Genomic DNA, 71,938 nt, shown 5'->3' with positions numbered 1-71,938 from the left:
GAGAGAGAGAGAGAGAGAGAGAGAGAGAGAGAGAGAGAGAGAGAGAGAGAGAGAGAGAGAGAGAGAGAGAGAGAGAGAGAGAGACGTGTGTGCGCGCGCGTATTCTTTTTTTCTTTTCTTTTTTCTTTTTTTCTCAGTTTCACATAAAAAAAGTGTAAGGTTTAGGTTCCAAAAATTACACTTGCCCCTCCAAAATTTTAGTGGACCCAAAACACCCCCCAAAATGGAATAGTTAGGTGGGTCATAACTATGAACATCTTTTGTAAAAATAAAACTCTTGGTCCCTAGAGTTTGCCTATTGTACACTCTCGATCCCTCAAGTTTTAAGTGAGTATTATTACTTCCTGAAATTTAAAAAATGAGTGTTGTTGGCCTCTCTGTTAATTTCTGTTAAATTCTAATTTATGTGTTTAAGGGGACATTGAAATAATACTTAATTTTTCCTTGTGGCAACTTATAGTGTTTAAAAAAAAAATACACTTTCATAAACCCAATCAATTCCGATTTGCATCTTAATAGTGGCTTCTTCACCGATCTCAAGAAGCTTGGCAATGTATTTTGGCGCATCTGTTTTATCTAAATCTCTCTTATGTTCCTCAGAACTTTATCCACATCATCAATTTTATAATGGTTTTACCATTTTGCATCATTTTCAAACCATAAATTATTCAAACAGTTCATAATTCATAATCCCTCAGTTTGATTTGTAGCATACAATGGAAACTCTTAACTCTTAACTTTTAAGTATATTATGATTTAGAGAAATTCTATGTTCACAACATTTTCACAATAAATTTTAAATGACAGATTGTTATTAGTTGTTACAGATGGGTAAAAAGTAATTTAAGTTTTGAATTCAAATTAGAACCAATAACAACTTTCAACGTATGAGTTGTGAAAATGTTATAGACGTAGCACTTCTATATAATTTATGCCTAAGACTTGTAAACGGGAACATAAAAAAGAATAAGTTATGAAATCAATTTGGAAAAGTACCAAGGTCTTCACGGTTTGGGTTTAAATTGGGGAATAGAAACTGTTTGGGTTTTAACTGCATGTGTGATTCTTTGATAATAATAATAAAAAAAATAAAAGAATAAAAGCGCCATGTACTTGTTCCATTAGACAGAAAGTAAGAATTTAACAAAAATAAATTGAGAGGCCAATTACACTCATTTTTAAATTTTAGGGATTAATTGAACTCACTTGAAATTTAAGGGATCAAAAACACACAGTAAGCATACTTCAAGGACGACAGTGAATTTTCGCCAAAAATAAATAAACAAAACCCTTTTAGTTAACAAATCTCGAAGCTCATGTAATGCTATTGCATTGGAGATGTCAACTACCTGCAAAGGTGTTGCTAGTTGATATAACTATGTTTGTTGTTTTTGGAGTTATTTAATATATGACTCTTTGATTTTGTACATTAAATGAACATTTTTGTAAAATTTAATACAAAATTAATTATAGATGATTTTTTTACATTTAAAAGAACATCAAGTTCAATTTTGATTGATGATTAGGATTTAGGGGTGCCCAATGGGTTGGTTCAGATCAAGTTTGTGCTCAACCTGCACCCATCCCTATATAATCTATGGATAGGAACTCAACCCGTCATCGGTGGGAGAGGAGTGGCAGATGAGGTTGATCGAGCCTCTCATAGGTGGCAGGCGGATTGATTGACACAGGAGAGGAGAAAAACAACGAAGATTTGGTGAGATAACAATGAGGAAAGGCAAATAAATGACTAAATTTCAATGAGATAACGGTGGGGAAAGGCGAAAAACAAAGAAGATCCAGTGAGGTTTTGCCAATTCCGATGGAGATCTAATCAAATTTAGTGAGATCTTGCCAAATCAAAGGGGGTTTTGCTAGATCTAGCGGAGATCTAGCCAAATTTTGCTAGTTTCATCGATTGGATCGTGTCAAATTATGTTTTGGAGGAGAAGACCTGCCACTTGATCCAATGTCATCAGTTTTTGGAAGGGCACACATGGCAACAACCAGCTTAAGAGACAAATGGACAAAATTGGCCATTGCCTGTTTCTATCAAACAATCCAGCATTTTGTCCCATTTCCCAAACTAATTAGGGAAATGCCCCTTTTTTTAAACTTGATTTTCTCAAAATCAAGTTAAGCCCTATAGTGGCATTTTAAGGAGCCTAACAAAGAAGATCCAGTGAGGTTTTGCCAATTCCGATGGAGATCTAATCAAATTTAGTGAGATCTTGCCAAATCAAAGGGGGTTTTGCTAGATCTAGCGGAGATCTAGCCAAATTTTGCTAGTTTCATCGATTGGATCGTGTCAAATTATGTTTTGGAGGAGAAGACCTGCCACTTGATCCAATGTCATCAGTTTTTGGAAGGGCACACATGGCAACAACCAGCTTAAGAGACAAATGGACAAAATTGGCCATTGCCTGTTTCTATCAAACAATCCAGCATTTTGTCCCATTTCCCAAACTAATTAGGGAAATGCCCCTTTTTTTAAACTTGATTTTCTCAAAATCAAGTTAAGCCCTATAGTGGCATTTTAAGGAGCCTATAGTGACGTTTTAAGGAGCCTATAGTGGCGTTTTGGAACTCAAGCTCCATGAACTCGAGTTATAGGTAAAAAAAAAAAAAAAAAAAAAAAAAAAAAACCTTGCATTGAACTCAAGTTCGTGGAGCTTGAGTTCCAAAACGCCACTATAGGGCTCCATAATTTTTTTTTTTTTTTTTTCAACTCGATTTTGAGAAAATCGAGTTTCAAAAGAGGGGAATTTCCTTAATTAGTTTGGAAAATTGGGCAAAATGCTGGATTTTTTTAAAAAAATGGCAAAAACCCATTTTCTCCAGAGACATATTGATCGTGGGTGTAGTTCGGTTGGTTGTGGTGGTGGGTAAGGTTAGGCAAGTCCTTAGACAACCCAATTGATGATTTAAGTTGAAATTCGTTATGAAATAATTAATAAATATTAACAATTGTGAACAACAGAATGAAAAGACAATTGAAGAAGCATCTAACAATAAATAGTTAAATACAACAAGTTAAAGAGAATAAATAAATTTGTGTTTTTTTGTGCTTATTGTATGGATGAGTTCCTGTGCTAATTAAAAGATCAATTAAATCAAATAAAATTTGTCTTCTTTATGACAAATATTTTGTAGAAGTTTTAAACATCTAAATGGCAAAGACTATTGGGCAAAATTGGTTGTTTTTCTTTTTTTTTAAACCTAGTGTTTAATTTTACTCCATCGAAACTTGACATAGATATATTCTAACCAGATATCTACTAGGACAAACTTATTGCATCCCAACATTGTCCAAAATTTTGGGAAAGAAAGCGAGCACAACCAAAAGAAATATTTCTAATGAAGTTTTTTTTTTTTTTTTTTGAGAGAGAAAATTTCTAATGAAATGTTATTATGAAGATTGTTATTAAAAATAGTGCAAATTTTACTATAAACTTACAAACTAATGTGTACCAATTACCAAAAAACAATTGAAGCATTCATTTATTAGGTAGTTAGTTAATATCTTTAAATATTTTTTAAGTTAGTCAATTATATGAAATAGTATGATACATGTAGGGGTAAAATTCCCAAGTCAACAATGGGCCTTGGGTCCCGCACGAAGTCCAGCCATGACTAAAAGGGAAAAAGGGGACCAAAAGACTTCCAGCCCAACCCTGTTCAGCCCAACTTATTTAAAAAGACGTCCGAGGAGGAATGTCTCCTCGGACACACCAAATGCGGGCCCAATGTGCGCCCCATCCACAGTGAAGAATCATCCCAAACAAATGTGGATAGTAGGATGAGCCTCACAAAGTAGGAAGAAGGAAGAAAATGTAAGACGTCCAGGGGGAAACCACAACTACCGCATTAAATGCAAGGAAGCTACTTTTCCAGCCGCATTAATGTGGAAAAGACAGGCGAACAGTGTTACATTGGCCAATGCAACTCACAGAAAGATAAGGTGGATGTCCGATGGGACAGGCACTCAAGTGAAGGTCCAAATGGTTAACAAGTGTAAGGTTCTTATCAATTTAAGGAGGCTATATAAGAGAAGGAAGCCCCCATGAAGAGGGGATCGAAAATTTTGAAAACAAAAAGGATATAGAAAGAGAGAGGAAGGCAATAGTCTTTGATCAGAACAAGAGGTGCACCCATACGTCTCCTCGGACTGAGTATCCTGTGGACATTAAGGAGATATTCTTACGTTCAAACTGCTGCATGGCATACAATTAACTAACATTCACTTCGTCCAGCCCTAGTTCTGTAACCCGCTCTCCACAAATTCATTGTCTAGGATTCTTTGGGCCAGAATCACTTACTTGTTAGGCCTGGGCCCTAAAGACCGACCCTACAATTGGCGCCGTCTGTGGGGAGAACTTGTGTCTCGATAAGTGAAACTGTAAGAAATGGAAGGATCAGGTCCGCGCCAAACCGGACGTGCAGATTCCCAACGGCAAGACAATTTTTTGAATCTCGAACGGGAGAAAGACCAAGATAAGCAACAAGAGGGCAGTGTGAACACCTCTCACACGAGCAGGAGCCACTCGAAAGGGAAAGGTCATGCATCCCATAAGCAAAACAATCGAAAGGCTTTACAACAAGAAATTGATGATTTGAAGAAGAAGCTGCGCTGAGCGCAGCGAAAACATCCTTCATCCGGCTCGGACACTAGCAGTGATGAGGATAATGAATACAGGCGGAGATTAAGAACCCCCCTAAGCGAGACTTTTTCCTACGAGGAAGAGCGACCTCGCAAACGCGGCCACAAAAGCCTATCTTACCAAGGCCTAGCCAACGATGCCATGAGCAAGGCCCTGGATTGCATCTCCCAGTCGCCTTTCACGTGTAGAATAGAGGGGGTAAAGCTTCCTCGGCGGTTCCATCAACCAACATTTGCCATATACAATGGTCGGACTGACCCAGTAGAGCATGTAAGCCAATTTAACCAGAGGATGGCTGTCCATTCCAGAGATGAGGCGTTAATGTGTAAGGTGTTTCCGTCTAGCCTGGGACCTATGGCGATGAGATGGTTTGATGGCCTTAAGCCAAATTCCATAAATTCCTTTAAGCAGCTGACACAGGCTTTTGGTTTCCGCTTCATCACCAGCAGCAGAGTCCCTCGGCCCCTAGATTCCCTCCTATCCTTGTCCATGCGAGAAGGAGAAACACTGAAGGCCTACTCAGACAGGTACTAGGAAATGTATAATGAGATAAAAGGAAATTACGATGACGTCGCCATTAGTACATTCAAGAGGGGCCTGCCGATAGAGCACGGCTTAAGAAAGTCCCTCACTGGGAAGCTAGTCACTAGCGTGCGCCAACTCATGGACAGAATTGACAAGTACAAAAGGGTTGAGGAAGACCAGCAGACGGGGAAGGGCAAAGCTAAGGTTGTCCCTCAGGAGAGGAGAGACTTCAAGTCGGACCACATTATCAACAGTAATAGGCCAAGGAGGGATTACTTGGAATAGTCTGGTTCCACTGGGGCACCAGCGGTCCATGCTGTGTTCCGAGAACCACTACACAAGATCCTAGAGAAGGTAAAGGGCGAACCGTTCTTTCAATGGCCGAACAGGATGGCAGGTGACCCCTCGAAACGTAATCAGAATCTATATTGCGCGTACCACCAAGAGTCAGGTCACACCACCAATGATTGCAGGAATCTGAAAAACCATTTAGACTGGCTTGTCCGAGAAGGGAAGTTGAGGCATCTGTTACATCGCCTTGAAGGATGGCAAGAACAGTCAAATATCGAAACTAGACAAAGTACATTGAGGTCATCCATTGGCACAATAAATGTCATTCTTGCCGCACTTGGAAGGACCGGTTCCAGCCCTTTCAGAGTAATGTCTGTGGGCAGGTTCCCGACTGAGCCGAACGACAGGGAATCCAAGAGAGCCAGAGTAATTGCCACGCCCTTAATCGGGTTCTCGAATGAGGACAAACAAGGAACCCTTCAACCCCACGATGATGCCCTAGTCGTCACGCTGAGAATTGGAGGTTATGACGTGAAAAGAGTGCTGGTTAATCAAGGCAGCGCCGTGGAAGTAATGTATCCTGACTTGTATAAAGGATTGAACTTGAAACCAGAGGACCTGTCGCCATACGACTCCCCTTTGGTCAATTTTGAAGGAAAAACCGTCACCCCGAAAGGCATGATTAGGCTGCCCGTACAAACAGACTCAGACGTGGTAGAGGTGAAATTCATTGTGGTAGATGCGTACTCCTCCTACACAACTATCGTGGCCCAACCATGGCTTCATGCACTAGGGGTTGTGCCATCAACCTTGCACCAAAAAGTGAAATATTCGTCAGAAGGTCAAGTCAAAGAAATAATAGGGAACCAAACCATGGCTAGGCAATGCATGGTGTCAGCAATCTCACGACAACCAAATAGTGAACCTTCCACCTCAGCCGAGAACCGCTTATAACAATTAATGACCCCGGTCCCAGCTTCGGGTGGTGGAGGACTAGCCATGGAGGTGAGCTGTGAGGATCTGGAGAAAGTACTCGTCGGATCAGACCCAAAGAGGTTTTTTCAGCTCGGTTCAGAGTTACCACCCCAAGAGAAGTCAGCGCTAGTTGATTTTCTCAGACAAAACGTGGACGTATTTGCTTGGGACGCCTGAGGCCCCTGGGGTCGACCCAGATTTCATCTGCCATCATCTTAATGTTAACCCGGCTATAACGCCTAAGAAGTAGCCTCCTCGGCGACCGTTGAAAGAACACACAAACGCAATGAGAGAGGAGGTCATAAAATTGAAGAAAGCAGGGGCTATCAAGGAGGTTTTCTACCCCGAATGGTTAGCCAACACAGTCGTGGTAAAAAAGAAGAATGGAAAATGGCGGGTCTGTGTAGATTTCACAGACCTAAACAAGGCCTGCCCAAAGGATCCCTTCCCCATGCCGCGGATAGATCGATTGGTGGATTCGACCTTCGGACACCCCCGAATGAGTTTTTTGGACGCCTTCCAAGGCTATCATCAAATACCCCTGGTTGCTGAGGACCAAGAGAAAACTGCTTTTGTCACCCCAGTCGGAAACTATCATTATAAGGTGATGCCCTTTGGCTTAAAGAATGCCGGGTCGACCTATCAAAGGATGATGACCAGGATGTTTGAACAGCAGATGGGTAAGAGCGTCGAAGTGTATATAGATGACATGGTGGTGAAGAGCAAATTAGTGGCCGACCACGTTAGAGATCTCGGGGACATCTTTCGAATTCTGAGAAAGTACAAGCTGCGACTAAACACGTCCAAATGTTCATTTGGGGTTGGATCAGGGAAATTCTTAGGTTACATGGTGACCCACAGAGGTATAGAAGTTAACCCTGACCAAATAAGAGCTATTCATAGCCTGCAGCCTCCTCGGAATCCCAAAGAGGTCCAGAAGCTCACCGGCATGATAGCTGCTTTAAACCGTTTCATCTCCCGCTCAACGGACAGATGTAGGCCTTTCTTCCTCCTATTGCACAAGTGGAAGGGCTTCGAGTGGACTAAGGAGTGTGCTTTAGCTTTCCAACAGCTCAAGGAATACCTCGCCCGACCACCAATTATGTCCAGTCCTGATGCCGACAAGGTGTTGTTCGCCTACATTGCAGTAGCCTCTCATGCAATGAGCTTAGTACTAATCCAAGAAGACAATGGCACGCAACGGCCCGTCTACTACGTAAGCAAATCGCTGCACGAAGCAGAAACACGTTACCTACCTCTCGAAAAGGCCGTCTTGGCAATCGTACAAACCACGCGAAAGCTCCCCCACTATTTCCAAGCACACACTATGGTTGTGCTAACTCAACTTCCGTTGAGATCCATTCTCCACTGCGCCGACTACACAGGCAGAATTGCAAAATGGGGAACGATTCTGGGCGCCTTCGACATTAGGTACATGCCTCGCACCGCTGTGAAATGTCAGGTCCTCGCCGATCTAGTAGCCGAATTCGCGGAGCCCACACTAGAAGGAAAGGAAAGGTCAGGATCACTAAGTCCTGATAGGAAACTGATCAGCACAATTTCTCAGCAGGAACACAATTGGTGGAAAGCACACATCGACGATGCAGCCAATCAAAGGGGCTTAGGAGTGGGGCTCGTTTTGGTCTCCCCCGAGGGGATAACCATCGAAAAATCGCTGAGGCTTGGATTCTCCGCCACGAATAACGAAGCCGAGTATAAGGCACTATTGGAAGGAATGTCAATGATCCGGAAACTGGGTGGAAAATTCATGAACATGTTCTCGGATTCGAGACTCATCGTGGGACAAGTAAACGGGGAGCTGGAGGTGAAGGATGAAAGAATGCAAGAGTACTTAGCCCAAGTTAAACGCCTGCAGACCCATTTTTGTCAATTCAATCCGTCGCATGTGTCGAGAAGCGGGAACACCCATGCTGATTCTCTTGCAACGCTAGCCACCTCCTCAGCTCAGCCACTTCCCCGGGTTATTCTTGTAGAAGATCTCTACCGCCCAACGACGACGAGGGCCAACGAAATACGGGTCCACAACGTCAAGACTGGGCCTAGTTAGATGGACCCTCTAGTGCTGTTCTTAAAGCACGATACTTTACCGGACGATAAGAACGAGGCCGACAAGATTAGAAGGAAAGCCTCTCGATTCTGGTTGTCCGAGGACTCCAAACTGTACAAGCGCTCATTCTCAGGGCCATACTTGCTGTGTGTGCACCCAGAGGCCACTGAACTCATCCTGGAGGAATTACATGAAGAAATTTGTAGAAGTCATACGGGGGGTAGGTCCCTATCCCATAGGGCCATAACGCAGGGTTACTAGTGGCCGAGCATGCAGAAAGAGGCGCAGGAATATGTGAAGAAGTGCGACCAGTGTCAAAGGTTCGCTCCGAATATACACCAGCCTGGTGGAAACCTTAACCCGCCGTCCAGCCCTTGGCCATTCGCACAGTGGGGCCTAGACATCCTGGGACCATTTCCCAAAGCGGCAGGGAACAAGAGATTTATTCTCATCGGCAAAGATTATTTCACGAAATGGGTTGAAGCCGAGGCGCTGGCGAATATTAGGGACATTGATGCCAAGAAATTTATTTGGAAAAATATCGTCACTAGATTCGGGATACCTCACACACTAATCTCGGACAACGGCCTCCAATTTGATAGTAAAGCTTTCAGAAGGTACTGTAGTGAGCTGGAAATTACCAACAGATACTCCACACCAGCTTACCTGCAGGGTAATGGGCAGGCGGAGGCCGTCAACAAAACTATAGTGAATGGGCTAAAAAAGAGGTTAGACGACGCGAAAGGGAGGTGGGTCGAAGAGTTGGCCCATGTCTTGTGGACATACCGCACCACGCCTCGCAGGTCCACAGGAGAAACCCCCTTTTCAATGACTTATGGGTCCGAGGCTGTCATTCCACTGGAGGTAAACTTCCCAACACAAAGGACCACTGCATTCTGCCCCGGTGCCAACAACGGACTTCTGGAAAAAAGCTTAGACCTCATCGAGGAAAGAAGGGAAAGCGCAATGGTCCAGCTTGCCCACTATCAGCAAAAGCTCAAGTAAAGTTACGATGCCAAGGTGAAGCTGAGGCCCTTAGTGCTTGGGGATCTGGTATTGAGGAAGGTCCTTGGCAATGCGAGAAACCCTGCGTGGGGGAAACTCGGACCAAATTGGGAAGGCCCATATCGTATCACCTCCATAGCCGGCATAGAAGCCTACTTTTTAGAAGATTTGGATGAACATGTAGTGCCACGCCCTTGGAATGTAAATAACCTGAAAATGTACTGTTATTAATGAAAGATATAATTCTTGGCGCTACATTACTGTACAGCTACTTGGACTAAGTTAAACAGAACCCAAGTACTGCCTGGCTCCTCGGACCACAGGCTTGGGGGAAATTAACCTTGAAGCCATTTTCGCTAAATGTTAAACAGAACCCAAGTACTGCCTGGCTCCTCGGACCACAGGCTTGGGAGAAATTAACAGTTCTATCGGTTTCGCCAAGTGTTAAACAGAACCCAAGTACTGCCTGGCTCCTCGGACCACAGGCTTGGGGGAAATTAACCTTGAAGCCATTTTCGCTAAGTGTTAAACAGAACCCAAGTACTGCCTGGCTCCTCGAACCACAGGTTTGGGGGAAATTAACAGTTCTATCAGTTTCGCCAAGTGTTAAACAGAACCCAAGTACTGCCTGGCTCCTCGGACCACAGGCTTGGGGGAAATTAACCTTGAAGCCATTTTCGCTAAGTGTTAAATAGAACCCAAGTACTGCCTGGCTCCTCGGATCACAGGCTTGGGGGAAATTAACCTTGAAGCCATTTTTGCTAAGTGTTAAACAGAACCCAAGTACTGCCTGGCTCCTCGGACCACAGGCTTGGGGGAAATTAACCTTGAAGCCATTTTCGCTAAGTGTTAAACAGAACCCAAGTACTGCCTGGCTCCTCGAACCACAGGTTTGGGGGAAATTAACAGTTCTATCAGTTTCGCCAAGTGTTAAACAGAACCCAAGTACTGCCTGGCTCCTCGGACCACAGGCTTGGGGGAAATTAACCTTGAAGCCATTTTCGCTAAGTGTTAAATAGAACCCAAGTACTGCCTGGCTCCTCGGATCACAGGCTTGGGGGAAATTAACCTTGAAGCCATTTTCGCTAAGTGTTAAACAGAACTCAAGTACTGCCTAGCTCCTCGGACCACAGGCTTGGGGGAAATTAACAACTCTATCATTTCTCGCTAAGTATTAGATAGAATCCAAGTCCTGCCTGGTCCCTCAGATCACAGGCTTTGAGGAAGTTAACCTGGGAGCAGTTTTACTTAGTCATTGACTATCATTTTTTACTCATTGATTATCATTTTTTACACATTCACTCCTTCATGCTTGGTTCTCAACAGTTAGTGGCAGAGTAGATATTCATTTATAATGAAAGCAGAAAGATATCAGTGCAACAAAATCTAAAGGAAAATGACATCATTCATTGAAATCCAAAAGTGTTCTTCCACGTACATTAACAGTACAAAATGTAAGGATTAAAGAAAACAGCTACAGATAAAGTCCTACACTACATTCCTAAATCCTAACCCTGAGCAGGCTCAGGTTGAACATCTCCTGCCTGAGGTCCCAGAACAGCCCCCTTGGCTTGCGCGACAACATCCCTAATTGAGAGACTGTCCTCAGGTGATTTATCCTTCGCGGCCGGCTGTGTCCCCTCAGCCTCGAGCACATGGGAGTCCGAAGTTAGTTCCTTCGAAGGAAGAGGTTCCTCAAGAGCAGGCAAATCTGGAATCTCTCGAATACCTTCCGGGAAAAGGATATTCTCAGCTTTCCGGAGATCGGAGTCCGCTGGAACTGCCTCCCGATCCAAGGCTACACCCTAAGATATAGTGATGTAATCCCTGCATATGGCGGCCACCTCTTCAGTTAGCCTAATCTCGATGTCCCTAACACCACGATCATATGAGGCCGACACCGCTTTCTCAGCTGCCTCCCTGGCCATGCGAGCCGCCTCCTGGACCTTTGCAAGCTCGACCCTGAGATCTGAGACCGCCTGCTTCTCTGTCGCGAGGTTTGCCTCGGACTGTTGGAGTTGTTGGCGCAGATCCTCAGCCTGCTTGGTGACGTTCTTATGTCCGGCCTCGGCGCTCACGCGAACCCTCTGCGCCTCCTTCACCTCGCTGCTCAGGCAATCCTTTTCTTGCCTAAGGTCGCCAGCAGCCGTCTCAGCAGCTTGGCAGGACTTAGCCTCATTGTGCAGGTCCTCGCGAGCCTTCTTGGCCCACTCCTCGGCAACGAAAATTTGTTGAGTGACCTACACAAAAAATAGAGACCAAATTAAAAGAGAATGACGAACAAACAGATACGGAATAAGAAAGTTAGATAAGAGAAGTTTTACTTACCATAGCCATGTCCCTCTTCAGCGACATAAAAAGGTCTGGTTGTCGAGTAGCCCGAAGACCCTCCATATCTCGAGGCAAAAGGAGGGGTTGTTGCAGAGCCTCGGCCAGGAATGACACCTGTCCTCGTTGGGCTTCCCAGAGAGTTGCATCCCAAGAGATCGGAGCGCCATCCAACTCCAGCCGTGGCGACCAGGTCCGCTGTTCCCTTCGAATAGCAGCCTCGTCTCGGTTGTCAACGGACCTGGTCCTCTTCTCCTTAGGCTCTTTAGTCTCTTTGCCCTTCTTCTGGTGCTTGGCCTTTTCACGGCCAACCTCGCCCTCCTCCAACTCTTCCACAGGCCTTTTTTGCCTCAAATTGGGCATGGGCTGTAGTGCTGCATCCGAGGTGGGGGGAAGAGGAAGAGGAGCCTTGGAAGTAGGCTGATCCTTTGGGGCATCCTTGGAAGATTGCCCTTTATTCCTGTTGGAAAGGAGGCCCCTGAGACCAGACCTGGGTTTCAGATTCATGCCTTCTTCCTCGATATCCTAGCTGGTATCGACTTGTGCAATTACTAAACCAAGATTGGGAGCTGCCGAGGCTCAATCTAGTTCTGAATCGGAGTCTAAAAGCTCTACTGGCCTGGTCGATACCTCTCCCTCCTCAGCGAAGTGGAACTGGTCTATATGATCCTCCAACGACGATTGCGAGGAACCAGCTTTTTCCACGGGGACAACTGCTGCGGGAAGAACGCGCCGAGCAGGTAGCTAGACGGGAGGTAAGTCTCTCGAAGCGAAAAATCCCGGTATGGAGACGTCAATGCGTGCTAATCTTGGACTACCGGCCCTGATGGCTTGACCAACGTCCACTAAAGATAGCGAGAGGGGCACATAGTCCAAAATCAGAGGAGCGGCCCGCAGTTGACCGTCCGCGCTCACGTAAATCTGGAACCTTAGAAGAAAATTGAGTGCCGGGACGTTAACCAAGCTTAGCCGAGGAGACGTTCGCTCCTTGTCTGCAAAGCCCAAAGAAAAGGGGTACGTTAGTCCGAGGAGGCAAATAAACAGAACCAGAACTGAAAAAGGAAAAGAAAGCTCAAAACTAAGGTCCCCTCTAGGGGATCTAATTCTACGATGCCCCACCTGGTTTTCCTGCCCTGACCGGACAGTGAATACCGTCGTGCCATGGTCCGGAGGCGATCAAAAGGTCGTCCTTCAAGCCTTTGTTGGACTTGGAAAGGCAAGATATCAACCTCACCTCGTCGGACCTGGACTTTAGGTAATATGAGTCGCCGAGGCTATGGCATTCATATAGATGAACCACGTCGTGCCACGAAAGGCCGAGGTTCATCTGATCGTTCAAGACATCTATGCACCCCAGGATGCAGAACATGTTCGCGGCGCACTGGTGGGGGGCCAACCTATGACCACGCAAATAGTCCCTAGTTATCCTCCCCATTGGGATCATCATTCCTCCTTCCACGAAGGCTATCATTGGAATGGCGACCTGCCCCGTCTTTCTCTTGATCAAAATTTCCTCCAAATGGCAATACTCTAGACCTATTTCCGGCAGAATACGGTACTTCGCCCTGAAGCCTTCCATACCGGCCGGAGAGTCTACCATTCTCTTAAGCTTACCCATCCCCCTAATCCTAGGCAACGCGAAGATGATTTACTTAAGGAAGAACGCCAGGAAAGGCAACGGAAAAGAAATGTGCACTTACGGGTGAGGAACTTGCCGGAAATCTTCAAAGGGATGACTGCGAAGGCTTGAACACTTTGAAAGGGAAGGTACTGGAGTGCTCTGAGTGCTTGAGTGCTTGTCCAAAAAAATGGGGAGGAAATGCCTTTGAAAATCTTATATATCTAGGAGAAGCTAGACAGACATACTCCCGCCTAGAGAAATGGAAATGATATCAACCGTTGATCTGGCACCCAACCGTCGGATTGAAAAGATATAAAACGCTAAAAGCAATAATTAGCACCTCATGGGTCATTAAACGCCTTCATTAATGAGGCACGTGGGAAGCATATCTCCGCGCAGGTGAAGCAGGAATCCACAATAAATGATCCTACGAATATCAAAATCCCGCCTTTCCTCCTCGAACGAGAGAGAAAGAGCCGGAATTTTAAGGGGCTATTGTAGGGGTAAAATTCCCAAGTCAACAATGGGCCTTGGGCCCCGCACGGAGTCCAGCCACGACCAAAAGGGAAAAGGGGGACCAAAAGACTTCCAGCCCAACCCTGTTTAGCCTAACTTATTTAAAAAGACGTCTGAGGAGGAATGTCTCCTCGGACACACCAAATGCGGGCCCAATGTGCGCCCCACCCACAGTAAAGAATCATCCCAAACAAATGTGGATAGTAGGATGAGCCTCACAAAGCAGGAAGAAGGAAGAAAATGTAAGACGTCCAGGGGGAAACCACAACTGCCGCATTAAATGCAAGGAAGCTACTTTTCCAACCGCATTAATGTGGAGAAGACAGGCGAACAGTGTTACATTGGCCAATGCAACTCACAGAAAAATAAGGTGGATGTCCGATGGGACAGGCACTCAAGTGAAGGTCCAGATGGTTAACAAGTATAAGGTTCTTATCAATTTAAGGAGGTTATATAAGAGAAGGAAGTCCCCATGAAGAGGGGATCGGAAATTTGAAAACAAAAAGGATATAGAAAGAGAGAGGAAGGCAATAGTCTTTGATCAGAACAAGAGGTGCACCCATACGTCTCCTCGGACTGAATATCCTATGGACATTAAGGAGATATTCTTACGTTCAAACTGCTGCATGGCATACAATTAACTAACGTTCACTTCGTCCAGCCCTAGTTCTGTAACCCGCTCTCCACAAATTCATTGTCTAGGGTTCTTTGGGCCAGAATCACTTACTTGTTGGGCCTGGGCCCCAAAGACCGACCCTACAATACAAATGCCATATTTTTATAGGATCGACTGGGGTATGTGGTAGTCTTTTGTGTCACTTAATAAATACATAAGAATTTTTTTAATGAAGGGGTGTTGATGAAAATGGTATATGACTTCAATGTACAAAATTTAAGACCCCAAAACTTCCAGGGTGTGAATCACGCTAGTTTCAAATTACACCATACCTTAACTTTGATTAATGTTACTACTCTTGATTACTTTTTATTAGATATCATACTTTAACAAATCCATTGTGCGTTGCGTTCTGTTGGGATATTTAAATAAATAAATAAATGATATTTACAATTTATTTCTCATTAATTGTAAAGTTAAAATTTAAAGTTTTACTCATAAATGGAGTTTTATTTGAGAATTATAACCCTGTTAAACTCACATTTTTATACCTATTATCTCATATTCATTTGACTTCTTTTTTCTTTTTTCTTTTTTTTACCTCAGTGATTTGCTAGGCCTATAAATAGATCTTCCGCCTGCACCTATTACATAGAGACCCATAATTAGTCTAATGTCTAATAATTATAAAGTTTATCCTTATTCTTTATATCCTATTATCCTTCACTCCCGTTTTTAACGTAAGTATGGTAGTCTCTTTATAACTATGTTATATGGATATGTACTTCCTCAAAAAAAAATGTTATATAGATATGTTGAAAAATACTATTATAAAACTTCTTATCCTTGCTGGGGTAGCAAAGCCGACTGAATGCTAGAGCAAGAAATGCGGTCGCCTAAAGCCTCAAGTATAAAAAAGACCCCCAAATTTTAATCAATAGGGTTATTTATAATCAATAAATAAAACAATATTTTTTATCAGATGAAAAACAAATAAAAAAGAGAGAAAAATGCAACGTTCACAATATTTTTCACAACACTTTTGCAACTAATATTAAGTAGTAGGTTGTTATTGATGACAAAAAAATAAGTATAGTGATATTTTCAAATAGAAAACAACAAACAACTTAAAACCTAGGATTTGTTGTAAAAAATAATATGAATGTTGCACTTCTAAAAAATAATAATAACAATAAAAGTTGAGTTAGCAAACTTTTACTAGTTCTCATCTAAGTCTACCACTAACACCGTTTTTTTACTTACCACTATCAATCTGCCACATCAACAAATATGAAAAATTTTGTTAAACTTTTTCTATCTATAAATTTTCTAAAAAAATAAAAAAAATTTACGTAGTTCATATTAATTAGTAGTAATTTTGCATCTAATATAAGATAATCAATTTTTGCCTTAGGTCCCCAAATGTATTAAGTCGCCCCTGTGGAGTAGATTAGTAAGATAACGACTAGAGTAGCCAAGTTGTTGAATGATTGTCTCCCAAAATCAGCACACCTAAAAATGTTTGTTATGTTGGTTGGTAAATATCTCCGCATATATCATGTCAAGAGAACGTCATAGTTTGCGTCTCTAGACTCTCTACTTGGCCACCCATAAATTTATGGAATTAAATGTAAAAACTAGTTTATCAAATTACCTATTATCTCTTTTTTTTTCCCATCTTAAGGTGGTATATAATTTTTTTTGAAATATTATTATTTAAAATGATTGAGTAAATTATAAAATTAATTTTATTTATTAATTTATATTCGTGTGAACAACACCTCCTAATAACAACCTTAGTTGCAAAATATCAAATTAGTCATAATTTAATAACTATCTTATTTATAAAATGTTTAAATTTCATATTTTTATATTTAAAAATTATACACCAATTTACGAGTTTATAAATTGGAATTGCAAACAGGTTTTGATTAATAGATGGTATGTCATTTTTAAAAGCGCCGGTGTAGGTTAGTCAGACCAATTGTCACACTCGTTGCGTAGCGCTACAAAGTGTCGGGATAAGGCATTTTAGAATATACTAGCGCTTTTTAGGGTTATCCCGGCAATTTAAAAACGTCGGGATAGCCCCAGTTCTTTGTAGTGTACTTTTTATTATTATTATTATTATTCATAAACTTATTAGTGGGTTTTGAAGCTAGGCTGTTATATCAGCTGGTGCTCTAGATCATTATGCAATGCATGATTCTTGACACCCTTTGCAAATTGTTTTATATATAACTATATAAGTATATACATGAATATGTTGTAATAATGACATTGTTTGGAGAGTATTGATTTTTAAAGATGATAAAATGAAAATTCAAGTTCTGAAATTTTCTCTGTGAAAATTCAAGTCTAGGAAATTCGATTGATCGAGATTTTGCTCAATCGATCGAAGTGATCAAGAAATTTGATCTAGAGCTTCTGCCTCTCTCGATTGATGTTTGATTCCTATTCGATCATTTGAGAAGAACCTTCGATTGATGCTCAATTTCTCTTGATCGATCAATGCTCATTAAAAATTGAATTTCTGCAAAAAAATTTGGTAACTGTTCTGAACGTTTGAAAATGTGTTAAGCATTGTGGACGGTTTTATGAAACATTTTAACTCTCCATTTGTGCCTTTTGAAGGACTATAACCTTATGCATATAAATAGTGGTTCGTGTTCACTTGATAACCAATTCTTTTCTCTCCCAAAATTAGTTTCTAAAAAACACAAGAAATCTTATAAGTATTCTCCAAAATTACTATTTGTAGAGCCTAACAAACTTGGTTGTATCTTGAGGACAAATTTGTGATAATCATTTAGCAACAATAGCATGGGGGCAAATATTGTCTAAGCATAACAATTTTGTGCCTCTAAATTATTTAATTTTCTATTTGCCTTTTATGCTCACTTAGTTCTTTGTTGATTACTTTATGTATTATCCCAAATATCTTTGTCAATACAAACTTTGTAAATTGCAACTTGTTCACTCATAAATAAAAATGAATGTTTTATATATAAAAATAAATTTAACAAAAAGGTTTAAAGATATATAGTAATTTTTTTTTAATAATTCAGTAATTGAATATTATTAATTGAAAATATCATAAAATATCAATCAATTGAGTTACAAAACTTTTGACTTATTTTTTAATAAATAAAAAATATAATATTTATAAAGAGTTCAATCAAATATATCTTAATCTTTAAGTCATAAAATACACTCCTTTCCTTTATTAAGATGTTGGGAAATTTTAATATTATATCCTTCTTAATTGTATCCTCCGCAGGACTTTGGTCTAAATGCTATGTACCACCAAATCATTGAAGTTAGATCTGTGCTTGTATAGTGGGAGAAATTTTGAAACTTGGCCGACACCCAATCTTGTCCATTTGTGAAAAGGGACTAACCAAGTCAAGAAGGATATACCATCCCGATTCCATAGGATCGGTCGCCCTAAAACATTATTTCAGCCCAACAAAAAAAACTAAGAAAAATATTAAGAGTATATAACAGTTAGGAAATGTGTGCTTTTTTATAATCTTCAATCTTGTAAAATGTTTTGCTTTTTTTTTTAAAAGAATAAAATTAATTTAATTTTATATATATATATATATATATATAAATATATATATATATATTTTTTTTTTTTTCTTTTCTTAATTTCGGGGGCTAGAAAGTGGGAAATAAGAAGAGCGTAGAATGTAAGAGACAATGTGCAATGAATCAAGGGAGGACCGGACCGGAGGAATCATATTTTTTTTGTTAGAGGGGGAGGAATAATTATACAATACTTCTTGATTATAATGTTGTACTCCTTTTTTCACATAATAGTGGATCATGTTATTTAAAGTTGTAATGGACTAATTACTCATGTTATAATAGGTAGGAAGTACATCATTATTTTGCGGAGAAAATGGGCAAATGTCCCTTTCAAAAAAAAAAAATCTAGAATTTTGCCCCATTTCCAAAACTAATTAAGGAAACGCACCTGTTATAACTCGATTGTCCAAAAATCGAGTTTCAAAACGCCACTATAGGGTCCTTAAAATGTTACTATAGGTATGGGGTGATTAAACTTAAAAAATAAAAAATAAAAATTTGCATGGAACTCGAGTTCCAAAACGCCGCTATAGGGTCTTAAAACGCCACTATAGGGCTCCAAATTTTTTTTTTTTTTTTTTAATTTTCATTTTTTAGAACTCGATTGTCCAAAAATTGAGTTTTAAACTGAAACTCGATTTTTAGAAAGTTGAGTTTCAAAAGAGAGGCATTTCCTTAATTAGTTTGGGAAATGGGTCAAAACGCTAGATTGTTTTTTAAAAAGGGTAGAGGCCAATTTTTTCCTTATTTTACTGATATCCTTTAGAATATAAGATCTTTCAATATATGTAAAGGCACAATAAGTTTTTTTTTTTTTTTTTATATGAATTGTTGAGATAATAGGTTGTGATTTGTAGACAATTAAAATGATGTTAGTAGTGATAGTGAAAGTGATGTTACTCTTATTACAATCTATCATCTAAAAATAAATAAATAAATTGTGAAATTTATTGTATTTGTAGATTGTAGTATTCTTGGAGATGTTTTTCCGCTTAAAGTTTGTTTGAAACCAACTTTAGCTTTTAGCTTTTATTTTTATATATAACTTTTTAAAATTTTATTTTTTTCTTATTTTTTCTCACCTTTTCTCACTTTTTTAAAAAAATTTTATAAGATATAATTATATTTTAACACACTTTTAGCAAAAAAAAACTATATAAACTGTTTTCAAACAAATAATTAGCCAGTTTCCAAAAAAAAAAAACAAACAAACACTTAACCAAGTGTTAAGAATTTTATAACTTAACTGCCATTTCTTAATTTAACTTACATTTTTTTTTTTTTTTTAATGAACAATTTAACGTGCGCATATAGGATACAATAACTCATGCCCAACCCAAAAAAAAAAAAAAATGTCTTAGGTTCAGTGCACCTGTCCACGTCTCAGTGGGTAACCCTTGCCCAAAGAAAAAAAAAGCAGAATTAATGATGGCAACGACTGACTAGATGGCCGCAGATACTTGGCACATGTGCTCCACATGTCAAGTGTAAGTCGCAACTCGGAATAGATATTTATTTGTTTTTTTTCCTAATTTTTTTATAATGAAAATAATTATTTTTCTTTATTTTATATATATATATATATATGTGTCAGCCTCATCTTTTTTTTTTTTGAAACCATGTCAGCCTCATCTTATGTGCACAGTAACCATGCATTTATTCGGTTATCTCCCTCCATGAAAAGAAACTCATCAGTCATCAGTGTAATACTCGTTTTATACAAAATAAATAAATGCTTGAATGTAAAAGTGTAATTTTGATAGTTAATATTAAAAATTTATAAAATATAAGTTATATATATTTTTATTAGATTTTTAAGTTTGACTATTTTAGTTCTTACATTTTTGTTAAAATTATAACCTTATGAATTAATAAAGTGCAATATAAAAAATTATGATTTTTTTTTTGAAAAGGAAACTTTCATTTAATTATAATAATGAAACATCATGAAACAAAGCTGCCAAAGCGGGTGGAGGAGAATCCTCAATCCAAACTAAATCCTCATCTAAATTTCTAGCAAATTGGGCAAGAACATGTGCCACTGTATTCCCTCCCCTCCTAATCAGATTAGTCCTAGCCCAATATAACCCATGTATCAAATGGCAAATATCATCCACCACGCAGCCAAGATAAGAATTGTTAGGGAGAGATAAAGAAATGGCTTGAATGACATTAGCATTATCACCCTCAATTATCAAACTTGAAATCCTAGCATCAATGGCAAACTCCAATGATCTTCTACAAGCCATCAACTCAGCTTCTTCATTGTTTTCTGCACTTGGTCCGATAGCAGACATTGCAGCCATAACCTCCCCCTTGTCATTTCGAATAATAGTTCCTATACCTGTTCTGTTCAGCCCCGAAAACACAGCAGCATCAAAGTTTAGCTTGTAGACATCCAGCGGTGGAGGTTGCCACTAATCAGAAATATTTTGCTTAATCCGAGCCACTGTCAACTGCACCTGGGCTTGCTGAAATTCCAGAACATAGTCCTCTGCTCACTTGTTAAGGCATTTAGGATCCTTTAATTTACTTCCATGCACAACATAGTTTCGCTGGTTCCAAATAAGCCACGCCTGCACCCAGAACAACTCCAGCTCTTCAACCGTTAACCTGTCCACTAGAAACTCCATAAGTTGAAGTGTGTCACGAAAAACAAAGGGACCTTTCAGCAATTTCGAAATGCTACCAGCCCATACGTCTTGCACCGCAGCACATTCCCACAAAGCATGAGTTGTTGTCTCCACCTCTCCAGTACACAGTTGACAATTATCTTCATTTATGATTCTCCGACGTGACAGATTGTAGGATGTTGGTAAAATATCATGACAAGCTCTCCATCCAAATATTTTGACTTTATTTGGAATTTTAAGCTTCCACAATACCGGCCAAATTATTCTCCCAACACAGCCACTTGAAGTCTCGGCCCTGTCTCTATGAAGTTGAAGCTGTCTAGCAAGCCTATATGCAGACTTAACAGAAAAATTACCACTCCTGTTATGCAGCCAAAAAATTGAGTCCGGAACAGTTTTTTGACTGAGGGGGATTCTACAAATAGCTTTAGCATCTTCTCTATGAAACATTCCCATAATCATGTCTCTTCTCCATATATGTAACTCCGGATCAATCAAATCCAATACTGCTAAATCTCCAACCAGCTCATGTCTTGGGTACAGAATTTTATTAGTGGGATGGTTAGGAAGCCACCTATCCCCTACCACACTTATGGAAGACCCATTACCAACTCTCCAACAAGAACCCAATCTAAGAATAGGCAAGGCAGCCAATATACTTCTCCACACATAGGAACACCCAGGCGATTCTTTGGCCTCTAGAAACGAAGTCTGAGGGAAATATCTTGCTTTGAAACACCTGTATAGCAAAGAGTCATTCCCTTGGATCAATCGCCAACCTTGTTTAGCCAACATGGCTAGATTAAAATCTCTCAAGTCCCAAAAACCCATACCACCCTCCTTCTTTTGGAATTGATAGCTTATCCCACCTCTTCCAGTGGATTTTTCTTTCATCACCTACTTGACCCCACCAAAATCTGGCACACATGCTATTCAGTTCATCACAAGTTTCATAGGAAGCTGGAACACACTCATTGTGTAAGTGGGGATAGATTGGGCCACTGCCTTTATCAAAATTTCCTTACCAACTCTTGATAACACCAAACCTTTCCAACCTTGCAGCTTTTTCCAGATTTGATCTTTTAAATAAGAAAAAGTATGATACTTAGCTCTTCCAATCAATGTTGGCAGCCCTAGATAAGATTCAAATCTCTCCACCTCCTTCACCCCCAGAATCTGGATCATCTGTTGCCTTTGACTTCCTGTGGTATTACTGCTGAAATAAATTGAAGATTTCTCCAAATTCACACATTGCCCTGAAGCCTGTGCATATGTTTGAAGAATTTCCATTACAGCTTGCCCTTCATTCTGTGTAGCTTGACAAAACAACAGAGAATCATCAGCAAATAGTAAGTTAGTAATTTTAGGTGCCCCTCTACATATGGAAACCCCTTTAATCCTCCTTTCAATTTCTGCTTTTGCCAACAGAGCCGTAAAGCCTTCTGCACATTAGAGAAACAAATATGGTGATAATGGATCACCCTGTCGTATTCCTCTTGATGGATGTATCATACCATAGGGTTTACCATTCACCAGAATAGAGAAAGTTGGAGTAGTGACACAACTTATCACCCTCTCTATCCATAATGCTGGGAAACCCATCTTTTCCATAATCCCTTTAAGAAACTGCCACTCCACACGATCATAGGCTTTGCTAACATCCAATTTCAATGCCAAAGACCCTTTCTTCCCCTTCTTCCTAGCATGCATTGTATGTAGTGTTTCATACGCCACAAAGACATTATCTGTAATCAATCTCCCCGGTACAAAGGCACTCTGGGTGGGCGAGACTATAAATGGAAGCACCTGTTTCAATTTGTTTGCCAAAACTTTTGACATAATCTTATAAATCACATTACATAAACTTATAGGTCTAAAATCAGACATTTTTTCAGGATTTTTACTTTCGAAATAAGAACTATGTTTGTGTGATTTATCTCAGGTAACATGTGACCATTATTTAAAAAATCCAAAACAGCCATAACAACATCATCACCTACTATGTGCCAAAATTTTTGAAAGAAAAGGGCATTCATACCATCAGGTCCAAGAGCTTTTGTAGGTCCCATTTGAAATAAGGCCGCCCTCACTTCTTCTGCAGTAAACTCCCCAGACAAAGTTTCCTGTATGTCTTCAGTCACCATCTGTGGAACAGCATCCAGGCACTCCTCCAACCGGTCACTTACTCCTGCTTGAAATAGGTTATCAAAATAATCAAAGGCTACTGCCACCACCTCCTCTAATTCTTCTACCCATTGCCCTTGGCTATTTTTGATACCCCGGATATGATTCTTTCTCCTCCTTTGTGAAGCCTTGGAGTGAAAGAACTTAGTATTTTTATCACCATGCCATAACCATGAAATTCTAGACCTTTGGGCCCAATAAATTTCCTGTTTTTGGAGAAGCTTATCCATCTTTTTGTTCAACTCTAGATATTCGACCTTGCTATCAAAGGTCATCTCCTCTTCATTTAACCTGTCCAGCCTCTTCTGAATCTGTTTGATTGCCTCTTCATCCAGAGTTGTTCTAACCGAGCCCCACTTCATTAATTCTGAACCACAAAATTGTATCTTCTTCAAAGTTGAAGCCAATCCCTGCTCAACAACCAACTCACTATCCCAAGCCTCCTTTACCGTAGCCTCACAGTCCTCCATGAGTAGCCAAGACTCCTCAAATTTAAATCCTCTCTCCCTTCTTTGTGGGACAAAAGATTAAACCTGCAAAAGAATTGGTAAATGATTCGGGGCATGAGTTGAAAGGTGCAGTACTTTGCTCATTTGAAATTTCCCAATCTAGTCTTTATTGGCCACAGCTCTATCCAATCTGATTTTAGTATTTGCCTCACCCGATCTCCTATTATTCCATGTAAAAGGATATCCTTTATAGCCCAAATCCTGAAGCTGACAAGACTCCAAAGCAACCCTAAATGCATCAACTTGTGAATATTGCGGTGGTCTTTTACTTTTCTTCTCAGAGGCATGTAAAAAAGCGTTAAAATCCCTTACAACCAGCCAAGGTCCTTCCACAAATGTCTTCAAATATTCCAACAATCTCCAAGATTTTTCCTTTTGTTGAGCCTCCGGCCATCCATAGAAGCAAGTCAAAAACCATCTAAAGCCATCTTCCTCTGTAACTACAGCCAAAACATGGTTCACAGTGTAGTTAATGACCTCTAACGTGATAGAATTTTTCCACAAAAATGCCAATCCTCCGCCCGAATCAGGATGCTTGACAATAACTTTATTCTGATACGGCAAATTACCATATAAACTTTCAAAACCATCTCTATCCATTCTAGTTTCCATCAGAAAACAGACTGTGGGAGCTTGTTCCCTCACAATCTTACGAAGGCTACGACCTGTCCAAGGGTTCCCAAGCCCTTGGCAGTTCCACCTTAACAGCCTCATTGCTTCTGGCAAGGGTGACTGTCCACCCCCGTCGATAAATCTTCTGAAACTCCACCCTCATTGACTACCTTCCCTCTCTTGTGTTCATTCTCATCAACCTGCTCACCCACATCATCTCTCATGTCTCTCTTCCCAAGTGATGGGAATGTGATTGCATGGGCTAAACCACCAAGCCCAAACTCCATTCTATTAAACTGAGTCCATGTAGATTTGGGCTTGAAATTAGATAGCCCAGCTCCATCCATAGATAGCTGATTGGTGTGTGGCACGTGCTCAAAAAACTCCTCTGACTTGGACACTTCTTGCACCTCATTCATAGTAGCACTTTCAACATCCTTCTCAGTCCACGTATTCAAATTTGGCATGCTATTGTATATTAGCTGAATATTCGAGTTTGGAATTACTACCCCAGAATTATGCTCCTCCACGTCAGCTCAGTTTGCATCCAATACGGTATCAGCTCGCATGAAATCCGTAACTGGTCCTGAATTCTCGGCATCCACTTCATCAACTACCCTAGGGTTTTCAGCCACCGTCTGCATGGAAGTAGCCACCGAAATTTGTACTTGACAATGGACTGGCTCTTCGCCGTCTCCAGTGCCTACATCCGGACTGACATGCCCAGACTTTTCCTTTCGCCGTTCCACCTCCACTCTAACTTCTTCCCTGTCATTTATCCTACGAGAAGGTGAAATAGTCCGACTTCCCATGGCTTTAAGCCAGTCCCCATATTGACAAATAACCTCCCCATCATTCTTGGTTGTTGCGAAATAGAGAGCACAATGCCTTAAGTCATGGCCAAGTAAACCACAAAAATGACAAAACAAAGGGAGGCGCTCATATTTGAACGTGACCCAGTGACTCTTGCCATCAGAACCAGCCCAGAAAGCCCCTCGCCGGATCGGCTTTGCTATTGGAATAGCAACCTTGACTCTCATAAAGTAACTCTGTTCCTCTACCTTTTGTTTTTTCTCAACCTCAACCACTGAACCTAATCTACTTCCCACTGTTTCTACAATTTTAAGTGATACCAAATCAAACGGGCTGCCCCAGATTTGCACCCAAAGAGCAACCGAATCAAACCTAACATTATCTGTCGTCATCCCCGCTTTCCAACGAGTCAACAACAAAACCTGATTATCAAAGGACCACGGCCCTCCCTTAAACACCCGATCCATCTCAAACTCAATTTGAAACTTGAGTTGAAAAAGATTTGTTCCCACTTCTATCATCTGGAAACCTTCCTCCAAACCCCATGCTCTTTTCAGCGTAGTTATGGCTACCTTCCTATTGAACGGCCGACAAGTAAGAAACTTCCCAATCAGACTAAGTGCACAGCTCTCCATCCCTTCTTTGCGCCCTTCCTCTGGAATCTCGATGACCTCTTCTTCCTCCGAAGTCAACTTCATCTTCTCCAAAATACTCGTAACATCGTCTACCATGGTAGCCAGATTAAGAAAAGAAAAAGCAAACCCTTAAGAAACCCTAAGGGAGGAATATCTCATAGTAACGAGAGAGAGAGAGCTCCTACAAATGAGGAGAGAAAAAATAAAAATCCTGATTTTTTTTTTTTAAGTTGTCAATTTGAGTAAAAAATCATGATTCATAATCTTTTAAGTGAAACTTTCCACTGTGCCCGTTTGGATTCGAATTATAGTTGCGTCTGCGTTTTTTGATTTTTTTTTTTTTTCCAGCTACACTATTTGACCAAGTCAACAGTAAACAATACATCCGTGCACTGTTCACGGACCCACAAATTCCACTTTTCAGCAACTTTTTCATTAAAAATGGGTCCCACGACACTATTCACACATTTAAAAATTATTTTGCTACAGTGTTTTCAGTTTCAGCAAAAATAGGCTCAATCCAAACGGACCCACTGTATCTAAATTGAGGGCTTGAAAAAAAAAATACAATAAATGACTCTCTCTCTATATAGACTTCTAGTCAAAATACATAATTTTGTAAGAAAAATCTAAATGAGAAAATTCAAAATTCAAAATTATAGTTTGCAATTTTTTTTTTTTTTTTACTTTTATATCCGAGAGGTGAATTGTTAGTAATCTAGCAGCAAACTTTTTTGAGTGGGAGCAATTATCACTTTAAAGATAGAATTTTAAACATACCTCAAAGTTGCATTAATTTTTTTTGTTACTAATTCCTGCACACACATAGTGTGATTTTTTTTTTTTTTTTTTTACATAATAGTTTAAATCAACTTGAACTCACTCTTTTATTAGAATAAAGCAACCTAATACAAAGAAAAATATGATTAAATTATGTTTGATTTTTAAAAAAATATAATTTAATCAAGTTGCAAAAATTTTCTACAAATTCTCTAACTTAACTTTTTATTCGCACACATATTTTTCAATAAACTTTCTCTTAGTGACAGTAACACCTAATGGCCATATGGCATAATGTCATTTTGCCCCTTTCTATTGGGTTAAGATGAGAGGGTCAAATCCATTCATTTACTTACTCTAAGATAATATGGCAAAAGCAATAATATTAATATATATAATAATATTAACCCAAAATGCAACCAAAAAAAAAAAAAAAACCCTCTATATCAAAGCTCTCAAATGAAAAAAAAAACAAAAAACAAAAAACAAAAAAATAAAAAAAAAAAAACAAAACTACAATGAATTGCTAGAGATAGTAACTCAATGTAGCTGAATGTTATAAGAAAATTATTATTTTTTTAATCCCTCTCGCGTGCTTTCCTCTTATTTTTCTCTGTTTCTCTCTTCTGTTTCTTCTCCCCTGCTATCACCCACGCCGCTAGCCCTCTCGCCCCAGCCGTCTTGCCCCTACCTTGAACCACCGAACCAAGTCTCCGTGAAGCACCTAATCCATCTCTCACTCTCAAATTTTCAGATTTTCTCTCTTCTCTCACTCTTATATTTTCTCTATTCTCTCACTCTTCTTTCATTCTCTCGGTTGTGCTGTGGGTTATGGTGGTTCCGGTTTGTGGGTCTTGGTGGTTTTGGCCATGGGTCTCGGTGATTTTGGTTTGTGGGTTTTGTTTTTTCGGTGTAGGTTTGTTGCGTTTGTGGATTTTTTTTCAATGTGGGTTTGTTGCGTTTGAGGGATTTTATTTTTCAGTGTGGGTTTGTTGCGTTTGTGGGATTATTTTTTTTCGGTGTGGGTTTGCTTGGTTGGATGATCGGTGTGGGTTTACTTGATCGGTGTAGGTTTGTTTCGCTCTGGTGGCTGTTATTATTATTATTATTATTATTATTATTATTATTTATAAAGGTGGTGGTGGCTCGGTGGCTAGTGGTGGGTGTGGTCGTGGGTTTGCTTGGTTGAGGGTTGAGAAGAATGTGAAATGTTTGGACTGCTTCAGAGGAGAGAGACACAAATAGGAGGAGAGAGAAAAAATAATAATAGAGAATAAAAAATAATATTTAAATGAAGTGTAATGTTGGATAAATTGTGAAGTATTGAGTTGTTAAAATAAATAAAATAGTGTTTTAAATTGTTAAATACTAAAAATTTTAAGATGTTTGACGTGAATGCTTTTACAGGCCTTACTTCAAATTGGGTTCTTGGTAAATGAGAAGTAAGAAACTCTACCCAAACTTCAAATATTTTGTTAAAAGTTATTAATGATGTTAGAAGACAATGACTTCACTATTACCTTTACCACAAACCTAAAGGGGAGGGTGTCATTTTTGTAGAAGTTTGGGGGTGAATGTCAAGTTTTGATACCTCAAAAATGGCCCGTTCAAATTCAATTGCAAGGACCTTTCTATCTGCTTTCCAATCAAAGTGGAGGATATCTTGTTTTTGAATCAAGATTACATTGGTATAATTCTTGAACAAAAGAAAATTTCAAGGAAATTTAATTAAAGGACTATTCTCTTGTAATTGAATATAAATTTGGATAATTATACCCACTCATTAATTAATATATATATATATATATATATATATATATATATATATTTGTGAAACAATCTTAATTGTATGATTTTCAAATTTGAAATTTTGTGTTGGCATAGTTGTGCAAAAGTATGGTTAAGAAGCATCGGTGACGAAGAAGAAGAGAAAGAAACTAAGAAAGAGGGAGTATCTAGTTATATGAATGGTATGGTTACTTGATTGTTTCCTTTGATATTTATTGGAAATATTATTTTAAAAATGAATATTTTGAATCCAATGATAATTTTGTTAGATTAGGGAGGATAGTGTCAGTTCTTCATACTTGGATATGGTGATTGCAATCATTTGTTGGTTGAAGGAGTTAGTGTAATTTACGCTCCGTTTGTTTCGAAGTAAAATATTTTCAAACGTAAAACATTTTACATGTAATATATTTTACTGAAAACATTTTCATTTTACAGTGTTTGGTTGTCTACATGAAATGGCAAGAAATGTAAAATGAAAAAAATTTCCTAATATCACAACCCTTTAAATCCAAGCAACCACCACTAAATTAGTAAAAAACAACACACTGACCACCCAAACCACCACTGTAGTGGCTTAAACCCAACACACTAACCACTTAAATCCACCTATTGGAGAGGAAAAAGATGGCCAACCACCCACTACAACCCACAAAAAAGTCACCACCACAAACCATTTCAGCTACCCATTAAAACCCACAACCTAACCACCAACAAGACCCACAAACCATCCCAACCATCCACAAAAACCCACAAACCCAGCCACCCATGACCCATAAACCATCCAAAAACCCAAATCGATAAAGCCACACGGCAATAAAGGAAAAAAAAAAAAAAAAACTGAGATTAAAATATTGAACTGACGATGGTGGAGGTGGCCAAGAAACAGTGGGGCTAACGACGATGAAAAAAAAAAAAAAAAAACTCATGGAGGTGAATTGGTCGGTGGTGCTGACGGCGGTGGAGATGTAGTCGGTGATGAGTGGCGCTGATGAGTGGATCGGTGGCCGGTGATGAGTGGCATCTGGGAGTGGATGGGTGGCTGGTGGTTTGGTTTGTGGAAGGAAAACTTTGATATTAAGAAAACATAGTGTCAAGAGAGTAGGGAGAGATGAGTGAGTAAAATATTTTACACTTGTTTTAAGTGTAAAATATTTTATAGTTGGCTGGCCTGATTTTCCACATTGACTGGAAAATATTTTACAGCTGACTGTATTTTACATCAAAACAAACATGGTAAAATGTGTAAAATATTTTCCTGAAAATATTTTACTTTAAAACAAATGAAGCGTTTTATTATATTATTAGGCTAAAAGCCCAAATTCTTTTGCGGCATTGAGTGGAAGATAATCTATATATATATATATATATATATATATATAAATTGATGGCCAAAACTCAAAGAAAATCCAATTAGATTTTAATTGGATTCTCAATTTTATAATAATAATAATAATAGGTGAAGCTGAGAGAAACTCAAATTACAATTCCAAATTAGAGTTCCAATTTTGCGCCATGTGTCCTAAATTATTTATTCTTAAAGAGTTTTATTTCTTAATTTTAGAATCAAATGTAGGACCACATCATAAATATTCATCCAAGTAAGTTATTAAGTATAAAAACCAAAGAGTTTAGAATAAATGAATCGAAAAAAAAAAAATTTGTTTCACAATAAATTTTTTTTTTTTTTAAATGGACAATTTACATTTTACACCTAATAATATCCTTACAAATTCTTTTAAAGAGTTAACAAAATATAAAAATGGCTATCAATAGTATTTAAATTATCTATACAGGAATTATATTATGCATCTTATTGTATATCTTTAAGTGTATCTATGCATATGCATGGAGTTACAAACTAGTATGTATTAATAAGTAAAGCTCAGAGAAAGTTTAATTAGAATTTGAAATTAAAATCCAATTTTGCGCCATGTGTCTAAATTTATGTGGGGATCACACCTTAATTATCCACTTAACTTTGTGCCAAGTGAGTTAATGGGTGCAAAATACTAAGAATCTAGTATTAATGAACTATAAAATAAAATAAAAAACCAATCACATATACTCAATAAAAATCACCACACAATAAAAATCACCACACGTTCTATCTTATTAAAAAAAAAATTTAAAAATGATCATAAGTAGTATTAAATTTAGGTAAGAATTTTAATAAGTGACCTATTACGTTTACTTTAAAAAAAATAATTTGACTAATTATTTATATTTTTATAATAAAATTGTAATTAATTTAAAATGTATCTGTAGGGTCACGATTTGGGGCCCAAGCCCAAGAGGTATGGGGCTTGATCCAACGAACCCAGAAACAATGAATTTGTAGAGAATAGGTCGTAGAACTAGGTCGTAGAACTAGGTCCTAGCGAATTGGACAACGGTCAGTATTGGGTTATACCACGATTAACACAAATGAGACACATTGATATCCTTAGATCTTAAGTCCAAGGAGGCTAAATGAAAATACATTGATCACCGTTAAATATTATGACGGTTTAGATTGCTACAGTATTCTCTCTCTCTCATTTTCCTTTTTTCTTTCTCATGGAGACTCCCCATATTATATAGCTTTCTTGGAACCATCTTGGTCCTACACTTATTGATTATCTAAATCCCTACTTGAGTGCTTGTCCCATCAGACACTCCTCTTCAGCCTTCTGTGAGTTGTGGTGGCCAAGACAACACTGTTCACAGGTCCTCTCCATATAAATGCGGCCACAAAAATAGTTGCAATGCATTTAATGTTGTAGCAGCAACCTTTCCTTGGATATTTTGCATTTCCTTCTTCCCTGCGGGTTTATAAGGCACGTTCCTATTGCTAGTGCCTATTGGAGGGTCTTTCTAATTGCTAGAGTGCACATTTGAGCTACATTCATCACGTCCGAGGAGGCATTCCTCCTTGGATTGTCCTCCAAATATTCCTTGCCTGTGAGAGCTAAATTGGAAATCCCTTTAGTAACCATTTCCTCTCCTCAGACTTGTCAATTGTCCCGGGTGAGGCACAAAACCCGTTACATGATTTGAAGTCTTTGCCCCTACAGTATCTATACATATACATGTGTTACATGCTTTTTTTTTTAAAATAATTTGACTAATTATTTATATTTTTATAATAAAAATTGTGTTTAATTCTAAATGCATCCATGTGTTTGCATAAGTTACATGCTAGTATATATATATATATATATATATAATATGTAAAGTTGAGAGAAACTCAAATTAAAATTCCAAATTAGAGTTCAAATTTTGTGTCATGTGTCCTAAATTATTTATTCTTAAAGAGTTTTATTTTTTAATTTTAGAATTAAATGCGGAACCACATCATAAATATTCATCCAAAAGAGTTATTAAGTACAAAAACCAAAGAGTCTAGAATAAATGAATTGTAAAAAAAAAAAAAGTGCTTCATAATAAATTTTTTTTTTTTTAAATGGACAGTTTACATTTTATACATAATAATATCCTTACAAAAAATTTTAAAGAGTTAACAAAATATAAAAATGACTATCAATAGTATTTCAATTATATATATATATATATAGGAATTATATTATGCATCTTATTATATATCTTTAAGTGTATCCATGCATATGCATGGGGTTACAAGTTAGTATATATTAATAGACAAAACTCAAAGAAAATCCAATTAGATTTTTCAATTGGAATCCAATTTTTCATCACGTGTCCATTTAAGTTTCTAATTTTTGTGGCAAATGAATTATTGGATGTAAAAACCGAAGAGTCTAAAACCAATTAAATTCTAAATCAAATGAGAAAACATTACATCATTTAGAAATGCATAGTTTTAAAAAAGTGTAAGCTAATACCATTTGTAATTTGAACTTCTTTTTTTTAAAAAAAGGTGTCATTTAAATAGTATAATTGTGATTATTTTTAATTATACCCGTGCATATGCACGGGCTACACACTAGTGAGTATAAATATCGAATAGTTCAAATCTAATTAGATTCTAACTTGGATTTTAATTGGAGTACAATTTTCTACCACGTGTCTATCTAAGTTTTTAATTTTGTGGCAAGTAATATATATATATATATATATATATATAGAAATCATTACATATTTTAGAAATATATTATTTTTAAAAAAAAAGTGTAAGTTTATATCATGTATAATTTGAACCTTGATCTTCTTCAAAAAAATGTATAATTTTGAACCTTATAATTGTGATTGTTTTTAATTGTACTTGTGCATATACACAGACTACACACTAGTAATATACTAATTGTATCTCCCCTTCTCTCATGACTCAATGGTAAGGATTGGTGATTTTTGTTAAGGGAAATAGGCTTGGAAGCGGGTTTGTTTGATATTGTTTCTATAAAATTGTTTTATATATATAAAAAAAAAAAAATTAATCTACTAGTTCTTGAAAATTTGATGGTGAGACATTGCCATTTTGTTGTGTATTCTTGTTGGAATTTGGGGTATTGTATGATTGATCATGTTGTAATGTTGGTTTTGGAGCATTTTTGAAGTGTTTATTTTTTATCATAGTGTAACTTGGACAATGTTGGTGGCTTATGGAATTTTGACAATGTTGGTAGTTTGTGATGTTGTTGGATGAATTTTGGCTTGGATTTTGGGAGCATTGGCATTGTGAAAAATTTGTGTTGTGAGCTTGTATGAATATGTTCATGATGTATGTGGAAAAGTTTGTTGGCATGCGTAGACTTTGTTTTATGAACATAGCAAAATTTTGTGGGTATATGCATGGATAAATTTGTGGGTGTGGACAAATTTTGTGAGCATGAAACTTTGACTTATGGAAAAATTTTGTTGGATATGCAATGTTGGTTCATGGAAATTTTTTGTGGTTATGATTTTGGCTATGTGAGAATTTACTTGTTGTGCATAGACATGTAGGAAATTATTTGTTGGCTATCTTAGTCATGTAGAAATTTTTGTGCATGATTATGAAAAAAAAGATTTGGTAGTTGTGTATGGATATGTGAAACATTTTGATTGTGGTGAAATTTTTGGTGGGGAATTGTTTTTTTTTTTTTTTTTTTTTTTTTTTTTTTGTGTGGTGGGGCATTGACCTTTTTGGGTGCATGATTTTTGGTTGGTAACAATTTTCTGTCATGTGGGTTTTGGTTGTGGGAATTTTTTTTTTTTTTTTTTTTTTTTTACATGGGTTTTTTTTGTCCTGATATGGAATTTTTGGACACGTGGGTTGCATCTTGAGAATTTTTCTTTAACATGTGAGTTTATTTATTTTATTTTTTTTGTGCATGTGATTTGTCATGGAATGATGAGCTAAAATTTTGTGTTGTAGAGCCTCAAGAGTCGAGGTAGTCTCCAAGTGTTGAAGAACACATGGGAATCATTATCTCCTAACATTAAAAACATCATCAATGAAGCGGCTTTGGTACTTTCTTTAAAACTTTGTCAAATCAAGAGACACATGAATACAAGGATCTTCAGTTACTCCTTGCCTTAGCAAAGCTCTTTTGGGACACTACATGTACCTTCCATTTTCCAGGCATTGGTGAGGTAATGTTGACACCTTACGAATTTTCTGTTATCACTGGTCTAAGGTTGGGTGGTGAGAGAATCCGTGTCAATGACTCCCTTACTTCAACAGAAATCAAGAAACTTCTAGGTGTAGTGCCTTCCAAAATGAAGAGTAAAAAAATTCCTTTGTCTTGGCTATGTGAGAATATTCCCCAATGTAATACTGTGGCAAAGGGTGCTCACATGTTCATGCTTCTTTTTATTGGGACTTTCTTGTGTCTAGATTTAGGCAGTATAGTGAATCTACGTTACTCGTGGAGTTTGAGAAAAATTGAGCGAATCCGGAATTATGACTGGGGTGGTATGGCTTATGCTACTCCGTTGCATTTCAGGACTCAACTTTCTAGGTAGAGCCTTTCAATCTTGGTTGGGGCTCCATTTGTATGGCAAGTGAGGTTTGGAATTTTTGGCTATGTGTAGGTTTTGGAAAAAAATTTGGCTAGATTGTAATGGAAGGTTATCTTGGCTATGTGTGGTAATGGTGTCGTAAATTTTTCAAGTTTGGATATATGAATACTTTGGAGTTGGTCCTGAAATCCAGGAGGAGGTTCCTGGCATTTTTCCTAGATTTCTTCATTGGTTGCCCAAACAACATTTGTCGATGCCCTCCAGGCGTTCTTTGGAAATTTGGCGCTTGGTGATTAATAATTTGACTACTGATGATGTGAGTCCTTTCCCCTCCCACCCCCCCCCTTTTTTTTTTGAATCTTGGTACTTGGTCGTTTCTCATTATGGGTTCCTTTGTGATTTTTCAGATGTCTTTAAATCCTTGGGCTGGATATGAGGGGTATGTAGACTGTAGCGGGCTTTGGAGCTGAATGGCCGTCAGGTATTGTTTGAATGTGGGCATGGAAGGTATTGGTATCTTGGTGATCGAATGTTGCCCCAAGTTCAACATGAGTATCCTCCTACAATAATTCCAATTCCTCCTTGTCCCTCCATCCGATTGGCTGACTTTCTAACTGATAAAGAGATTGCTCAGGCCCGTGATGGCTATATCGTTGTAGGAGTAGAAGGGGATTATTCTGAATTCATTCGAGTTCATCTGCAAGGTTGCTTGGCTGGCATAACGGTACTCCTCTTCCCTTCTGAAGTCAAATTTTCATCTCGCAAATTCTTTTTCCATATTTCTACTCAGCAACAAAATTTGCATGTTGGATTTTCAACCTCCATCTTTTAAAGGAAAGGAAGGGGGAGAGGAAGAGGAAGAGATTCCCTCTCCTCACCATGCTGGTAGCTCTTCTAGTTCCCTCATGGAGACTTATCCCCATTTTCCGGCATGGCAATATGATGTGATGAATCCTGATGGAACGTATAGTTCCATGCCTTTGAATAGGCTAGAACACACACCAAACATTCCTTGGCCCGATCTGGTATGTTCTTGCATTTTTATTTCTTTGTCTTATTCCTTCTTGGCTTATTGAATGGCTCATAATCTGGTAGATTTGTGCTTCAAGTTGATGTGGATCTTGTGGAGGAAAGCATGCAGATGATTGGAGGCTTGCAATCATTGGCTCATACTCAGTCCTCCCAATATGTGCTCAATGAGGCGAGCTGGGTATGCAATGATGCTTTCTAAGTGTCTTTGGCTTGGACTTTTCTTGATGATGGAATTAACACTTGATTTTGCTGACTTTTCAGGCACATTGAATGGAAGCTACTGATTCCACCAAAAGGACTTTGGAGGAGAGGATCAAGAGCCTCGAACTTGAAAATCGTCAGTATGATCCTTGATTTTTCACAAGTCAAGAAGAAAATACTGAAGGCGGCTCCTCTAGAGGTGGGTCAAGGAGATCGTCACACAAGCAGACCCGGAGTCCCAATGATGTTTGACTTGTATTTTTAATTTTTTCTACAAAACAAAAGGAAGTGTTCCTTAGAAAATCTTGTACTACATTCCATGTTTAGCTCTTTGTCCTTGGAATCGCCTTGGATCATGTAGAAACTTTAACTGAGACAAGTTTAGAATTCACCTGATGAGGTTTTGTAGTATCAATTCAAACTTATCCTGGTTGGCTCTGTTGGAATCTGCACTTACTTGAATGAGGCGGAGCCGAATGCTGCTAGTTTAAAATGAATGCATGATTTTTTGGAAATCTTGATGATGATTTTTTTTTTTTTAAATGATGACGGTGGTCTCTCTTTTTTTTTTGAAAGTTAATGAGCGATGGGCAAATGCCCCTAGTTTGGAGTATGAATTCATGAGTCTTGGAAAAAACCTTGATTTGATCAATTTTTGAAAACAATGATGGAAGCGATGATTTTTGAAAATTAGTGAGTTAGGCACGACGAAATGCCCCAGTTTGACCAAAGACATCTTTTGAGTGTTAAATGATCCTAAAAAATAAATGTCCGAGAACGCAAAAATTGCATGGATGTACGATGGAAGGGCTGTGTGCCACTTGGCACATGAGTACCATTCGGCACTTTTAGAGAGCCGAATGGCACTTGGTCACACTAGGACGCTTACGTCGTGGTGGGCCAACTCCTCACACTCTCCCGATGTGTGTTTTGCGTTTTCGTGTTTTTTGAAAAATATTCTCTTCATTTGTGATCATGAAACACTCTCATACTTAGCTACAAACTCTCTAAAACCTATTTCAAACTTGATTAAGAACTGATGTAGCTCATATAAATGATTTCTCTTGTGACAAATCTCCCGCCTGAAGCCAATCTTGCCACCTAAGCTGTGGGTTTGTTTGGTTTGGGATGGGTTTTGAGATTTGTGAATGTGGTGGGTTATGGGTTAGTTGTGGCAGTGGTACTGTGGTTATGGCAGCAATTTGGTGGTTGTGGTGGTGATTATTGGGTTGTTGTGGTGGTTATTTTTTGGGTTGTTGTGGATTTTTTTTTCTTTTTTTCTAGTTGTGTGTGTGTGTATGTGCTTTTTTTTTTTTTTTTTTTTTTTTAAGGTGCCATTGGTGGATGTGGGTTTGTGCCGATGATGGCTGTCGGTGTTGTTGCGGTAGTGGTGGAGGAGTTGTTGTTGTTGTTGGAGGAGAAGTTTAATATATTATTTTAATGTGGTGTAAATATTATTTTAATGTATAGAAGGGAAGAATAAAACATCTGATAAATGAGATATTGTAAAATGATGTGTTAAAATGATAAAGTAGATTTTTGGTGTGTCAAAGGCTTTGTTTGGTTCATGTAAAATATTTTCCGGAAAATAAATGCTATTTTCAGGAAAGGAAAATGTATTCAGGTTGTTTGGCTGCCTCGGAATTCGTTTTACGGAAAATCAATTCCAGTGTTTGGTTTGTTCAAACATTTTACGGAAAATGCTTTCCGTTTTACGGAAAATCAAGCTTTGCAACCAAAATAGAAAAAACAAGAGAAGAGAAAATTTGATTAACCATTCCACTGCATCAAATGGGAAAGTAAGAGTAATCCAATTTAACCCAATTCCACACTCACATTTTCCCACCAACCAAACAGACCCACAAAAGAAACAAAACCCAGGAAAAAAAATTCATCAAATTCGGTCAAATTAAGAGAAGAAGGAAGAGAGAGAGGCGACTGGGTTCGATCTAGAGGCGAGATCGCGCGGCGGAGGCGAAATCGAGCGGCGTTGGAGTCGATCTTTGCTTGATCGGCGCAGTACTGTGATCGACAAGACCGGTGCGATCTGGTGCGATCGGTGCGGTACTACGATCGATGAGACCAGTGGAGTGTGGGTTGTCGGATTGGAGCTCGGTCTGAGGAGTGCGTTGCTGTGAGAGAGCTCAGACTATGTTGTGTGAGGAGTGGAAATGGTTCGTGGTGTGATCTGGGCTCTGGGTTCGCTGGCGAAGTCGAAGGCGTGATCTGGGCTCTCTCTCTCTCTCTCTCTCTCTCTTTGTGCATGAGTCTGGAAATGGTTTGAAGTAAAAATTTTGACTGAAACCAATTTCCGGGTCAAAGCCATTAAAACACATGGTCAACTGAAAATATTTTCTGGAAAATTTATTTTCCATGCGCAACTAAACACCCGCATTTACGGAAAAGCATTTCTAGAAGTGATTTGAAGCCAAAACAAACACAGCCAAAATGACATTTTTTATGAGAGAGCTGAAAAAATGCTCTTAGGAAGCTAGACTAAGGTGGACACTCAACCTCTAAATCTCAATAATGTAGAGATTATATTTATTCACCTTAATGTCCGAGGAATAACAACTTCTAATTTTTTTTTTTTTAAAGATACAATATAATTCAACCTATGACCTTAGCATTTGTTTTATGATAATTTTTCTTTATCACCAGACCAATAAATCATTTAGTTTCATTATTTTGTGTTCCATGTTGTATGCAACATCCTATCACATGGGAGTTAGACTCACCCCATGTGAGAGAGATGTTACATACAATTGAAAGCTCAGATTTGTGCTAAAAACACAAGAGTTTGTTCAAACTCCCATTTAAAAATTACGGTTAGATAGCTTTTACTCTAACTTATACTAAATGCAGAACAAGAGTAAATAAGTGCAAAGAACCGTTAACACTACCCTAAGCCATATTCATCAATTATTAACAATAAAATGAAAGCTTAAAGAGTAAGGAAGAGAGAGATGCAAACACAAGATAACACCGAGACGAGTTATCGAAGAGGAAATCAAAGAACTCGGTAAAAAACCTCTCTGCAACCCTCCAAGTCGAAATCGATCCACTAGAGAATAAAGTTGGAGTACATGAATAACAAAAGACCCTCTAAGCCTAGTCTACCCTATGTACTTGAGCCCTCCAAGCTCCTGCTACCAACGGACTTCACAAAGTCATGTCTTCTTTAGCTTTCTGGATCCTGCAATATGCCTGATTGCATTCGCCAAGCCTCACCGGCTTCTTTTGGCAAATCCCCAAAACTTCCCAAGTTCCAAAACACTCTTTACACTCTGAAAAAGTGTGGGTTGTGTTTGGGTACAAATCTCCTCTCAAAATATGACAATGGGAGAAGGAAGAAGAAGAGGCTACAATGATTTCTCTCTAAGGATGAGTAGCTCTCTCTCTAAAAGATGGGTGTGTTGTGTTTGTAGAAAACTTATCTAGGGTTTTTCTCTCTGAATAGCCTCACTTAGTTTTGTGGGTAATGAGAGTATATATAGTATAGGTGAAGGGTAAGGAAGTCACACTTAAAATCCTCCAAGTAGAGAGTTTCGCGAGTACTTCGCAAGTTGGCCCTTCTCACAAGACAGTCGCGAAATTAACAGTCTGGCACAACTCTTCAGCTTCAAGCATGTGCTTCTCACGTACCTTTTTCATGGGTTACTCTTCTCGCAAGCTAGTCATGAAACTGTACCGATTCTTCATTTCATGCTCGATTCTTCACCAACTTAATACTAAACCCAATATAATAAAATCCCACAAAATACAATGAACAAAAATAAAGCAAATACAACACTTTTTGTCATGAAATAAAGCCAACATAAAACATAGTTGTAAATCACAACTTTACAACAATAATTAGTTATTACACCTATTTTGGGCAGTTCCTCTTGTTCTCCTAAAATCTTCGGATTTGATTCGCCATTAATGTGAGTCAATTCTTTACCATAGCAGGGGGGAAAAGATTATTTACAAGTTGTAATGTTCACTTTTACATCCAAATTAGTATCCAAATTAATATATATATATGTTACCAGTCAACCATATATTAAATCATGGATGCATTTGCAATTAGCGTCTTAATTTTTTTTAAGTTCAGATTCTTAAAAAAAAACAATAATAAAATTAAAAAAAAGTTAGTAATTAGTACTCTAAGAGCATCAGCACTGGACAATGCTAAACCCAAATGTAAGGAAAATTTGGCATTTCAAGCCTTAAAATCCTCTCCATCAGAAAATGCTACTGCCAACTATTGCAAATTTTTTTACAATAGTGCTACAATGCAATTCTAAAGATAGAATTGCATTGTAGCACAATTCTAAAACAGAATAATATTTTTTTATTCATCTATCTGACTCTCTTTCTCTCTCGTCTCTTCTCTGTTTCTCATCTCCATTCTCTCTCCACAACGGCCTCTCTCTCTCATCACATCTCTCTCTCACGGTGGGCTATTCTAGCATGGATCGTGGGTCCGGCGTGGAGGTGAGACTGGGGAAGTCGAGATCTGCATGGTATGGTGGCGATTTCTAGGTTTTTTGGGTCCAAATCAGCGTGGTATGATCAGCGGCGTGTTTAAGCTTTTTCCAGCGTGGTTTGCGATCTCAACAAATGCAGGCAAGCCGAGTTGTACCTCCCATGGAAGTGCGAGACTGAGCACAGGAAATGAACCCCACCGGGAAATGCGAGACTGGGCTATTCAATGGTCTTTTTCTTGAACCTCGCCAGAAATGAAGGCTCCGGTGGAAGTTCCAGATAGAAATTTAGGATTTTTTTGTTTGTGGGTTTTTTTGATTGATGCTTTTTTGGTTGATCTATGAAGTTTTGGGTGTTTGAGTTGGTGGGTTATTGCTGGAATTTGTTTGAATGATTTTTGGGTTTCTTGAAAATATTCAATGGTCTTTTTCTTGAACCTCGCCGGAAATGAAGGCTCCGGCGGAAGTTGCAGATAGAAATTTAGGATTTTTTGTTTGTGGGTTTTGTTGATTGATGCGTTTTTAGTTGATCTATGAAGTTTTGGGTGTTTGAGTTGATGGGTTATTGTTGGATTTTTTTTTAATGATTTCTGGGTTTCTTGAACCTATTCAATGGTCTTTTTCTTGAACCTCGCCGAAAATGAAGGCTACGGCGGAAGTTGCAGATAGAAGAGAGCCAAAAATTAGAGAGAGAGAGAGGAGAGAGATGGGAGAGAAAATATATAATTTTGGGATATATTATTTTATTATGTAGATCTATTATTTTAATGAGTAGAATAGGAAAATAAAAGTTTGGGATGCTAGAGGTATTGTAAAATAGTATGGTATAATGATAAAGTGGCTTTTTGGAATGGTAAAATAGAATAGAATTAGAATTGTGGGATGCTGATGATATAAGAGCATTCACATTAAAGCTTTCAAAAGCTAAAAATACTATTTTTTAGCATCTCATTCCAAAAAAGCACACTACAACAAAGGTGTTAGAGCATTCCCATTGGGACTGCCAAATGGGATACGTAGGGATGATTTAGCATTAAAACCTAAAAACCACCCAACATTCAGACTTGTAAACCCAAAAAAATTTACAATTGTGCTACAATACCATCACAAATTTGTGATGGTACTGTAGCACAATTGTAAAAGTAAATAATACTTTTTTATTCCTCATCTTCCCTTGCTCTCTCTCTTCTAATAGATCAGTCCTCAGAGTTTCCCCACTCTCTCACATCTCTCTCTCTTGTGTTCAAAGCTTAACACCAGATTATCAAAAAAATAAAAGAGCTTGACACCAGAGCTGGGTTGGGTCGTGGCGTGGATCGAGTGGGTTGAGATCGGCATGGGTGTTGATCGATGGGTCGAGATTGGCATGGGTTTTGACAAGTGGGTCGTGCAATGGTGGAGATCAGCGTAGAGGAGATCAACGGGTCAAGATCGACGTGGGTTTTGACGAGTGAGTTGTACAATGGTGGAGATCGGCGTGGTGGAGATCGGTGGATCGGGTTTTGATTTTGCTATGAATTTTGGCTGGATGGCGAGACTAGGCTTTGATTTTTCTCGAAGAGAGTGACACTGGGTTTTGTTTAGTTATTTTTTAATGGGTTTGTGGGTTGGTATTTGCTTGGATTGTCTTGGGTTTGGGGTCACGGTGGTCGAGGTTTGGAGGTGGTGTGGTTGAGAGGATGGCTGCTATGTGGTGCTATGGTTGAGAGAGTGACAGAGAGATAGAAATTAGAAAGGAGAGAGATATAATTTGTTTGTTATTTTATTGTATAATTTATATTATTTTAATGTGTGGTATTGTAAAATAAAAGTTGGGATATTGGGAGTATTGTAAAATAGTATGGTATAATTGATAAAGTAGTTTCTTGAGATGGTAAAATAGGATAGGATACAATTTTCGAATGGGATTGCTCTTAGTGTTAAAAATTTTAGCATTTGAGCTACAGTGAACTGCTATGTATGACAGTCCACTGTAGCTCAAATCTTATAAATATAATAGTATTTTAATACTACTTTAATTAAAATATTTTTTCTCTCTCTCACTATTCCTCTTTTCTTCTCACCAAACTCTCTCTCACTATCTTTTCTTCTCTCTCACTATCTTTAATTAATGAAGTGGTAAAAAATATAAAACATTTGATGTTGAATGTATTGTAAAGTGAGTTATTAAAATAAAATAAAATAAAATAAAACAGGTTTTTAAGATGTTAAATACTAAATTTTTTGAGATCCTTGATGAGAATGCTCTAATTGAAGTTTAATATGGTTCTTAATTTGTTGATTTGTCAATTTATGCATCAATTTCACACTGTGATGAACACTGTAAATTAATTTTGAACTAAGATTTTTTTGATAAAAAATATCTTTTAATGGGATTAAACTAAGATGTTAATATCAAACCTTATAAACACCCCAATAGCTCATTTTGATGGGGGTAGCTTAGCTTGCCAAAAGAGCATCCAAAAAAGTCAAGATCAACCGGCCTATATAACTTGTGCGTGCCTAGCAAAACGGCGTTTTTAGAGATCCAATAGCAATTTAGAAGAGCAAACCAGTAGTGCATATGTATATTTTATTATAGAAAGAAAAGTAACCGATAAATGATACGAAAATGAAGCAAAAGACAGTACAAGTGGGTTTTGGCACTGTCACTGATTGGATTCGAGCTGGTCATGGATTCCCATACTCATTTTTCTAACCCCTCCACCACGTGCACACTTCATCACCTCCTTAACTCACCAATCACTTCTTTCAAGTCCCCAACTATCCTTAAATAAATATATATAAACAAAGATTTTGGATCCAATCCCACGCACACATACATACATAAATATATATGGATATGTACGCGGAGGGTCACACACACAACTGTTAAAAGTTTCAGATTTTTTCATGCCTAGTTGCCTATATTATATTTATCTGTGCATGCAAGAGCTAGTGTGAAAGGGCATGCATTTATAATATAATAGTACTGAAAGCATCACTGAGGAGATCATATATTTGATATATACTTCTTCTTGTTGAAGCAAAAACACAGAAAGAAGTTTCAAGTTTCTACCGGGTGAAGAAGATGGACAAGTACGAGGTAGTGAAGGATTTGGGAGTTGGGAATTTTGGCGTGGCAAGACTCTTGAGGCACAAGGAGACCAAGGAGCTTGTTGCCATGAAATACATCGAACGTGGCCTCAAGGTTTGTTTGTTACTGAGAAAATGAGTTTTTTTTTTTAGTTAATATTGCAATTGATTTAAAGTTAATTAAAAAGGGTGTGTGAGACTGAGTTGAATTGAGAATTATGTTTTGAGAAATCCCAAACATGGGAAAGAAATTTTTGTTAGGCTCTGTTTGTTTCCCGGGAAAAACAATGTAGGAAAGGAAAAGAAAGTTTCAGTCTTGGAATCTTACATTTTTTTCATGTTTTAGATGACCCCAGAAATAGATTTTCAAGTAAATGAGTCCAATTGTGATATTTGGTACTTGAATTTGAGTTATACTCGTTTTATTAATATCACTGGGTTCTAAATAATTTCACATATATTGCAGATTGATGAGAATGTGGCTAGAGAGATTATCAACCACAGATCACTTCGGCACCCCAACATAATCCGATTCAAGGAGGCTAGTTTTTATGTTTTCAAGAATTTGGCTAAAAGGGGTTTTGAATTTTCAAGTGAAGTTTTTTTTTTAATTTTGTTGTTTGTTTGTTACAATTTGCAGGTGGTTTTGACCCCCACACATTTGGCTATTGTGATGGAATATGCAGCCGGCGGAGAGCTTTTTGAACGAATCTGCAATGCCGGTAGATTCAGTGAAGATGAGGTAATTAGTATTACTCTCTCTCTTTTCACCTTTACTATAATAAGCTCTCTCTTTCACTCACTTTCTCTTGTTTAATTTTAATTGCAGTCATTTTCGTAGTTAATAATATGTGTTAATTTTTCTTTGATTGCTCAGGCTAGATACTTTTTTCAGCAGCTGATCTCTGGTGTCAATTATTGTCATTCCATGGTAACATTAAACTAACACTTTCGTTGATATTAATTGTAGTAAATACAATTATTTATCTTTTATTCTTATTTTACAGCAAATATGCCATAGAGATTTGAAGCTGGAAAACACACTTTTGGATGGAAGCCCTGCACCACGCTTGAAGATTTGTGATTTTGGTTATTCTAAGGTGTGTAAATTGGTTTCATATATTTACTTGTTCTTAGATTTTATTTTTTATAAATATATTCTTAACGTGGTTTTTTTTTTTTTTTTTTTTTTTCATGGTATAGTCATCTCTGCTTCATTCAAGACCCAAATCTACAGTTGGAACTCCGGCATATATTGCACCGGAGGTGCTTTCACGGCGAGAATATGACGGCAAGGTAAATCTCTTTGGAAAATTTTAATATTTTCCCCAGCATATTATTGGTCCTGGATGGCCTTTTTGTGTGTCTAGTGCTCCACATTTGGGTTTAATCATTGTCGTCTAACGTGCACATAAACTAGGATAAGTGTGCGAATAGTTTAAAAAATAAAAAAGCCTGATAATATTCATTTTGGAAAAGTAACCGTCCTATTATATGGATTACTCTTTATGCCTTGTTTGTACTGTGAAAGGGTTGGCTTCAATGTAAATTGCAAATCAAAATGGTGCATTTTAGCATTTCCTGCTGTTACATCAATAAGGTTGCCTTTATTTAATGTGCACTTAACATAGACCGTGACTTTTATAGACACTCCATGTGGCCTTCCGGTTTGAAACTTCAGTTTTGGCCGAATTTGAAGGCATGCTTGGTCTTTGCGCTGTATAAATTAATAACAACAATGGAGCACTTGTTGACTCCACTGGCTTATGATTGGTTCTTGAATGGTGGAGGTTTATCCCTTCAGCTTCCACCAACAACCATGTGAAAACTTAGTTTTGTCTTTACAAGTGTCACTTTTTTATTTTCTTAGTGGAAGAAGAGTCTTTGTTTTCTAGAACTATGCCATGCCATGGATGAGGTTAATAACATTTATAAAAAATAAATAAATAAATAAAAATTAGCCAAAGTGCAAAATACACTCCTAAAGTTTGAGGATCTTTCTGATTTTACCTCCTAAAGTTTCAAAATTTTGATCCGCTCTCTTACTTTAAGGGGTCGTTTTGATTGACAGCTCCTCCATTTACTTTTTGCTAATGTGTCTGTTAAGTATCACATATGACCCTTAAATGGGTCATCTCTTTATGCATATTATGTCTTCGATTAGTCATCATATATGGCCATACAAGTTTTCATGTTTGGCTCATAAAATCGTTTGATATCTTGGGAGTGTTAGTATACTAAAATTGGCCATACATGTTTATGTCACTAGCAACCACCCTAGATGCTGCATATGGTTACTAAATGTAGATAACGAGTGCAAGTTTGAGAGGGATTTAAAAATTTCCCCTTTCTGCGTAATTTTTATCTTAATTCATTTCTCTTATGTTTCTGGTCATGCTATCCAATAATAAGCAGCTTTCAAGTTTTTGTAAATCGTTTTTTAATGAAACACAACAAGATAAGGTTAACAGACCTGTTACATGGTATTCTCATTCACATTACAACTTTTAAGTAGCTTTAAACACAGCACTAACTTTAATTAGTTCATTGTAGAAACAATTATATCTTTCTTGCTTTCATTTAGATGGCAGATGTATGGTCATGTGGAGTGACTCTATATGTTATGCTGGTGGGAGCATATCCTTTCGAAGACCAAGATGATCCCAGGAATTTTAGGAAAACAATTCAGGTAAAAATATCATCTCCAAAGTTTAATAAATATGAGTGTTTGTTATTTTAGTGTTGACATTTTCTTCCTTTTTCGTCATTCTTTGGCAGAAAATAATGGCTGTTCAGTACAAAATCCCTGACTATGTTCACATATCTCAAGATTGCAAGCACCTGCTCTCTCGCTTATTTGTTGCAACTCCATCCAGGGTATGTATCATGCTACTGTTACTAAATTTGGTTCTGATCACTGAAATTTGGGTGAGCTACAATGTATTGCAGCTATCATGTCTGATTAGCTTGTCAATATCATATAAGTATTCTAGAAGACACCTTCTTAAACCTTTTGTTCTCATTGGAAATTACTTTTTAATGAACCCTACAAATTTTATCTTTCCCTATTTCTGGGAAATTTCCTTGGAGCATTAACATTATGTAGAGTAATAATGTGTTTGCTTACCATTTACTTTGTTATTGAAAAGCCATTTAGCATTGATGGCAAGATTGATTGGTATGGGTGCTCTATGGGGGCCCGTATAGGGCATGGATGAAGGAATTTTTTTCCTGATTGACATTGCAACCCCTCCATATACATGATGCCATTTATTGCTCATTCCACTTTTCTATGAAATGCTTAAGGGTTAGATAACTTTAGATTCATATTTTGAAAGTCATGCATTGTTTCATTTTCTGGGAAGGTGCTTATTTCTTACTCATAGTTAAGCTGTATCTTGCCCCTTTTTTTTGTGTGCAGTGTTCTTATTCTCTACATGGTTTCTGTGTAAAAATAGTATGTCACTGTCCATAACAAGGTGGCAATAGATCTAGCGAATTTATCCCAGTTACTCATTTCAAGTTTATATTGTTTTAGTTGGCATATCAGTATGACCTCTTCTATTAGGTTCACCTCAAAATTACCATCCCCCTTTTTTCCTTTTTTTCTTTTTTCTTTTTACATTTTTTAAATTGGAGCTCCTGGCAGGACTAAATCCACTCAGAAGGCCACTGTTTGTCACAATCTACTGCAAAGGCAGAATGCTCAGCATTACTTATCAAACCATATAACCTGAATTCCTAATATCCTATTGACTGTCTCAGAATTTAATGACTTTTTAGAGCAATTTATAGACTTGAAACCACACACTGCTTCTGAGGGTTTATATATTGGCTTAGTTGTAATTTGGTTTTCTTTGCTTAGAATGTGTCCCAAAGATTTGATTCATTTGAAGTGCAAATCATAAGCACTATGGGAGCACTCAGTGTCATTTCAGCTTGGCTGGATTCTAATAGAATTTAAGAAGGGGACAATCGGTGTGACTTATGCTTGTGCATTGATTCATTTGATTTAATCCCCAAAACAACTAGGGATCAGTAACACAGTATTTGTTCCTTTTAGTGGCTGGTGTGCTTAATTGACAGGTATGTGTCCTAGCCACTGCTTGAGTTATGTGTTTGTGACATGTACCTGTCATAATAAAAACACCTTTATTTAATGTTGAGTACTTGGATTGAGCTACTATTTTCTTATGGAACTAACAGCCATTGTTGGTCTTGCAGAGAATTACACTTAAAGACATCAAGAACCACCCTTGGTTTTTAAAGAACTTGCCAAGAGAACTAACAGAGTCTAATCAAGCTATCTATTACCAGAGAGACAACCCAAGCTTCTCTCTTCAAAGCGTGGATGAGATCATGAAAATTGTGGGGGAGGCAAGAAACCCACCTCCATCATCTAGGCCTGTCAGGGGCTTTGGCTGGGGAGCTGAAGAAAATGAGGAAGGTGGCGAAGACATAGATGCAGAGGTGGAGGAAGAAGATGATGAAGAAGATGAGTATGATAAGAGGGTCAAAGAGGTTCACGCAAGTGGAGAATTTCATATCAGTTAAGAAAATCATCTCTCTCTAAGCACTAGATAATTAAAGTGTCTAATTTTGTGACATTAATATTTACCAAATTTGTGTGTATAATAGTTAATAACTAATGCTACAAACTCAAACAATTGTCAATTCTGAGGGCTATATTTTCTTGCAGTGTAACTTGTAATGTTTGGCCTGTGCATCTAATCTAATATTTGTGTCACTATGGACTCCAAATCTATGAGAAAAGATGGTTGTTGGTTGTCATAAACTATAGTTGTATCATTTTGTCCTCGTCTCCTACTAATCATGCTTCAGGAGGTGCTTGCTCATCTTTAGTGGCCTGACCCAGGCATGGTATGCTATGAGGCTCTTCTGCTAATATTATCATCCTAGGCATAAAAATCGACTTGAAACAGTCATTATATACTTAAATAAACATGATTTATGTTGTTAATGATAAATCTCACTTGATAAAGTTCAAGATAAACTATCTTAGTAACCCATAAAACAATCTGATAGCCCCACATTTACTTCTTTAATAAAATAAAAGAATGTCAATAATCCACTAGTCAGAACTCAAAATCTTATTTGGAAAATTCTCCAAAACCTTATCAATTTATCAGAAATTCCCTTGACATGGGTTCAATTGAATGGCAACTCCAATCAATTCCAACCCATTCATCCGCAGTTATTGATCTTGAATTTGGGTGTTTAACCTTCTAAGCCAAATAGAGTGAACACTCATGTGGAAAACATCAAATCTCTTAGGAGGTCCATTCACAACAAAATGTCTTTGAACTTGTTTTACTCTCTTGTACATTCTCAAGTACTGCCTTTGAGATATGCCCATCAATATCTTTTTGATATTTGGTATGTCCTTCACTTCCACTTGTACAGAAAATGACTTCCAATTTAGAACATCACTGAAAGGTGGTACATAACTATCAGAAATCAACACTGGCACACACTCAGCATAGATTGCCTCCACAACTCTTGGACTTGCTACTTCATATCCACTTGGGCATAAGCAAAACCTACTCTTCTTCAACATTGAGTTATAAGATACTTTATCAGGAAGTTGGTCATAGACTTGCACATCTTGGTCTTTGTTTTTCCATTGCTCTAGTAGTAGGTACCTAATGTGGCCATGTAAACGACCTGCAAAGAAAGCAAGAATTGATCGGCGAGATGGGGCGAGGCCACCTATAAGCCCTGTGATTTCCCCTGTCTTAAGATGGATTTCTGGGAATGATGCATCCTTTGAAGGATTGAATCCTTCAGAAGTATTAGCATTGCACAGAACTCTAATAGACCTGTGAAACAAATGTGGAACAAAGGAAGATGCTTTTGGCCCCTGTAAATATTTCAAAAGATGGGACATCAATCCATAAAGAGCTTTGGTAATTCCAATAGAGCAAGTCATTCCAAAAGATAGGATTGCAATTAAAAAAGAGCTTTAGTAATTCTAATATAACAAGATATTCCAAATGATGGATAGGAAACAACTCAAAAGTAATTTAGGTGATACTACATAAATTTTAATACCAGGCCTATAAGCTTGGTTCAACCCAAGACAGCCCTGAAGCTAAAATAGGATTTGGAAGATTCAAATGTAGAACTCTGAATAGGCAATTAGATCTAAATGTAGAGGTCAGAATTATAGTTTCTTTTTAATTAGCAAAAACCCACTTGTGTCAACAATATTAAGAAGTCATAATCAGACCTTTAGCTCTCCACTCGAAAATTTAGCCAAACTATTTCACCAAGGCAGATCAAATTTTCAAAGTGGGTAAACCTAGAACTATTGTGAGATTTATTACTGTTTTATTAGAAATTAATGTTACTGTATGTATGTGCTGAATGCTGATACCAAGTATAATGTGTTACTGCTTACCTTTATCTCAAAAAAGGAAAAGAAAAAAAAGCATATGGTACGCGTTACTTATCAACAGTGCGCATTAAAATACTTCAATTTCTAACCAATTTAGTTAACTAGAGTTGGTTCAAAGGACAAGGTTACTCTTTTTATTAAAAAAATTCAACCACTTAGTTCAACAATTAATACTATGAAACACTTAATTTCTCAACTTATTGAAATGGTTTATTATTATTTGTGGGGTTAAAAAAAAGTAGTGAGTCTATATAAAAATTTGTGGGTAAAAGTGTCCATCACTCACAATCGACCACTTCAGCATGTTATGAAATTGGATATATCCTAATAATTATTACTTATAAATTTAAATTAAATTTGTAGCTAAAATTCTAAATTAGCAATAAAAAAAAAAGGGTAAAAAGTTTACCCAATCATGGCAAGACAGCATGAAATGATCAGCCCCAAGGCTTCGATTCCAAAAGGGATGTCTATTGGCAATGATGTGTATGTAGTCAACCACAGCACGTTCAATACCATCAATGTCCTTTGAATTGGGCTCGTATAGATACTGAACCATCATGACCACACTAAATGGAAGGAAGTACACTAGGGCCTCATCTGGGTCTCTTGTACGATAAAGTTGTCCCATCTCCATTTCATGGATGAACCTTCCCTCTGTGGAGTATATACTCCTACATGGACCATTATGAAACATTGGAAGCTCTCCTTCTTCGTATACATAGATCTTGAACACCTTCTCCATCTCTAGGTAACTCCTACAAAATTTAGAAAAAAAGAAAAATCAAAAACCAAAGAGAATTTAACTCTGATTAATATATAGTTGGGTCCAAGCATTGTGATTCATGTTTTTTTTTTTTTTTGGTAAACCTTGTGATTCATGTTGGTCCAATCTAAACAATTCCATTTGCTTTAATTGTAACCATTTTTGCTTATTATTTCCAATGACACAAACGAAATTACTTAATAGTGTACAGAGTTTGTGTCATGTTTCAGATTAGATTCCAATTTTCAATTTTGTCAATTAAAGCTATATGTGAAACTGTTTCAATTGGAAGCCAGTATTCATTTCTGTATTCTAGACAGTAGTGAAGCAAAGAAAAAGCAAGAAACCGTCATAAAACTTTGCAACTTACTCAAGCAACCAACTTCAATTTTATTGCATAGAAGATTCATTCACTTTTTTCACTTTAACGGAAACTTTCTTTCTCTACACATAACTTTCTCTATCTACTCCCTATGTTCAGTGGTAGTCAAATTGACTTATGAACAAGTTATTGGTGAAACATAATATTTTATCAACAGTTTCACGGTTTTTTTGCGCCATTACTATATATCCAAAATAATGAAGCTTCAAATTGAGGTTTGGAACTTTGAATTTACTAAAGTAAAACTTGGACCTAATGCAAAAAATGTTATAATTTTTTAGCATTTTTATGTAATTTCTCTAAATTAATAACAAAATCCATAAATGCATTAAAATTAAAAATGAAACAAGCGTAAGTACAATGTTGCACCTTCAATTATATGTCGAAGTTTAATTTTTTTTTTTTTTTTTTTTTTGAGAAATACATAAACATTTCATTCATCTGGAAAAGAGATACAACAGAGGGAGTAGACAACAACTATGAGAAAAACAACAAACAACTACACACCCCTAGGGCTGTCCACGGGTCGGTCCGGGTCGGGTTTGTGCCCAACCCGGAACCGACCCGACCAGATCGGGTGGGCAAACTTTCAACCCGCCGCCGACCGTCGGAGAAGTCGGTTCGGACGGGTTGGAACATCAACGAGCGGCGGTCGGGTTCGGTCGGAGTCGAGATCTGGAAAATAAAGAAAATCCGGCTAGAAAATGATGAAAATCGGCCAAATCCTTTGAGTTTTCGCTGAAAATAGCCAAGATCTCGACTAGATCCGGCGAAATCTCGCCGGATCTAGCCAAGAACTCAACTAGATCTAGCGAAATCTCGCCGGATCTAGTCAAGATCTAGCCAAAATACATCTCAAAACTCGCCGGAATTATCAAATAACGCCGGAATCTGGGTTTTGCTCGCGCGGAATCTGGGTTTTGCTCGCCGGAATCTGGGTTTCTCACCGGATTATGGGTTTTCGCCGGTCGGTTCGGGTTTTTCGGATTTTGGGGGGGAAAACCCGCCAACCGACCCGCCGGTTACGGGTTCTGGAGGCGGAGACCCGCCGCCGACCGTCACCATCGTCGGGTCGGCCGGTTTTCGGGTCGGATCGGACGGTTTTTTCGGGTGGGTCGGGTACCGGTTTTCTGTGGACAGCCCTACACACCCCTCTCCTCAACGAACCCGAAAGCCCAGCAATTAACTTGTGTTTGCATATTAAAATTTTGGGGTTTCTTTTTTTGGGATGTAGCAACCCCACTTAAATGCCCACTCTTTGGGCATAAAGGGGTATTGATGGGCTCATTAAAAGGAGAGGGAATACTTGTGGGTTCCGAGCTGGGTGATATTTGGGCCTCAGAGAAAGACATTGGAAAGCCCAAATCTAAGGCTTTGTCAACCACTTCCTTACCCTGCAATGAGGACCATTGGGAAACACGTGATAGCACAACAAAAGAGGGCGTTGGGCTTAAGGGGCATACCAGAGCATCATTGCTCTGGCTCTCTGACAGCACAACATTGGAGCTAGTATGATTTAACAACACCATAGAGTGCCTCGCTTGCTTCATACCCAGCCACGCTTGACTAGCAGCCACCGGAGTGTGCTGAACACCTGTGATCTCCGCCATTCTTTCCTCCTCCGACCCTCCTCTGCTAGCAGCACAATGTTTCTCAAAGACCCCCTTAAATCCATTGCTTTTTCTGGTCCAACCCCCAAAATGCCAAAGACATTCGACCTCACCAAGACCCAAAACACCACAAATAAAGCAAAAGAAAGGAAGACACTCCATATGAAACCAAGAACTAAACATTAACTGGAAGACCTTTATTTCCATATCTACAAACCTTAGATCCGAACCCACCTTCTAGGCAGTACTTTGAGTGGACTTGAAGGCTCACGCGCACACCTCTAAGAGATCCGATCTCGTGGTTGAGATGGAGATTTCATTTTCCTCTTCTGTAGTGAGTTGAAAATGCTAAAATCCCCCAGTGATTATTAGATCCATGTTGCTGAGTGGGTTTTCTCAAACCTTGTAGGCGACTAAACTTAGAGAAGCCCATATAGGAAGAGGGAGGGAGGGCTTGTACTAAGGCAAGAGAAGACAAAAACTCCTACTGGGGGAGAGAGAAAGTACTTCTTTCGAAGTTTAATTTTATCAGTAAACTATCAGTGGGTTAATTTAGTACCTAAAATTTTGAAAATAATTCAAGTTTAATATGTATTTAATCGGTGAATTTAACTTGACTCGCTAATATTTCAAGTTTCGGCAAATAAACCGGTGTGATTCACTATTCACTAACCACAAACACCTAAAATCTATAATTGACACGGTTGACATAAATTGTTGTTGGAGACAATCTGCTATAGTGAGTCAGTCTACTCAGACTGAGTTTTGAGCTAAGTAAGTTTCAAAACGTTGCTACTGTTACATTAGAAGTATAAGGAATAAACATTAACATATACTGTATGATATAAGATACCTATGAAAGGCATTTGCATTCCTATATATTGGGCCCCAAGGAACGTAGTCTGGGTCTTGATGAGTTGATGTCAAATTCCTGACCAGAGCAGCTTCTCTTATAGCAGACCTGGCTTTACTCAAACTTGCTTCAATTTTCTGCAACTTTCTGTGTCTTTTAGAAGTCACAAAACCTTCATTAAACCCCTTTTGCTTCAATGTTGTCTCTTTCTTTTGTCCCTATATACCCAACAACATAAAAAATGCAAGAGTAATATTAGTAACAAAGTTAGTGAATTAAGAAAATTTAAATGTTGAATGAAAAATTGAGAGTAATTATTAATTCTTACGAGAGTGGGAGGTGATGTTTCTCTAGAATTTGTAGAGCTAAATGGAGTTGGAGCTTCTGATGTTTCTTTTGAATTAGATGGAGTTGGTGCTTCTGATGCTTCATTGTGTTGTGAAGAACTATTAATAAATTGAGTTGGAGTGGGAGCTTCTGCTTCTGCTACATCAACCAATTCAGAGGTTTTCTCTATGGAGAAAGTTGTAGAATTGAAACTCAAGAAACAGATTATAACAATTAGAGGTATAATTATGAGTAAGAGAACCAAAAAAGAAGCAAAAGAAGAGCGAGTGACAAATGAAGAGAACAATGGCTTGTCCATCTATGATTCCACAAGCTTCTATAGTTCTAGCATAACCACGCTATCCAGAATCTAGTTCAATTACAGAGAGAGTAAATAATATATTATGGTGTGGGATTCGTTACTTAATTTGTACTTATTCTTTGCTTGTTGCGCATGTTTAATATGCTTGTTGTCTTGATAGAAACGTTCAGTATATGGCCAAATTAAAAGGGTGGGTCTTGTGTGGCAAAGCAAGTTTTTTTTTTGTGTGGCAAAGCAAGTTGATGTGTTTGCCATGCACTTACTTCAAATTTGGTCTTGTTTGTCACAATTGGATCCGACGATTTATTTTCAATTTTGATTCTTTTCTGTCATAAAATCTTGTATAGAGTCCTGGTGATTTTAAAATTATCCTTCTGAAAAAAAAAACAAAAAATTCGAAATAGAGGAAATAAAAATTTAGAGTAGTTAACAAATTTGTCGGTGTACCACTACAAGAGAGGCATAGTGGATATATATGTGTGTGTGTGTGTGTGTGTGTGTGTGTGTGTGTGTGAGAGAGAGAGAGAGAGAGAGAGAGAGGAATAGTGGATTGTACATGACATATTTATTGTAATTTATACTTAATAATACTAAATACACTTCCAAAAATAACCTCTGTATAAATTAAGGAGTATTAAAAAAAAAGTTTAAGTTAAGGGTATAAGGGTAAATTACTTCAAAATTAACATTCAAATTTCCTAAAATTAGGACACACATTTTATACTTTCCCTCACACTCCCAAAAGTTACTATAACTTTTGAATGGAGTTTGTAATGTACATTTGTATTAGAACCTTTTTACCCCTCACTTGTGTGTACGTTTGTTTCTAAAAAAAAATGATACACATTTTAGACATTAACTGCAACTAATTGCGGCTACAATTTAAAATTTTCATCTTTTTTTTTTTTTTTTTTTTAAGCCTCTTAACACAGGCATGCTAAAATTTCTTGTATGTTCTTAATTTTTATAGTCACTATCAACATTAGAATCACTTATGTGCAAATAATGATCATGTTTTATATTTTATGTAAATTATAATTATTTTCACACTATTTGAGAGTAGTTTAATTAGGGGTGGCAATTCATGTTCGCGTGTCGAGTTTGTGTCGTGTCAACTCATGAGTATTTGACTATATAAATCAACACTAACCCAACATATTTATTAAACAGGCTAAAATTCCTCAATCCTAGCACGACCCATTTATTAAATAAGTCAGTCGTATCGACCTGTTTATTAGATTTTATCAAAATGAAAAAAAAAATTATAACAAACAAATAAATATTTTTAATATAAAATTCAAAATTAATGAGTAACTGCATCATAAATAATCATTCAAAACTAAAGTATATCTCAATATCACAAATAATTAATCACAGCCAAAGAAATAAACCACAACAACTAATAAGTTTATATACTTAGGGTTTGAAAAGTATATTGGTAAAATGTCATTTGATTAAACGGGTCAGACAGGTCAAACGGGTTCCATATGTTGAACACTAACTCAACCTATTTATTAAACGGGTCAGTCGTATCAATCCGAATATGACACAAACTCATTAAGCCTTAACCCATAACCTGCTAATTTCGTGTCATGTCATGTCATGTCGTGTCGTGTCGGGTTCACGAGTCGTGTCCAATTTTATCACTCCTAAGTTTAATAACCTATTTAAATGTACTTCAATAACCAGCCCACTATGTGATGTTAAACTTCTTTTTTTTTTTTTTAGTTTTGGACACAACTTGTGTCAAGTGCATTAGTGCACTAGACATGTTAGGATATAGGCACCTATCCAAAATTGGACATATATTTGCATACTAACATGTCTAGTGCAACTTATGCATGGGATACAATCCCAGTCCTTTAGTTTTTACAATGTAGGTGATATTTTATCATAACTCTCTTGTATTAGGACAAGAGACTCTGTCATTTTTTTAAGTGAGTGTGTTGGGCAGGGGAAAGGGGGTGGTGTCAAATTCAAACCTAAATTAAATTTTCTCACCATAGAAGTAACACCAAACAATGTAACAAAGCCGCAAGGGAACATCATTTGATACATTTTCTTTAAAACATAAATATGTACATGTTTTCAAAACTACCATTATTAATTTAAATTTTAATGAAATAGAGGTATTGACTTTTTTTTTTTTTTTTTAAAAAAGAAATGACATATTTGAAAATTTATTTAGTAGCCTTTTAAAAAATAATACTACATTTTGAGACATCCTAGGATAGAATATAGAACTAAAAATTCGAGAATCATGGAATCTTATCATTCCTATTTGTATGCCACAAGGCCCTAGACAACTTTACACCACACATCGTCACTAAGGAAAACACTAAAAGTATTACAAATGTTATTATATAATGCTTACAAACTAATGTGACAATAAATGTTATTACTGGGCTTCAAATATATAATAAGTGAATATTTGAATTGTTTTTTTGTTATTTGATGACAGTAACACATCATGTTGTAAGCTCTTTGTAATAGTATTCCTGGCATCACTTCTTTACTAAAGTTTAAAAGGGAAAATAAAATTCTAAAATCACATGAGATTGACCTCCAAATTATTTTCGTACACATGTAAAGTTTTGGCACCTTAACGCACGTACCTGTTAGCCTAGAGTGATAATGGGTTGGGTTTTTGATGCGTGTTTAGGTTTGGGCTAATTGAAAATAGCTCCACTCTTTTAAATCCAATTAATTTACACGTACTGCAACAATATTGAAATGTAATTATATTATATTATGAAAAAAATTATGTAAGTAAAATTATCATGTAATATAGGTAAAATTTTGAACCCATAATCATTATTGTAAAGGAGGGTAAAATAGTTATAGTTCTTGGAGTTCAACCCAATTTTTGAAACAGACCATTCGGTGAGCTTTTAGTTTTTACTAATGAAGTATTTTTGTTAGATATATATACAGGATTTATTTTCCCAGTTTTAAGCTCAAAGAAGAAAAAAATAGTTTCCCTCTTGTTTGTGAATTCATGTTTGGCCAGCACTAATAATGTATTATCTAAAACAAGCTTGTTGTTACTGTTTACTTGGTAGCTCATTATTTGTCCAACTCCATACACTTCCTATTAAACATATATATTTGGTTTAGTACCATCAGAAGTAGTCAACTGTTTTGATATCTTGGGTCAGAAGATATGCTAGTACGAACTACTACAAAGTATAAAAATAATACTAAATTCTACCCAGAAAAATAATAATAATAATAATCTTTTGACTACTTTTACTAAGCCTGTTGTTTGTTTGTTTGTTTTTGGTTGTATTTTTTCAATTTTTGTTGCATAAATAGACAACTCCAATTGTTTTTGGCTATATTGATTCCTCTTTTTTCCTTATTTTTGAAATAAATTTATCTTTATATTTCAACATAAACTAAAGCACATCCATATATTGGCCAAAGTTATGTAGCATGTGAATGATAATGTGCCATTTCCCATTGGCATGCATATTTATATACATGCATGATCGATGTGGTATTGACAAGCAGAGACTATATATATGAATATGATATGCTTACTCCTCAGTCATTGTAATTTCCAATGATTATTATTATTTTTCACTTATCTATTTCAAAATAATAGCTGGTGACTTTCCTTGAGGTGAGTTTCACAAATTTTTTAATATGCATGCATCTATGTACTCTAACATACGTTGTGTTAAATGGGAAATAATAGTTCAACCAAATATACTGTTAAGTATAAAAAATAATATAGATAATTCAGATCAGCACAAACAAGTGAAGTAAATAGTCTCAACATAATTCACTACAATAGCAACTGCTTAATTAATTAACTGAGTCCATCTCTAAAAATTGAAACTTCCAGCACAACACCATTATTCCTCTTAATCAGCTCAAACACACAAACATCTTCTAATTGCAGCCTATTTGCCTCTGCAAATGTAGACCATCCAGAAGAAAATGAACCTGATCGTTTCCCTACAGCAATCGAAAACAACACCTCCCATGATTTATCCCCAACTTTAAGCGTGACATAGTGTCCACTTTGAATATACTTTTCCTGGGTAAAGCGAACTGGTATACTCTGCACAAGATAGATAGCATTGTATTCATTAGGACTATATATATACTAGCAAAACCTTGACAACGTTATGCTAATGCATGCTTAATTTAAATTGAAAGCTTACCAAGTACCATGCAGTCACAAAAGATTGTTGCATGACAACCATGAAATGAGGATTTTTCGATTTGAAGCCACTAGCTTTCTTAAGAGCTTTAGCTTTTTCTATCTTAGTCAACTGTCCGCTCCTTGCATGAAGCTCGGATTTTTGGCTCCTAATTCTGCCACTTGTAGAAGTAGTTTTCATTTTCTTCCCACGTGGTAAGAGTGATGTATCCCTTCGCTTTGGGCGTAGAGGACATGAGTTGGGTAAGATTTGAATAGAAGTATCACTCTCATCGGTATCTTCTTCGTCACACTGACCCTCCTCATGACCATTGGAGCTTTTGGAAGGATAGTCTACTTCTGTTGCACTCGGATCAAATATGAGCACGTGAAAATGTGAATTTTCCTCATATCTGAAAACTACTAAGTAACCCAGCTTCAGAGAGTAATACTCGGCAAATTCTCGCCAGCCCTTTTGTAACCAAACCTCACCTTCGTGTTTGGTCAGCCCTACCTCCCATTTTGCACCATTTGGAAGCGTAAGGATTGCCAAGCTGGATAATTTTTCTCCATATTTACTCGTAAATTTTTTTGGAATGGTCTACAAATTAAGAATCTTCAGTTAATAATACATCTAAATGCAATGCAAGCATTAATTGTAATATACACACACAAAATCATATGCAGTTTTCAAAATTTGCAAATAAATATACCAAGATGAATATCATATATACACGCATGGTACAATCTGAATAAAACAAACAGCTAGCCAATAAGTCCATGTTTCTTAATTAATTACTATCACATTTTTTGACTCAAAAGGAGAGTGAGAGATGTAAGTATTCTTACAAGCCTGCCATTGCGAAGATTTTTGTGGAGAATAATCTGGAAAAAATGTGTCCCTTCCGTAAGATCACATGGGGCATCTGCATGGCATCTTCGGTTTTGATAAGTCATATCAGTTGAACTTGAAAGTGTTGCACTGCATGTGTACATATGACATTTGAGTGTAAGATACTAAAATGCACCATTAAGAATAATTAAATTCAAGGAAAATATTAAAATACTATCAATTTATTATAAAATGCCTCCGAATTGACATGATTATAAATAATATTAAAGTCATATCAACAATATAATAAAAATTCTTGAATTACTTTTTTGCTATGTTTAAAAGTTAACGCATCATTTTATAAGAAATATAATTTTTATTTATCTTAGAATCACCGTAAATCCAATTAAATAGAGTAGAGAGAGTAGTCAATTTAATCAATCATATATATATAATTTTTTTATAAAATATATATATATATATATAAGCAATCATAGCCATAGTTGTTAAACTTGGACTAGTGTAAGCTCTTGGCTACTTTAATCATACACTTCCTGTTATTAAAATGTCAAATTTATTTTGGTATAAATCTTTTGTTCCATAAGAGAGTTATTGTTTCCACTATCATTGAATGCTCATTAAGCTAGTGATATATGTCTCAGAAAAATAAAAAATAAAGAATCAAAGAAATATACAGACCACCATACATGGTAGTCAAAATTTATTTGGAAGTAGGATGTAAAGAAATTTCAGGCCTTTGTCAAAAAATTGAAGAGGAATATATATATTTGTCATTTATGGTTGGATCTTATCAGCAAATTATTAGCAAGAATTAAGAGATAACCATTCTGACTACCTATATCACCTTAATAGCTTACATATAAGTATAAGAGGACATTTTGTGTTTCAATGGAGTCATCCACAACCACAAGAATGAAGAATCACATAATAAAAGATGTAAGCTTTTTTACATTAGATGATCGAGTCAAAAAAAAAAAAAAACAAAAATAAGAAGTGAAAGTGAGTTCTAGAAAATATACCCAACAGTAGTATAGCACTCTGAACTAAGCTTTTGGCTGGGCAAAACGTGTTGAGCGAGCGGTCTTGTGAGTTGTGAATGTGATGGGTATCTCTCTCTCTCTCTTCCAAAAACAAAGAAAAGAAAGATGAAACTTTTTTTGAAGATTTGAGCTACAAAGCCTTTCACCCAAAAGTCTCTTTTCTTTTCAAATCTCCAATTCCAAACCGTTTGTTTTTTGTGTGTGTGTGGGGGAACAGTACTGTGTTGCTTTGACTGTCCAATGTCTCCCCGTTTGTTTGTTTGCGTGTGTGTGTCGGAACAGTACTGCTGCACAGAGCAGTTAGCAGAGGCCTCAGTCCACACTGTATCCCATTTATTTGAGCTAAATACTCGTAGAAAATTATAAGAAAGCCAAAAGAATGAGTTTTTAAAAGCTAAATTAGGATGAGATTATTTCTATCAAATGTGTAAAAATAAAATTGTACTTGAAAAGAATTGTGAATTTTTTTTATAAAAGAAATTCTCCTCCTCACTCCTCACACCGATTTGGGATCCCATCATCTTGGCCTCACACTGGTGATAGCAAATCTGGGTGGCAGTGAACAGCGACACCGGCATTGAAGCAGTGAAACGGAGTTGAATGCCTAATCTAAGAAAGAGGGAGAGAGAGATCAAATCTGAAAACATGTCTTGGCTAATGGAATTGGAATTGGAGAGAAAAGTCTGAAAATATGTGGGAAATGGGAAGTTGTGCTAGTCCGTAAGTTAACGTGTGTGGAGTAAAAAGCTGACAAAAGGATGGGAATTTTGAGTTTTTTGGTTTTATCACAAACCATTTTAGTTTTTCTACCAACCCCCTCTCACGTAATATCTCATTTCTCACCCACTACCCCTTCTTTTTTTATTTTCTTTGTTTGGCCTTATACTTTTATCTTTGTTCTTTTTTTTTTGTTCTTTTTTTTTTATAATAATCTTATAAGCTTAACAAGTTTAATGGCTTAGCAAATTAACTTTTACCAAATAATTAAAGTTATAAATATACAAATAATATTTATTTATCTTTAAAATATATACAAATAATATATATATATTAAATATCGGTAAACCCGAAACGGTACATCGGTATTAACCGATACCAAAATATATCGTTCTGCTGGTCAAACCAATATAACCTCTAGTACGAGATTGACTCCCTTGGATTAGAGTCATATCAAAAATATGATAAAAATTCATGAGTTACTCTTTTGTTTTGTTTAAAAATTAACACATCATTTTATGAGAGATATAATAAAATTTGCAATAATTTCCAATTAAAAAGAGCAAAGAGTATTCAATTTAATCAATCATAAGCATAGTTTTTCAACTTGGACTTAGATTACGCTCTTGGTAACTCAGATCATCGATTTATTCTCTCTATCATAATTCGAGTCTTTTTATCATAATAGAAAAAATATTTTTAAAATATTGATAAATCAATCTAAAACATACAAAAGAATTTTATATTAACATATATATATATATATAATGATATATAGGACAAATTATATTTTTTCTCCCCTAGCTATATGGTGCACTTGCAATGTCTCCAATAATAAATATTGACTATATATAAACTTTATTTCCTATAATTCGAATTTTCATCAAATTTAATAAAATATTCAAATTTCTTATAGACAAATTTTACAAAGTATTTAACTTTTTTCATTAAATTTGACAAAATCCTAGTGACAAGTAAAGTGTTTATTGCAAATAATTAATGATAGACATTGCTTGTATTCGAAAAGATTTAATAATTTACAAGTAAAGTATTTTATTAATTTTTTAAAATAAAATTAGTAAATAAAAAAGATTTTTTGTATTTAACTTATTCTAACAATATTTCTGCTTTGGTTGGTGGCGTGAAGGGTCTTGTGAGTTGTAGATGTGATTGTTATAGGGGCATTTGACAGTGGTGTGAACTCTCTTTGTTTCTCTCCCAAAAACAATGCAATGAAAGATGAGATTTTAGAAGATTTGGGCTACAAAAGTCTCACACCCAAAAATATATATAATTGTTCAGTTTGTCTGGCCAATGTGTAAAATGTGTAAACAGTTGACTGGCCAATGCTCAGTAGCCATTGTTAATTTTTTAGTACATTTTTAGCCGATGTGGATGTTGATGTGGTTCTGCGAATTGCAGAGCCTTTAGTACTCCATATACTCCATACCACTACTCAACGGAACACAGCTCAATTGAGATGAGATTATTTTTATCAGTTTATTTTATTTACTGTCTAAAAATATATATATTTGTTCTTTTTTGAGAAAAAAATTTTAAAAACTGAAAATAAATAAACTAAAACAAACAAAATAGAAAGAAAAATTAATTATTTTTTTATTTTACAATTCTTTACTTGTTGAAATTAATAGTTTTGTTATAATGATTATATATTGGAATTGATACTCAAAATATAAATAAAAGTGAAATATATGACAAAACAAAAGTCATATAACAAAATTATAAATAGGATTGTAAATAAAACAGGGTTAAAAAAATACAAATAGAAATAATCAATAAAAACTAAATAGATTTGTTCATCCTTTGTGAATATTTGCACAGAAAATAGGATGCATCATGGTTAATAAACCAAAAAAGGATATCTACGTATAGAATATTAAATCATTATTCAAATATAAAATCCTAGAGAACAAGTGGTTATAAAGAAGATTGTATTTAGCTATTAAAAAATCAAAACATATAATCATGAAAGAAATATTAGATATATATTAATAAGTTCAATGTAAATAAAAATAAATTAATCTTGGGAAATATATTTTGACTAATGTCCAAACAATTTGAAATAATTTAACAATACCAAATTGATATGATTTTTTATCTATAATAATTTTGTATAAATTAAAATATAAGTTTATGGAAAAATTACAAATAAAATATAGTATTTATAGAACATAAATGCATATGGATATTTAGGTAATCTCCTGAACGCAGTGAAAACTATCTTCCTCTCTTACCCAAAAAAAAAAAAAAAAAAACTATCTTCCTCTCATAAAATAACTGCTTAATATCTTGACCGTTGCAGACAAATAGTCATGCACATCTTTCTATATTTGACAACAAAGATATCTATCAAAAAATATTTGACAACATAGATGAGTTTAAAATAAAGTGCAGGCATTTCAAGTGGAGCTCTTTAGAAATTGTAATGCCATATTGGAAGTACATTCTCAAACAAAGCCAAAGACGTTTCAGTTTTACACCAACCCACCTTTTAAAGTGTCAAAATCTTATGCATGGATGTTCAGAAAAGACATCAGAACAGGCACAAGGAACATGTCATGTATAATCAATTGAAACAGTCGTATTTATGGAGCTTGACTGGAATTAATGGTTAGATCGTGCTAAGTTCGACGATAAAATCAACTGGTAAATTAACACTTAAAGTTGTTATATATACTCTTTAAGTAACAGCCCAACTTTATGCAAGTACAATGCATACTTCGTTTATCTTGAAGTTGTCATATTGTTGCTGCTGTTTCCATATTTTTTGCTCTCTTTCAGTTTCTGTTTCTTCTTTCTCATTTAAAAACTGTGTTCCACATTGCATAGAAACTACAAGTGAACAAGTTAAAAGATTTGAAAATGGGAAGCTTAGATAGCCACAAAGATCACTCGGGAGTTAAATTAGTGAGCCATAAAACTAGAACATGTCAAACAACAATCATTTATAAGGGTATTCAGAGAAGTCCAGAGATAGATATTTTTAACATCGAGAAATGCAAACTCTTCAAATTATAACTGTTGCCAACATCAACTCTTGTGTTCTGTGCACAACTATTGGTTGCAAAGAATATTGTTAACTAATTTCAAATTACAAAATGTTAGTCAACGAACAATTATATGGCCAGTTCCAAACAATGGAACCCAACAAACAAAATACAAAATACAAAACTTTACAACATAAATTCAGGTATAAAAATAAAAACCACTATTATACATATTTTTTACTTTTCACCCACATCAGTGTTGTGACTAGACTATTACCCGAATTTGATCTTGTGTGACATGCATAATAATGCCTCAATACATGTATTTAAGATGCTAAGAGTATGCATAAACGAAACTTACATGTAGCTTCACTAATTTCTCGAGGGTTAAAATAGATAGAGAGGCAAAGATATTCACCGAAACAAAGGCAATATGCCCCATTGGTGTAGAAAACCCTCTCCAGTGGTGACTTCCAGGACCAACAGAACAAGCACTGCCAGCATAGCTGCCCTTCCATTCCAAGTTTCTGCACTTTTCGTCCAACCCCATTCCCACATTGTAACAGGTGGTGGTAACTCCCTGCGTTGTGAATCATACGCTGCCAATAATTCTTCAACACTGCCTAGGGGAACCAAAGACTGCAAAAAATCCAAACCTCCTATCAGACCACACAGGTGATACCAAGGCAAGCTATGATACAAAGCACAAAGTGGACAGCAGTGGTAAGAATGTCCAAGTGAAGAGTTCTTCCCATTCTTATATATATTTTACTAGCAAGACATACTAGCACTAGTGTTTGTTAAAATCATGTTCAAGTGATTAAATTCACCATTTTCTAACAACTTAAGCTTTTAGAATAATCAGTAATTTATCATAGTATCAAAATAGAAGGTCTTAAGTTTGATCCTGTTTCTACTTTATCTCCCATTCAAAATATTAAAAATCCCACATATTAGACCCCACTTATTAAGGGGGAGTTTAGGCCCATACGCGAGGTGAGTGTTAAAATTATGATTAAGTGATTAAATTCAGCATTTTGTAACAGCTTTAACCTTTTGAGACAATTGATAATTTATCAGTGTTGAACCCACATCCTCATTCTCCACTCTCCACCCCATTATTGTGAGAAGATGAAGTACCATTTGAGCTAAAGCTCTTTGGCTTCTCTTTTCTTTTCCAATTTTTATTTCACTTTGTTTTTCTCCTTCCGTTTAGGTTAATACATATTGAGAAACTTTAACCCTCCTAAACATTGCAATGACCTCATAGTTTAGTGGAAAATGCACTTAACATTTAACGTAAAGAATTTCTTGAGCATGATTTTATATAGAATAAAACCAATTAATGGATGGCCCTCGGGTTGCATTAAAGGTCAGGCTAAGTAATTAAAGGATGGCCTAAGGTAGTATTTTAAATTCAGATACTGCTTGCAGATTATACAGAGTAGGTAGAAAGTAAAGGAAAGAGAAAGCAGAAGACAGAAAACAAGCCTAGGCATCAAACCTTGTGGCACTGGAATCACACATCCAAAATATGGCATAATAATAACACACCAATGCACCACAAGGAGCTAAAGAAGAGGAGCCCTAACCTGATTTGACTAAGAATAATAACTAGAACCACAATAATAAAGAACCATTAAACTAAAGATCTGCAGGAACAAAACAGTTATTCAGTTAATCACTAGGACACCCTTGACCAAGAGACTCAGAAAAAAATTCCTGTGCACAGAAACTAATTATAACTTTTTTATAAGTACAAAATTACTAATTCTATCTACTCCATCCCCAAGATATTCATGCCATTAATAGCTCTTTCATTTTATTTTTTTATTAAAAAAAGGGTAACTTATGCTTTTGGTCCCTGAAACTTAGGGTTAGTTCGATTTTACTCATTAAAATTAATAAATTTCAGATTTGGTCTCCGAAATTCCAAAGAGGGAACAATTTCATCCCTCTGACTATGGGTTTGGTTCGATTTTGGTCTCTTAAATATGGGGTCAGTTCAATATTAGTTCCTTAATTATGTGGTTGGTTAAATTTTGGTCCCTCGAAAACTGGGGTGGCTCAGCATACCATTAGTCGCTAGGCATGTAAACGGAAAAATAGATGGAGGGACTAAGTTGTTCGCTTTTTTAAATTTCAAGGGCCAAATCCCAACTTTAAAAATTTGAGGGATTAACAATGAACCTATACCAAACTTCAGGGACAAAACGTATAAAGGCGAAAACACCATTTTAGTCCCTATATTTTGAGATCATAGTCAATTTGGTCCCTACATTTTTATAACAATCAATTTGGTCCCTGTTATTTTCAACTTGCAATCAATTTGGTCCCTACCGTTAACTCACTAACGAAAAATGCCTATGTGGCACACGGTGTGCGACAGCTAGCACACAAGATGCCAACGTGGCTAAAAAGTAATGTTTAAACAATGCCACCTCAGAATTTTTTTTTTTTTTTTAAAAAAGAGCCATGTTAGAAAAACAAAAACTAAAATCTAACCTGATGATTTTCTAATCAAAAAAAAAAAAAATTAATGAATTTAAAAAAAAAAAAACTCAAAATTTCCAGACATTGTTCTTCAGTTGAAGAACAGAAGTCTCTCGCTCACTCCCAGTCCCACTCCTTCAATCCTCTCCCTGTCATCTCAATCTCACTCCCTCAATTCTCTCTCGTCTAGCTTAAATCGGCCACCATGGCTGAGACCCATGACCACCACTGCTGACAGTGATGCATGATGGCGGCACCATAGACGATGGCTGTCATTTCGTGTGTCTCTCTATTCGTTGTCTCTATTTTCCTTCTCTTTTTAATTTTTCTATTTTAGCTATATATGTGCATTTGGAGATTAGATTTCCATTTGTGTTGTAGGGATTTGGTGATCTAGGTTTGTTGTTTGAAAATGGGATTTTGATTTGCTCTCAAAAATGGGTCTGTGGGTGGATTTCAGAATGGGGTTTGTAGATCCATGGGTTTTTATTTGTGCTAGGTTTTCAATCTGAGTTTTGGGTTTCAAGGGAGATAAGGGCATTGACCATCTCCAGCCACCTTCACTTTTGATGGATCATCTTTAACCTTGTACCGGACTAAGATGCCATATTTGAGTTGAGTTGAGGGTTGGATATTTGGAAATGAGTGTGGGCTTTCCATTCAAACTTCAGACTTGTTTCTCTCTAAAGCACCGAATGGAGTTAAGGAACCAAGGAAGTGGCTGACGGGAAGAGGATGATGATAGGCTTAAGGATAAAAGAAACCCAGATTTGCACCTAGATAACAAACTCAAAAACTAAAGAATTGTACCAATGATTTGGCTTGCATTTTTTGTTTTTGGTTGCTAAAGAAAATTCGAGAAAATCTGGCAATGTTCCACATTTTTTTTCTTATTTTTAAATTAAGATTTTTTTTTTCCCATTTAATGCTGAGGTGGCATTTTTTTAAACATTACTTTTTAGCGACGTCAGCATCTTGTGTGCCCACTGTCACACACCATGTGTCATGTAGGCATTTTCCGTTAGTAAGTTAATGGTAGGGACCAAATTGATTACAAGTTGAAAATAACAGGGACCAAATTAATTGTTACAAAAATATAGGGACCAAATTGACTATGACCCCAAAATGTAGGGACCAAAATAGTGTTTTCACCAAGTATAAATTATCCAAAAATTAATCTGGATTTTTTTGTCGTCTTAACAATAGCAAGTGAAGTTGTTCTAGACTCATGTATCTAGAACAACTTCACTTGCTTCTAAAAAACTCTGAACTAATAAAGCTCATAAATACTTAAAGTTGGCAGGTTTAAATTTTATGCACAACAAACAGCTGAAAAGCTTAAAAATTAAGCTGATGCAAATTCTTTGGCCCAAAAGCATGTAAGAGTCCAGCACTAATTTGCTTTCCAGCTCAATATTTTTGAAGGCCTATTAAACATAAAAATTTGCTGTAGAATAATTCCCCACCTCAGCCCTCAAACATAAGGTTCATATCATTTAGCTAATTATATGGACCATCCACAATGCTGACAAAGAACATCCTCTTTGACTCTTATCTTGCTTCATTACATAGAATAAAACTGTCAATGACATATGCTTTAGTTTCAGATCTAGTAACTACCTTTTATATGGAGTAAATTTGAAGATATAACCATCATTCACAATAGTGTAGATCTCTTAAAAGTTAAAAACTCAAAAATCATTCTCATTGGAGATCAATTGCACCATCAAAGAAAATAGTATAGTATCCATTCCAAACAGTAATGTTTGATCATATAGCATATCAATTTAATTCCATTATAGAGGTACCTGCCGAGCTTCAAGGTTTGAGACCGCCATAGCTCCAACATAAGGGAGACTCTCAATCACAGCATCTGCCAAATCTGAAATGAAGGTTGGTTCGCATCCTAGGGCAGGAACCCGCCCCCATTTTTCTATACCAGACTTTAGAGCTAATTCTTTGTACTCGACATCAATTTCTTCAAGAGTTTCAATGTGCTCACTGACAAAGCTGTGAATCAAGCATCAAAACATTAACAGCACAGCTAAGTTTCAATAATTAAATATGTCTGAAAAAAGATGATGCGTTTGAGAGAGAGAGAGACCAAGATGAAGCAAATATACAGCTAGTGTAAAGTATAGAAAGAATGATGCCAGCACAAATTACCTAATTGGGACAGCCAACAAACTTTTCACTCCTTTTTGCCCAAGCTCAATTATTGTCTCATCTGTATAGGGTTTCAACCATTCCACAGGTCCAACTCTACTCTGTAATGCAATAAGACATGAAGTCAAGATGTCTAACATGGTAATGTTGTATTAGAGTACTATACTTCCAGATGCCGCCAACACCAGCATTCCACCATAACACCGGCAACCACATATTAGGACTCCTTTACTCTAGCGACCCCACCCAAACTCAAAAACCCAAGATTTTTCAACCCAATCTGACACCAACCATGATCCAGCTAGTGTTGCAGCCACCAATAGTCTCACCTGCCTCAGGTGATGTTGCTCTCAGTCAGAATTAGTTGAAAATCTGAACTGCAAAAGCTCTTACACCACTGTCCACTTCCAATATTTAAAAAACAAAAAACAAACAAACTTACCATAACTGACTCTACCAGGCTGATTTGACTTGTCCTTGCTTAATTGGTGTCCTCAGGTTTACCTTTCATCTGATATGTCTGGATTCTCCTCTTGTATCATGCAAGTTGTCATTTTTTAGCACAGTTCACTGCTCTAATTAAGGGTCTGACTTTCACCGGTACATGTTGATTCTCATATTTTTTTTGGCGGTTCTGTAGCATGATGTTCAGCCTTGTTCGTTTGGTTCATTTTCTATTTGACCAGTTGATTTATGATTTGGTTAGGCAGTTTTATTGTTGTTTGGTGAAGGTTCTACGCAGTCTATGTTAAAATAAAAGGCTTGGTGTATTTGGTTGGCTGGATTTAGTTTAATTATGTCAATTCCCTTTCTCCCATTTGTGTTAATTGGTTCCACCTTTAGTGTTTCTCATGGGGTCACATTTTATTTAATTGACCTCATTCACATGCTGTTTTTTGGTCACATGTTGCTATCCATTTCTGTTGTGTCCTCCACTGCTAACTCAGACAGGTACTTCCATTGCTTGCTTCACTGCTCAGGGAACCTGGGTCATTGACTCAAGAGCTATTGATCACATGATTGGTACTTCAGGTTTGCTGTCCGACCTTGAGCATCCAAATAATCTTCCCCAGATCACATTGGAAGATGACTTAACCACAAGTATGTCTGGTTTGGGCATTGCCAACCTTAGTCCCACCCTTTCAATATCTTTGGTCATTTATATTCCAAATTTTCCCTTTAGTCTAATGTCTGTCACTAAACTTACTAAATCTCTTTGTTATTACTACACAATTTTTGGGGAATTAAGGCTTGGTGCAAAATCACTGTATGAGGGGCAAAACTATAATATCATTGTATTGCTCAAATGCAAATAATATGTATGTGTGTTAGGGCAAATTAACTAACCCTATACACACTTCCTAATGCCTAACTCAAATTCCTACAAGGGAATAAAAGGAATTCCTGATGGAGGGGTTTAGGGTGCAACTTTGCAAGCACAAGATTGGACACCGTTCATCTTCATTACCAATATTAAGAAAACATAAAGATGGGCCGGGTATGAGACAAAGGACATCAGAAAACACAGTAGTACCTGATAAGCAAGAGTGTAACCATTAGTTATCTTTCTCTTTTCTAATTCTTCCATTATCAAATCCACACATTCCTCCATCTCTGCCTTGTATGGATCACCAGCCTCTTCCACATATGCAAGTGGCACCCCATGCGCACTAAAGAATATCATAACCTACAATGCATATTTTCAATTAGATTCACTCACATATGAACTAAAACAATAAAACAATCTAACATTTAAAGCTTTTTCAACAGATGTAAATAATATAATAGAATAAGCACGACTTTGAAATATATATTTTCTGTTGATTCTCATATGGACTTGCTGCATTCCAATAATTTGGTGAATAATGAAGCCAACTGTATGAGACGGAATCTGAACCATAAAGGGAAATTTAGTGTTTGCTCCTTTTACAAGGCCTAAAGTGCATTATCAAGCTAATGAATGAAATGAGGGAAGGTACTGCATTATCATGCTAAATTTATCCCACTCAAATCGATCCCAATTTTTTCACTTCCCATTCTGCACAACCAGATAATAGTGGTAATTTTCTCCTTTTTTTGAAAAAGTAAATAAATTATCCATGCACCCTGTGGGCCTTAAACTCACAACCTTACCCTCTCTCCCATCATTGTGGAAGAGGATGTATGAGATAGAGCTCATTGACCAAATAGGAGTGGAAATATTGTAACATGTCACTCTAAACTTGAATATTTGAAATCACATAAAGACTAATTTACAAATCTTTAATTGCACTTTAGAAAATAGTTATGGAATACTAGTCGAAAGATAGGTAAAGCCACCAAAGACTTCAAATGATAGTATCTAATCATCAAACTTAACACTACATTTAAATTTTCAAATAACAAAATTTGGCCAGCCATGAATCCCATGACATTATAACCTAGTCTGCAAAGAGTGAACAGTTTCAGATTAATTGTATAACTAGATTTTTGAAGCAAGGTAAGCTGAGAGCCTGAGACTGGCTTTCTCAACAAGCTATGAGAACTTTCCTTAGTGTTTATGAATAAATACCATATCAAGAGATAGGAACTCCATATTTTTCCTGCACAACCCCTGCTTCAGGAGGGTTGAAGTAATGCTGCTGATATTACCTGCTTGAGGAGTTAAAAGTAAGGCTGGTTCCGATAAGAACTACAACATTGTTTTTTTGCTCTTTACCCAATAAGCATTACAAACAAGAAGAATCAGAAACTCAGTGAGGAGTTGGGAAATTGCCTCAAACTGATAATGATGTACTTCTATTGTATAATAACCTTATAATATTAAAGTGAAAATGTAAGGCAAGCAAATTAAGTTGTTTCAAAAGAAAAAATAAAAATAAAAATAAATAATTTAAAAAAAGGTATATTCTTCAGTTTCAAAACAAACTATGCAATATTCCACTTCCATCCAGACCAATACAGGAAGATTATCTTTGACTTGAAGCATAGTAAATGAAACTATACAGTCTTTGCTAACAAAATTTCAGGAACGGAACCAAAATTGGAATGTGAACAACCAAAAATCAAGAAATTGAATATGTTCTGGAGCACCATAAATTATATTGATAAACCAACAATGAAACATCAGGATTAAATGCAACGAGTAAGAAAATAATAAAAACATTTAAAGACGCAGTACCTCTTCAGGAGAACCAAATTTCTTTAACTCATTTTCAATCAATTTTGCCATGGCCTTTATGTACCCTTCGCGCTGGTACCAGGAAGGTATTACTGTGTGCTGCATGTTGACTAAATATTCATCCTCCCTGATGAACCAATAAATTATTTTGTCAGATCGATATCAGATTATTTTGTTGGATTATCATAACATTATACTAGCGAATGTGTGGTTATCACCTGAATATACTCTCCAATAGTCGAAGGCTTGAACCGCTTGTGGATATTGAAAATTGTGGATAAAGCGGAAGGACAACAAGCTTTGTAATTCTATCTCTTTTTATCTACAAAATTATTTTAAAAGAAAAATAAGTAGTAATATCAATAATTTCATTGCCATATCAGGTTTAGGAATTGACAGATAGCACAAACCAAAACCTTGATTATGAAAACTATTAGGTTAACAGTAAATTAAGTCTTCAATGATACCATAGTAGCAGGGCAGAATAATCGACAAAGTTAGTTGGTATTATATTTGAAGAAAGAAAAGTATGAGATATCTCAACTCATTTCCTAAGCCAACTGAATGTTGAATGATCAAACATGAATGCTATTTTAATTAATAGCCTCAACAAGAGCAGCCAAGAAAACATTAAAGCAAGGAAGTGAAGGGGGTGGCTAATTAAGTATGTTGTGCACCACTCACTAGTCACCAGAACAACTCATAATGCAAAATGGGACCAGTGGACTGCTCACCAAAGCTCACAATTTCCTCGCATTCCACTTACCAGACCTCTCTTTCCAGCTAAGAATTTTTTTTTTTTTTCTTTTTGGTGGATAAGTGTACAGCTAACCCACATCTC

At 36.7% G+C, this 71,938-nt stretch overlaps 5 protein-coding genes across 7 annotated transcripts in view; 2 read left to right on the top strand and 3 right to left on the bottom strand.

Annotated features, from left to right (window-relative positions):
- The first annotated feature begins 5,576 nt into the window (after positions 1–5,576).
- On the top strand, positions 5,577–6,431 carry LOC126703950 (uncharacterized). The gene has a single exon (XM_050403001.1). The coding sequence runs from the start codon at positions 5,577–5,579 to the stop codon at positions 6,429–6,431; it is 855 nt and encodes a 284-aa protein (XP_050258958.1).
- A 35,847-nt stretch (positions 6,432–42,278) lies between these two features.
- Positions 42,279–47,579, top strand: LOC126701399 (serine/threonine-protein kinase SRK2A-like). Its single transcript, XM_050399478.1, has 9 exons — positions 42,279–42,947; positions 43,299–43,373; positions 43,473–43,574; positions 43,710–43,763; positions 43,840–43,932; positions 44,036–44,128; positions 45,417–45,521; positions 45,611–45,709; positions 47,057–47,579. Exons 1-9 carry the CDS (start codon positions 42,828–42,830, stop codon positions 47,384–47,386), a joined length of 1,071 nt encoding a protein of 356 aa, XP_050255435.1. The 5' UTR covers positions 42,279–42,827; the 3' UTR covers positions 47,387–47,579.
- A 346-nt stretch (positions 47,580–47,925) lies between these two features.
- Positions 47,926–53,602, bottom strand: LOC126701398 (probable glycosyltransferase At5g03795). Its single transcript, XM_050399477.1, has 4 exons — positions 53,190–53,602; positions 52,862–53,079; positions 49,660–50,008; positions 47,926–48,713 (listed from the first exon to the last, which is right to left on the bottom strand). Exons 1-4 carry the CDS (start codon positions 53,505–53,507, stop codon positions 48,048–48,050), a joined length of 1,551 nt encoding a protein of 516 aa, XP_050255434.1. The 5' UTR covers positions 53,508–53,602; the 3' UTR covers positions 47,926–48,047.
- A 3,605-nt stretch (positions 53,603–57,207) lies between these two features.
- On the bottom strand, positions 57,208–60,371 carry LOC126703526 (B3 domain-containing transcription factor VRN1-like). The gene is made up of 4 exons (XM_050402483.1): positions 59,533–60,371; positions 58,510–58,642; positions 57,683–58,261; positions 57,208–57,579 (listed from the first exon to the last, which is right to left on the bottom strand). The coding sequence occupies exons 2-4, from the start codon at positions 58,615–58,617 to the stop codon at positions 57,325–57,327; spliced, it is 942 nt and encodes a 313-aa protein (XP_050258440.1). The 5' UTR covers positions 58,618–58,642; positions 59,533–60,371; the 3' UTR covers positions 57,208–57,324.
- Positions 60,372–63,271: 2,900 nt separating this feature from the next.
- Positions 63,272–71,938, bottom strand: part of LOC126703300 (ferrochelatase-2, chloroplastic) — a 17,332-nt gene continuing 8,665 nt past the window's right edge. For all 3 annotated transcript variants that reach the window (XM_050402261.1, XM_050402260.1, XM_050402262.1), the window contains exons 6-11: positions 71,316–71,419; positions 71,098–71,224; positions 69,472–69,624; positions 67,938–68,038; positions 67,580–67,781; positions 63,272–63,917 (exon numbers count right to left, since the gene is read on the bottom strand). In XM_050402261.1, the coding sequence (XP_050258218.1) occupies positions 63,693–63,917; positions 67,580–67,781; positions 67,938–68,038; positions 69,472–69,624; positions 71,098–71,224; positions 71,316–71,419 (912 nt within the window). In that variant the 3' untranslated portion in view covers positions 63,272–63,692. The remainder of the gene's footprint in view (positions 63,918–67,579; positions 67,782–67,937; positions 68,039–69,471; positions 69,625–71,097; positions 71,225–71,315; positions 71,420–71,938) is intronic.

Source organism: Quercus robur, chromosome 10, assembly GCF_932294415.1.
Source record: "Quercus robur chromosome 10, dhQueRobu3.1, whole genome shotgun sequence".
Taxonomy (NCBI): domain Eukaryota; kingdom Viridiplantae; phylum Streptophyta; class Magnoliopsida; order Fagales; family Fagaceae; genus Quercus; species Quercus robur.
The sequence above is the reverse complement of the archived record's forward strand: the minus strand, read 5'-3'. Positions and strand labels throughout refer to the sequence as shown.

Coding starts and splice junctions, on each gene's coding strand:
- LOC126703526 (XM_050402483.1), bottom strand. CDS start 58,617: ATGACTTATCAAAACCGAAGATGCCATGCAGATGCCCCATGTGATCTT. Junction 58,262..58,509: donor ATCTTCGCAATGGCAGGCTT/GTAAGAATACTT, acceptor CTTAATTTGTAG/ACCATTCCAAAAAAATTTAC. Junction 57,580..57,682: donor TTGTGACTGCATGGTACTTG/GTAAGCTTTCAA, acceptor TATCTTGTGCAG/AGTATACCAGTTCGCTTTAC.
- LOC126701399 (XM_050399478.1), top strand. CDS start 42,828: ATGGACAAGTACGAGGTAGTGAAGGATTTGGGAGTTGGGAATTTTGGC. Junction 43,575..43,709: donor GTAGATTCAGTGAAGATGAG/GTAATTAGTATT, acceptor TTGATTGCTCAG/GCTAGATACTTTTTTCAGCA. Junction 45,710..47,056: donor TTGTTGCAACTCCATCCAGG/GTATGTATCATG, acceptor TTGGTCTTGCAG/AGAATTACACTTAAAGACAT.
- LOC126703950 (XM_050403001.1), top strand. CDS start 5,577: ATGGCAGGTGACCCCTCGAAACGTAATCAGAATCTATATTGCGCGTAC.
- LOC126701398 (XM_050399477.1), bottom strand. CDS start 53,507: ATGGACAAGCCATTGTTCTCTTCATTTGTCACTCGCTCTTCTTTTGCT. Junction 53,080..53,189: donor AAACATCACCTCCCACTCTC/GTAAGAATTAAT, acceptor TTGGGTATATAG/GGACAAAAGAAAGAGACAAC. Junction 50,009..52,861: donor AATGCAAATGCCTTTCATAG/GTATCTTATATC, acceptor TAAATTTTGTAG/GAGTTACCTAGAGATGGAGA.